A 72,089-nucleotide genomic window follows, 5' to 3' on the forward strand; every position below is an offset into this window, starting at 1 on the left:
CTAATAAATGAAGGCCTAAACTGTGACACGTGTCTCTTGAAAGTCCCCAGTATGTCTCCAGAAGTTGCATCGATATGGAGAAAACTTTCTAGCTTATTAAAATCACTATTTTAACACTTAAGCAAGGCAATCTATTATTGTTTCATTATTTGCTTCCATAATGATTTGAAGAATTACACTTCACATCAAGCACGGCCACTGTTTTAAGCTCTTGTGTGCGTGTGTATATGTGCGTGCGCGCACGTTATGAGACATGACGCAGTTTGACTTCACCAGATCTACTCCTGTAATTCTCCAGCTCAGTCCCTACTCTGAATGTCTGTCCTTAGCCTGTGATACTGTGTCAGGGCAACTGGTGGCAAGTTTGAGGCACAACACCTCATCTCCCTGGTATATATAGCCATCTTGAGCCCCTAGCTCCCAGCTTAAGCAAAGTAGAGCCTTGTGCGATGGTGCCAGAGGACGTGGAGGAGTTGTATGCTTGTCCTTGTGGTGACAATCCCTACCAGTGCATGATTGAAAAGATGATTTGCAGACATCACATCTAATTGTCGTTCTCACGTCACATTCCGGATCCATGCGGGCTTTATTTTATCAGATTTTCTCGTCTGCTGTTATCATGTATGTCTTTTACTGACGCATTTACTGCTTCTACGCTTGAGCTCTTTATTATCTCATTTTGTCACGCATCACGATCACTTCTATCATTTAATCACTCCTCATTCTCGATCCTATCACAGGTTTCCCCTTTTGTTATCTTTCTGGTCCCCCACCTTGCTTTTTCCCTGGCTCATCATTTGTTTAAAAGCTTTTCAGTGTCCAACTCTGATGAATGGTCGTCAACCTGAAACAATCGCTCGTTTCCCTCTGCAGATTATCCTGATGAATGTTTTCAGCATTCTCTGTTTTGTATCCATCTGGTCCATGTTATAATTCAACAGTACAATAGTGCCACTTGCTGGTAGAGATGCAATACTTCAGCCCCACTCTCCCACAATGTGATCATTGCAAGAAGCAGCGCGTTGTTTCTGACAGAATAGCATTCTGGTATGTGCAAAGCCTTCCAGAATTATCAGTGAGTATCATTTCAACAGATCTGAAATCTGTGTGACACTCAGGCTGAGGAGAATATTTAATTGCCGTCACTACCCTCCCGGCTCAGAGGATAAACTTTATTCAGCAACAACACTGATTTAACTAGCACCAAAAGTGCAGTAGAACACCTCATGGTGCCCCATGACAGTGATGATCAAATATAATGTGGCACTGAGGAACATGAGGAGATGCCAAGATGGATGACCACAATCTTGTTCAAATAGATCATTTTAAAGGAACATCTTACAACAGAAGAGAAAATTAGATAGGCAGAGAGGATGAGGGAGGGAACTCCAGTGCTTAGGACCAGGCAGCTGAAAGCACATCCACCAACAGTGAATTGATTATAATCAAGGATAAACAATCAGACCCAGGTAACCATAAATCAGGGGATCAATTTGCTGCTTAGCCATTACCAGTGCATCAACTTTGGCACAGGCCAGCACTGTCAATTCCAAAAAATTTCAGTTTCTATCAACTTTCACTATTGAATTGAGTTATCAATGACTCAATGTAGAAATCAATGTAGCTAAATCAATGTAGCTAAATGACTACCAATCCATAACAAGATCAAAATGGTTTTTGTTCACTTTTACATGATCGTTGTCTAACGCAGCATTTTCTCCCAATGGACAAGATTTCTGGATATGGATAATGGTGTCTCAGGGAAAAACCATTTGAGATAGAGATAAGGAGGAAACCCTTCACACAGAGGGTGATTTGATTTGATTTGATTTATTTTAGTTGTTTTGCAGTCTGTAGAGGCAGATCATACCATAGAAAGTGAAGTAGGGGAACAGAGCAGAGTGATGAATACAATATTATGGCTGCAGAGGAGATGCACAAAGAGTGAGATCAACGTTTAATTTAAAAATTAAGAGGTCCATTCAGCAATCTATTAACAGTGAGGAAAACATTATTCTTGAATCTTTAGTACATGTGTTTAAGCTTTTGTATCATTTGCCAACAAAGGAGGTTGAAAGACATTATAGCCGGGGTGGGAGGGTCTTTACTTACGTAGACTGCCTTCCTGAGGCATTTAGAAGTATAGATGGAGTCAATGGATCGATGGTGGCGGTGAATTTTCTGTCTCAGGGAGATGTGGATGCTGTACCATTGAGTATGTTCAAGATGGTGATTGTTGGATTTCTGCACATTAAAAGTTTCAGGAGATACAGGGATAATGCAGGAATATGGCAACCAGGTAAATCAGCAATAATGGAGTCGCATTGAATGCCATGCTCCTGCTCCAAATATAATTACCTGTTATGGTTCAAATTGCCCGGACAATCCTGAGTTATTCAATGTACTTAAAGGTAGAGAATTGGTGGCCCAGATTCTCCAAGAACAATTGGAATGTATTCGACTTTTTAAAATCTTTTTTTGAAATGATCTTTTTACATCTTAGCAGTATTTCTCACTGATCATTCCAAGTGTGGTCCACCTCGAATTTATCCTTCAGAGGATGCCAGAGAAATCTCCTCAAAGCAGGAGCAGACGAGGATACACTTTCTTTGGACAGCTCTTGCTACTGTATTTCAGGAGTTAGATTGTTTAAGAACCCAAAACTGATGAGGGTTATAAGGAAAGAGAAGGAGTAAATTGGCAGATACTTAGTAAGGTGCTATTGGGGCAGATGGGTAAGAGGGGAGAATCTCAGGTAGATGGGAAGGAGTGCTAAGGTGACGGATGGAAAAGGGCCAAGGGTGTCAGTTTGATGGAGGGAATGGGGAGGGTTCCAGTTGGATGACGAGGTGATGGTGTCAGTTCAATGAGGTGGATGGAATACCAAATTACTGAATGAGTGCTTCAGGATGTTTGGGTCACGTCAGGGGACAGGGCTGGAGGTAGGTGTTTAGATTGGGGTGGGGAGGCACTATGGAAATATTAGGCCTGGCAAGGTTGGAAGTGGGTGGAGTCAAGTGCTAGATATTGGGCATGGAAGTGGACGGATTGGGCCAGGTGGTGTCAGCATTCAGGTGGTCATGTTGAAGTTTGGGCCAGATCAGGTGCTGGTGGGGTATTGTTGATTGAGGGGTTTTGTGTGTGTGTGTGTGTCTGTGTGTGTGTGTGTCTGTGTGTGTGTGTGTGTGTGTGTGTGTGTGTGTGTGTGTGTGTGTGTGTGTGTGTGTGTGTGTGTGTGTGTGTGTATGTGTGTGCTGGGGGCATCATGTGTTGGTCAGTGGTGACATTTGGTTCAACTTAATAGTTACCCAGGAGATGGAGTAGGTTTTAATCCTCTCACATTCCGTAGATAATTGTTAATCTTAAGAATCAAAACAAAGAGGTCTATATCGTTAAGGGCTTGATAGGAAACTTCCAAATGCAACTTTCTCCAGAATTCTGCAGGGTCCCTCCATGCAACTTGTCAGGGAGGTGACAGCCTAATGGTATTATTGTTGGACTGTTTATCCAGAGGCCCAGGTAGTGTTCCAAGGATTCAGGTTCAAATCCTGCCATGGCAGATGGTGGAATTTTAATTCAATAAAAAATCAGAATTAAGAGTCCAATGATGACCATGAATCTGCTATTGGAAAAAACCCCATCTGGTCCATTAATACTCTTCAGGGAAGGAAACTGCCATCCTTACCTGGTATGGCCTATGAATGACTCCAGGCCCACAGCAATGTGTTTGACACTGAACTACTCTCCAGGATGGGCAATAAATGCTGACCTAGACAGTGATGCCATCACCCCATGAATGAATATAACAAACTTCAGTCTCTGCTGCTCCAAAGATTCATCAGAATATCTGGGACATTATTTGACTTTTAAATTATAAATGTAACTAGAGAAGATGGGGCAAGTAAAGTTAAGGAGAAATCTTAGAAAAAATCTTGAAACTCTTTAACACATTAAATTGTAGATTTGCTTTCCACTGGCACAACAAATTGGTCGTTAAGAACACGGCTAAAATGTAGCTAAGGAGAGAAAATGGCCTAGTGAAATGGCTTGACTATTAATCCAGAAACTCAGCTAATGTTCTGGTGATCTGGGTTCAAATCCTGCCACATTAGATATGGAATTTGAATTCAGTAAAAATAATCTGGAATTAGGAGGTTAATGATGCCTGTGAAACTATCGTCAATTATTGGAAAAACCCATCTGATTCAGTAATGCCCTTTCGGGAAGAGAATCTGCCATCCTTACCCGGTCTGGCCTACATGAAACTCCAGACCCACAGCAAGGTGGTTGAAATGGCCTAGCAAGCCATTCAGTTGTACCAATATCTACAAAGTCTCAAAGAAATAAAACCAGACAGATCACCTGGCATCGACCTAGCGCCGGAAAAGACATTGACAAAAACATCCCTATTAACCCTGCAAAGCCCTCCCTCACTAACACCTGAGGACTAGTGCCAAAATTGGGTAAAAAAACCAAGCAACAGCCTTTCACAGTCATACTCAAGGAGTCATACCTTACAGACAATGTCCCAGACACCACTGTCACCATCCTTGGGTATGCCCTGTCCCACCGGCGTGGCAGACCCAACAGAGGTCGCGGCACAGTGGTATACAGTCGGGAAGGAATTGCTCTGGGAGTCCTCAACATTGTCTCTAAATCTCATGAAATCTCATGGCTTCAGGTTAAACAAGGGCAAGGAAACCTCCTGCTGATTATGACATTCCTTCCTTCCTTGGTTGATGAATCGGTACGCCATCATGTTGAACAACACTTGGAGGAAGCACTGAGGATGGCAAAGGCATAAAACATACTGTGGATGGGGAGTTTCAATGTCCACCATTGAAAGCTCAGCAGCAGTACTACTGATGGAGCTGGTCGGGTCCTCAAGGACATAACTGCTAGATTGGGTTTATAGCAGATGGTAAGGGAACCAACAAGAGAGAAAAACATCCCTGGCCTCATCCTCACCAATCTGCCAGTGATCGATGACAGTAGCAGTAACAGCGAACACCACATAGACCTTGTGAAGACCAAGTCCTGCCTTAACATTGAGGATAACTTTCATCATGTTGTGTGGCACTATCACCATGTTAAACGGAACAGGTATCAAACAAGTAACTTAAGAGTGGGCATTAATGAGGCACTGTGGGCCATCAGCAGCAGAATTGTACTCTGACACAATCTGTAATTTCATGCCCAGCTTATCCCCCACTTAACCATTACCATCAAGCCAGGGTATCAACCCTGGTTCATTGGAGAGTGTAGGACGGCATGGCAGGAGCAGCACCAGGCATACCTGAAGATAAAGTATCAATCTGGTGAAGCCACCAGACAGGACTACTTGCACGCCAAACAGCATAAGCAGCAAGTGATAGACAGAGCTAAGCGTTCGTACAACTAAGAGATCAGACCTAAGCTGAGCAATCCTGCCATATCCAGTTGTAAATCGTGGTGGACAATTAAACAAGTCACGCAAGGAGGAGGCTCCACAAATATCCCCATCCTCAATGATGGAAGAGCCAAAAACATCTGTGCAAACAATAAGGCTGAAGCTTTCACAGTAATCTTCAGCAAAGGTGCCCTGTGGATGATCCATCTAGGCCTGCTCTAGCGGTGCCCAGCATTATAGCCACCAGCCTTCAGCCAATTCAATTCACTCCATGTGATAGAACATAGAACATAGAACAGTACAGCACAGAACAGGCCCTTCAGCCCGCGATGTTGTGCCGACCATTGATCCTCATGTATGCACCCTCAAATTTCTGTGACCATATGCATGTCCGGCAGTCTCTTAAAGGACCCCAATGACCTTGCTTCCACAACTGCTGCTGGCAACGCATTCCATGCTCTCACAACTCTCTGTGTAAAGAACCCGCCTCTGACATCCCCTCTATACTTTCCTCCAACCAGCTTAAAACTATGACCCCTCGTGTTAGCCATTTCTGCCCTGGGAAATAGTCTCTGGCTATCAACTCTATCTATGCCTCTCATTATCTTGTATACCTCAACTAGGTCCCCTCTCCTCCTCCTTTTCTCCTATGAAAAGAGTCCGAGCTCAGTCAACCTCTCTTCATAAGATAAGCCCTCCAGTCCAGGCAGCCTCCTGGTAAACCTCCTCTGAACCCTCTCCAAAGCATCCACATCTTTCCTAAAATAGGCTGACCAGAACTGGACGCATTATTCCAAGTGCGGTCTAACTAAAGTTTTATAGAGCTGCAACAAGATCTCACGACTCTTAAACTCAATCCCCCTGTTAATGAAAGCCAAAACACCATATGCTTTCTTAACAACCCTGTCCACTTGGGTGGCCATTTTAAGGGATCTATGTATCTGCACACCAAGATCCCTCTGTTCCTCCACACTGCCAAGAATCCTATCCTTAATCCTGTACTCAGCTTTCAAATTCGACCTTCCAAAATGCATCACCCCGCATTTATCCAGGTTGAACTCCATCTGCCACCATGAGAGGCATGACCTGCCCGTCACAAAGCCGTGTTGACTGTATTTGATCAAGCCATGCTCTTCTAGATGGTCATAAATCCTATCCCTCAGAATCCTTTCTAAGACCTCGCAGATGACAGACGTGAGACTTACTGGTCTGTAATTGCCGGGGATTTCCCTATTTCCTTTCTTGAAGAGAGGAATTACATTTGCCTCTCTCCAGTCCTCAGGTACGACTCCAGTGGAGAGCGAGGATACAAAGATCCTCGCAAGTGGTGAAGCAATTGCATTTCTCACTTCCCAAAGCAGCTGAGGACAAATCTGGTCCGGGCCTGGATATCAAGTAATAGCTGGAGACACTGGATACTACAACGGCTATGGTCCCTGACAACATTCCAGCAATAGTACTGAAGGCTTGTGCTCCAAAACTTGCCGCTCCCCTAGCCAAGCTGTTGCAGTACAATTACAACATTGGTATCTATCTGACAGTGTGGAAAATTGCCCAGGTATGTCCTGAAAATGAAAAGAAAGACAAATCCAACCCGGCCAATTACTGCCACGTAAGTCTACTCTTGATCATCAGTAAAGTGATGGAAGGTGTCATCAAAAGTGTTATCAAGCAGCACATGATCAGCAAGTGCCCAGTTTTGGTTCTGCCAGGACTGCTCATTAGAGCCTTGATTCAGATAGGGAAAAAAGATCCAAATTCCAAAGGTGAGGTTAGAGTGACAGCCCTTGACATCAAGACTGCACCCCACTGAGTGTGGTATCAAGGAGTCCTAGAAAAACTGGAATCAATGGGCATTGGGGATAAACTTTCTGGTGCTTGAAGTCATACATGGCATATAGGAAGATGGTCTTTGTTGAGAGGTCAGTCATCTCAGCTCCAGGGCATCCCTGCAGGAGTTCTTCAGTGCAGTGTCCATCTTCAGCTGCTTCAATAATGATCTTCTCTTCATCATAAGGTCAGAAGTGGACAGTTCACTAATGACTGCACAATGTTCAATGCCATTCACAACTCTTCAGAAGTTGAGGCAGTCCATGTTCAAATCTAATGAGTTCTGGACAATATCAAGAATTTGACTAACAAGTGGCAAATGACATTCGCGCCACACAAATGCCAGGCTATGACCATTACCAGTAAGAAACAATCTAACCACTGTCCTTGACATTCAATGGTGGTACCATCATGAAATCCCAATATCAACATCCTGGGGGTTATCATAGATCAACTGGACTCGCCACATAAATACAGTGGCTACAAGAGCAGGTCAGAGACCAGGAATACTGCAGTAAGTAACTCACATCCTGACTCCCCAAAGCCTAACTACCATCTACAAGGCACAAGTCAGGAGTGTGATGCAATACACCCAACTTGTCTGGATGACTGCAGTCACAACAACACTCAAGAAACTTGACGCTATCCAGGATAAAGCAGCCTGCTTGATTGGCACTCGACCCACAAGCATCCATTCCCTCCACCACCAATGTTCATTAGCAGAAGTGTGTACTGTCTACAATATGCATTCAGAAATTCATCAAAGATCCTCAGTCAGCACCTTCTAAACCCATGACCATTTTCATCTAGAAGGACAAGGGCAGCAGGTACATGGGATCATCACCACCTTCAAGTTCCCTCCAAGCTGCTCACCATCCTGACTTGGAGATATGTCACTGAATCTTCACTGTTTTTGGATCAAAATCCAGGAATTTCCTCCCTAAGGATATTGTGGGTCAACCCACAGCAAGTGAACTGCAGTGTTTCAAGAAGGCTGCTCACCAACACCTTTGCAGAGACAACTAGGTACGGGCAATAAGCTTTGGCCAGCCAGCAATGTCCTCAAGCCAGAAATGAATTTTTAAAAACATTGGAGAGATATAAGGATTCTTTTATGCAAAAACTAATCACTGTCACTTAAGGATCCAATCCTTATATTCCTGATCAATGTACTGCCTCTTTGCAATGCTGTCTGAAAACACAGAGTAGTTTTCACATTAACAACGTCTCGATCTATCCTACACACATGTCCCTCAACTTCTCCATTGTTGCAAAATTATTGATTTTTTTAATTTTACTACCACTGTTGGATTAGCAGATATTCTCTCCAACTGAATATTGGAACATTATTTCCTTCAATCCCACCCAATAAATGACAACTTCTTTTGATACACAGTCCATTCCTCTCACAAATAATGATCTGAGCCTCGATGAGGCTTTTTTCAACCATATAGAAACCAAAAGAGCTGCGGATGCTATAAATCAGGAACAAAAACAAAGTTGCTGGAAAATCTCAGCAAGTAAGGCAGCATCTGTGCTCATGGAAAAGTGCTCATGCACCATTCCCATAACACTCAGCCCACCTCTGTTGACTAAGGTAATGGCTTTGAAATTATTAAAGATGGAGATGGGATTAAGTTCCACCCAAACTGATGATGTATATGAACTTGGGTAGAGAAAAAAGCAGAATACCCTGGGATCTCAAGAGAGACAGTTTTGGCATCTAGGTCTCCTAAAAGTCTTAGTAGCTGAGTCTAACTTAAGGATGTAAGTTGTATTTGATTGCTATCATGCAATAAAGCACATCTTGTTTGAGCCAAGTGATTCTTCTCATGAGGGCTTTCTAGTGGGTTTTCCTCTACTTCTCTAAGCCCGGTAAAACCTTAGACTCTAGTCATAGATAAAGGAAAGATGCAGCAAACTTCCCCAACCACAAGCTGATAATAGTCAGTATCGTAACATACACAATCGTCACATTTTCTCCAATAAGAAAAGTCAACACTGCTAAAGAGGTAGCAAGAACTGCAGATGCTGGAGTCAGCGATAACATAGAAGCTCCACACTATGTTATTACTGTTGAAGAGTTGCTCTGTATCCACATACTCACTCCCTAGCAAGGAGACTACCTGCAGCAACACAAAGCCAGGCATCTCAATATGTCCACTCTCTAGACTCAGCTCAGAAACACAATCTGGTGAAAACATCACTGACATGACTCCATTGCCAGCAAAGGAAGAAATGCCTGATGTCTCAGACACTCAGAGGTCTGACAGAGCCCTGTGGAGTTCTATACAGAAGACATGCCCCTGTACTAATAAGTACCATTGTCGATCTACTGGCAGAGAGGCAGGGGAATGTCTGCCATGGGTGCCAGAGGGCCTCGTTAGACTAGAGCAAAAGATGGAGGCATATGGCCATCTTCTGTCTACTGTAATGACACTGTCATATGAGCACTTGATTACCTCCAATGGAAACAGTGACAGCCATCTTGAAGATCCAAGTCAAGCAGAATGCTCAGTAGCTGCCAGATATATGCTCAGACACGTGTTTTATTGTTTTGGCTGTTGTGTCTCAGTATCAATGTGAAGATAAGAAGGGTGCACTACACCTGGACCTCATTCCAGGAGACCCTCTTCTCATGGAAACACAATGGAGCTAGCGGGCACTGACAAGGAGTAGGAGCAACCACCAGGAACTCTGGGAGTTTACTCTCAGGAAAACTGCAGAGGTTCCCTGTCTCCTCCTCCTCCTTTGCCAGTAAACCCTTCATGCCCAAAACATTTCTGGACATATCAAACTTTTAACTTCAACTCATGTCTGAGCAGGCCCTATAGATATTGGAGGAAAAGGGTGCGGAAATATCCCTTAAGTCCTTTGAGAAAATAGCAAGACAAATGATTCAACCAAAAGAACATGGGATATTGCCCATGCAGAGTAAGCTGGCAGGTAAAGCACAGGAAACAAAATGAGCTATAGTGGATGTATACAAATTAGCGCCTAAAGTTTATCGGCAAATGTTTCAGAATATAAGAAACAGTGTAGGTAAACCTTTGGATAGTGGCAAAGTTTGAACATTAGAGCTTCTTTGTATGGAAAGAGTATAAAACAGCTTGCCTCAGAGTTAAAGTGTAGCTCGCTCAGGAAGAATTATTGACTAACAGTAAGAAGTTAAGATAAAACCAGCTGATCACCTCCTCTGCTTTCTTCTTCAGGTAAGGCAGGGCAGGGCATATACACCTGATGGTAGGGTCCAGGACAGCGTTGCCAAACAAAGAGACCTTGGAGTGTGAGCTCTTTGGTATTTGAAGGTGGAGTCACAGGCAGACAGGATAGCGAAGAAAGCATTTGGTATGCTTGCCTTCATTGGTCAGTGCAATGAGTATAGGAATTGGGAGGTCATGTTGCGGCTGCACAGGACATTGGTTAGGCTGCATTCAGACCTGGTCTCCATGCCATGGAAAGATGTTGTTAAATTTGAAAGGTTTCAGAAAAGAGTTACAAGGATGTTCCCATAATTGGAGGGTTTGAGCTATAGGGAGAGGCTGAATAGATTGGGGTTTTTTTTCGCTGGAGTGTCGGAGGCTGAGGGGTGACCTTATAGAGGTTTATAAAATCATGAGGGACATAGTTGAGGTGAACAGCCAAGGTTTTTTTTCCCAGGGTGAAAAGGTCTAAAACCAGAGGAAACAAAATTACAAGTTGCTGGAAAAGCTCAGCAGGTCTGGCAGCACCTGTGAAGAAAAAATTCAGAGTTCATGTTTTGGATCTGGTTTTGGGTCCCCCTTCCTCAGAAGGCATAGATTTAAGGTGGAGGGTAAAAATTTCAAAGGAACCAAGGGGTAACTCTTTCACACTGAGGATGATGTGTATATGGAATGAGCTGCAGGAGGAGGTGGTGAAGATGGGTACAATTACAACACTTAAAAGGTATCTGCATGGGTACATGAATAGGAAAGGTTTGGAGTGATATGGACTGAATGCTGGCAAATGTGACTAGATTACTTCAGGATATCTGGTCAGCATGGACAAATTAGACTGAGGGGTCTGTTTCTGTGCTGTACAACTCTGTGACTAAGATGATGTAAAAGGATTCACTTGTGATGATGAGCTTTCTAAGGGTAAGGTTTTGACTGCATTTTTTGTAGTGTAGTTTGCTTTTCTAAAGAACTGCAGAGAAATTTCATTGTTACAACTGCCTCAGGTTATTGATAACAGGAGTCAACCCAATGGTCAAGGGACACTGTGAGCAAAAGCCTACAGATAACAGCAATACAAGTTGAAACCACGTATGGAATCCTTAGAAAGATTACTCTTTTCGAATAAGTTAAAAAAGCCACTACCTTCTGTCAAAAGAAACTTTGAAGAAGACCAAACATTGTACCTACTAGATAAGGCAACAGTAATGACTGACAGTTATAAGCTGGCCCACAAAATGAAAACTTTTTCTTCTCTTACCCCAATAAATTTAAAAGGGAGAGAGAGTGGGAGAGTGAAAGGAAGGAAAGTAGGTAGGGATATGAGTGGATAGCTGGGAATGCCCAAAGTCTTTTTCCTCAGAAAAAAAGAAAACACTGAAGGCAATGGTGAAAATTGTAGGATTAAGAGCCTTCATTGTTACAATGTGAGCTATATTTATTCAGAATGCTGGAAGGTATGATGGAAGCATGTGAAACCGATGGGGTTCAAATGACTTGAGTTTAGGGAGAGAATTTGAAAGAAAAATTCTACAGATCAAACTGTAGTTTTAATTACAGCTAAGAGACTAGCGGTAGCTGGGTAGTTAAGTAATTACCCATTATGGAATTGATTTACTCCAGGGGAATAATTTGGTTGAAATGAAAATTGTATCTTCACACGTAATCACAGGAAGTCCGAGTGAAGCTTAAGAGACAAATCAGTTACAAGAACAGATTACCACGCATGCACTTTATCGAATGACGCAGTGAGAAAAATGATAGGCTGTTCTTCTGGAATGCCTCCTTCAGTCTTTCTTTTTCCAGCACATTTTCATGCCCTTTGAAATTTAAACAGGCTGGAAACTGTAAACAAATTCTGCATTCAGTCACACACTCCTGCTGAGTATGAAACGGCATTAGATTTTGCTGTAGCCGATTACTATGAAAAATATTTTAACACTCAGACCTACTTGAACAAATGTTACATTTCACCATTCAGTAATCAAGGTGCCAAAGAATTCCTGCTTTTTCTTCTGAAGAATTTGGTAAAAGGCTTTTCCACTAGTGAGGACATTATTTGCTCTAGTTAATCAGACTTCCCTACACGGTTTTGAACAGTAACACTCTAATTTATGAGAATTCAGCTTAAATTATGGTGGGCAGTGATTTAGTTTATTGTTAAGTATGCTGCATGTGTTTTCAATAAAATAGTTTCTGTCGGCACAATGCTAGTAGAAACTGAAAGTGACATCAGCCCCAGCCCCAGTTTATTTTTAGAGATAATGGGAACTGCAGATGCTGGAGAATTCCAAGATAATGAAATGTGAGGCTGGATGAACACAGCAGGCCAAGCAGCATCTCAGGAGCACAGAAGCTGACGTTTCGGGCCTAGACCCTTCATCAGAGCTGATGAAGGGTCTAGGCCCGAAACGCCAGCTTCTGTGCTCCTGAGATGCTGCTTGGACTGCTGTGTTCATCCAGCCTCACATTTTATTATCCCAGTTTATTTTTAGCCTGGTTACTCTGTGAGTGCATTTGAGCCACACAGCCACCTTCCTAATCCCAATCCTCCCAAGGTGACCGGTATTATTTTCCTTAATGAATTTAAAATTATAGAATCAAGAGGTGTTCATTATGACTAGACTCTGTTCTAGGCATTTCTTTAGGTGTGTAAAATTTAGTTAGGCTACATTTGGAATATGCAGTTCTGGTCACCATACTATAGATGAGATGTGAAGTCTTTAAAGAGGATGCAAAAGAAGTTTGCCAGGATGTTGCCTGCATTGGAGTGTATTAACTATAAGGAGAGGTTGGACAAACTTGGATTGTTTTTGCTTGAGTGTAGGAGGCTGAGGAGCAACCTGATAGAAGTATATAATATTATGAGAGACGTGGATAGAGAGATTGTTGGAGTCTTTTTTTCCAGGGAAGTAATGATAAATACAAGGGGGCATAGTTTAAAGTGAGAGTGGAGATGTTTAATGGACATGTGCATAAGGCTGGTTGCTGCCTGGAAAACATTACCAGAGGAGGTGGCAGAAGCACATACAATAACATTGTTTAGAGGGGCATTTAATAAAACATGTGGGCAGGCAGGGAACAGATGGACACAGATTATATGCAGATAGATGGGATTAATTAAGAATAATATCATGGTTGGTATAGGCATGATGGGCTGAAGAGCCTGTTCCTGTGCTGTACTCTATTGTCTATATAGTCGAGAAGTCTCATCTCCATGCAAACGTTTGAAGGTATCAGTGTAAGCTATGCACTGCAGATGAGGAATTTCAACATCCAGGTCATATCTGCTGACATAGCCTTTTCTATTACAGCTGACGGTCATAGCCATTGTTCAATGTTCTAAGAGGACTCTAGTGGTGTTTGTTTTCCCTACACATTCCTTGTCAATCATACTTTTCCAGAGCCTGCATCCCTCCTAAGTCTGGAATTGAAGTCACCAGGGACAATCAGTTTGTCCTGCCTTGGAACTCGTAACAATGACTGATCAAGGCTGGAGTAGAATTCTTCTTTGACCTCATTCATTGCTTCTAGTGTTTGGATATATATACAGATGACTGTGGCATACTGCTTCTGGGTTAAGGAAAGCCAAAAGATCATGAAGTATTTGTCTGTTTCATGGGGCCCACTGAGATGATCAACTCATTTGTTTCCATGGTGATGTTAATCCCACAGTGACAGTGTTCCTCAGGCTTCCTTCTCCACAAGATGTATTCTTCACCTTGCTCTTGGAGCTGACTTGCTCCTGTTCACCATGTCTCATTTAAGGCAGCAACGTCATTATAGTAGCGTCAGAATTCCGGGGCTATGAGAGCAGAGCAATGTTTAGGTTTGTCATTATCCCTATGAGTATCCTGATGTTCCAGGTGCCACACTTCATTTTGAGGAGGTGAAAGTTGCCCGTGTCTGTATGCCTTTAACATGGGGTCATTACACACTGACTATCACACAGGCCTGACAGACCAATGTCTTCATCTGATGGAAGGGATGGCCATGGCGATTGGAGGCCAGTCTTCATGGCATGGATAGGGACTAACTTGTACATAGTTACATTGTTACCTCTAAACACCTGTGCCATCCTAGGAGCCCACAGTTCTGCTTGTTTGTGTGTTGGTGTTGAAGGGAGAGGGTGTTACACATCAATTATAAAGTATAAAACGGTAATTTCCGAAAAGGTTCATTGCTGCCATAGCAGCCTGAATGCTTTACAAATGGCCAATTAGATCATTCCCTTGTGCCAATGCCACTTTTTAATTCCGAGCATCACATTTCAAAGCGTAGGCTTTGGGACAGAACATCCCATAGACTGCTGCTCGAACTTTCCAGCTCTACCTATCTTCTAAGACAAAAGTAGAAATTGCCGCAAAAGCCCAGCAGGCCCAGCAGCATTTGTGGAGAGAAATCAGAGTTAACAGACCGAGTTTGAGTTGAGGAGATCCTCAAAATGCCCAGGACGGGTCACCCTGGATTAGAATTCTTCTTTCCCTCATTCATTGCATCTAGCGTTTGTACCCCTGCCTTGGTACTTTGAATATCTCCTCAACTGAGACTCGGTCCTCCTTGTGAATCACGTTGAGCACATCTCTCAGCACATAACCTGTTACCACCTCAACACAATGGGGTTGAAAAGGCCATTTGACAGCTAACAGCCAAAAAAGGCTATCAGTGCATACAGAACCCACCTGAATAGAAGCACAAATACCTGACTTAATTTTCTTCATCTAGAAGGAGGCAAGCATCACAATGGATCACCTCACTGCTCACCTAATCACAGTTTTTTTTACTCCAATGCTATCTACTGACAGATTCTCTAGTGAATACAAATGAGGTATTGCGGATGCCAGAAATCTGAAACAAACACTGAGAATGCTGGAGAAATTCAGCAGGCCGAGCAATGTCTGTGGAGGGAGAAATAAAGTTTACTGAAGGGATTGAAGAACAGCCACCCTGGACTCAAAACGTTAACTCTGTTTCTCTCACCATAGTTACTACCAGACCTTCTGAGATTCCCCAGTGAGCCCATCAGCAGTAAACACAGACAGAACAATCCTACATTGCCCTGATGGCTTACCCTCAAGATTCACTTTCATTTGGCAATTTAGAGCTTAAGGCAACAAATTTACCTGAGTCTTTTGTGTATTTTGAGAATTAATTGCGAGTAACAGGTGAAGCAGAGAACAAGCACTAGGCCCAATGGTAACATTTAAATCCTATCAAAATTTGGAATGAAACACTAAGCTAATGGTGATCATGTAACCGCTGCTGATTGTCATTAAAACCTATCTGGGTCACTGATATCCTCCAGGGAAGGAAATTGCCATTCTTACCTGGCCTGGCCTCTAGATCCACAGCAATGTGGTTGATTTTTGGGCAATGAGGCTTGAGCAATAAATGTTGGCCCAGCCAGTGATGACCACGTCCTGTGAATAAATAAAAATAGATTGCTACTTTTCCACACCCTGGTGAGCCAGATTATATTGTCTTCAAGGCCCTTGAGGGTACATTTCCTCCATCTGGACTTCTCAGACTCAGGGGGCTTCTGCACTGTCCAGATGATTCTCTCCTTCACCTCTAACCTGCTCCAACACCCCATCATCCATACTCTCGACACTGCTGTTTTTGTTGCTCTTGCTCCTCCCACGGTGTAGCTCACCACTCAAGGGCTCCTGCTTCTCTGTCAATTGCTACGCCCTCTCTTCCACCTGGTGGCTTATCTGTCACCGGGGGTGGAGGTGACAGAAAATACCATCCTCGACAGCCATCTGGGATGCCCGGCTCCTACCCCAAAGAGGGATACCCCATAGAAGGCTGTGTCCAACATCAAGTCTTATGCCACTGCCTGAAACCAGGAGCTGGAGTCAGCATGACACTCCATGGCTCTATCATCACATGGAACTGAGAGTAGTGGGAATGGAATGAGAAGAGGACTCTGATTTTTGCTTGCAATCTTAGAGAGTCAGACATTAATTCAGAAATCACCCCAAGAGTTGTTTTTTCACTTACTTGCATTGTGTGATGCCGCTATCTTTTTCTATTTAATGACTCGTGTTTGAATTATTCCAGGTCCAAAATTCCAGACACTGGTTGAAGTTACACGTGGTCCTTGCCTTCATCGTGCTCTCTGTGCCTCGTAGTACGTGGAGGAAATTATTTTGTTGGATTTTCTTTCCAACAATCGTTGGGAGATAGACCTATGGTTTCAAAATGATCCAGCAGCTTATGGCTGGAGCCCAATTGCAAAACTTGTGTGTGAACAGGTAAAAACTAAATAGCTTATTTCAAAAGGGGGTAAAAAGGCTATCCTCTGCTTTATATACACAGCTCATTGTGCTACTGAGTATGGCAGGAAAATCACAGACTTGATCACCAAACTGCACTGCATTCCTGATCTCATCCGGTGTGTGAGTTTATCCAAATCACTCCGTTAAGTTGAAAATTTAATTTCAGAAATTAGCTGTTCAGACTAACACAGGAACAGATCAAACTATGACAGGGCAAAATCACTTTGACTAGAATTGGAAACCATTGTACTTAAGTTTCTTTTGGATAGAATCACAGTGTGGAAGCAGGCTGTTCAGCCCATGACTCCACACCTATCTTTTGAAGAGCATCCTGCCCAGATCCACAACCCTATTTTACAACTCTGCATTTCCCATGGCCAACCTACCTAACCTGCACATCTTTGGACTTTGAGTGGAATCCGGACCATCTGGCGGAAACCCACACAGACAAAGGGAGAATGAGATCCCTGGCACTGTGAGGCAATAGGGCTAACCACTGAGCCACCATGTCACCAACTTGCATTTTGATAATAGCTGGGTGCCCTTAAGCCTGAAACACAGGTTGGTATGCTGGTACAGCAAGTAATCAGGTATGCTAACACAATGTTATAGTGTATTGCAAGGGCAGTTGACTGCAACAGTAGGGAGATAATACTTCTGTTTAACAGGTGAGACCACATCTGGGGTAATATGTACAGTACTGGTCACCTTACTTACGGAAGGATGTTAATGCATTGGAAGCAGTTCAGGGAAGGTTTACTAAAATACCTGGAATGAGCAGATTGCTTTATGAGAAAAGCCTAGTCAGGTTAGATCTGTGTTCTCTGGAGTTTAGAAAAATCAGTGGGGGTTTTGTTGAAACAAAAATACAGAGCAGATTTGACCAGGAGCAGTTTGAAAGGATGTTTCTTCCCATGGGATATTCCATAATTAGGGATTACAGTGTAAAACTAAAGAGGTACCCATTTAAGACACAGATGATAAAATGTGAGGCTGGATGAACACAGCAGGCCAAGCAGCATCTCAGGAGCACAAAAGCTGACGTTTCGGGCCTAGACCCTTCATCAGAGCAATGCTCTGATGAAGGGTCTAGGTCCGAAACGTCAGCTTTTGTGCTCCTGAGATGCTGCTTGGCCTGCTGTGTTCATCCAGCCTCACATTTTATTATCTTGGTATTCTCCAGCATCTGCAGTTCCCATTATCTCTAAGACACAGATGAGGTTTTTTTTCCTCAGAGGGTTGTGAGTTTTAGAATTCCCTGCCTTAAAAGGCAGTGGAGCAGAATTTTGACATATTGTTAAGTATAGGTAGTTAGTTTCTTAATAAGCAAGATGCTGAAAGATGATCAGGGATAGGCAGGAATGTAGAGTTAAGGTTAAAATCAGACCAACCTCAGCCTTAATGAATGGGGTAGCAGGCTTGAAGGGCTGAGTGGCCTACTCTTGTTCCTTGCAATTAGGGACTCATTCCTTTCAAACTTTCTCAATTCCCCGTATTAGAAGCATGACCTTCCTTCTTACACTATTCAATCTGTTCCAAAATCTTCATTCATGGGAACATGGAAACAAGGGATCATTTAGATTCTCAAACCTGTTCCACCATGCAATTCGAACATCATTGACATATGGCCTAAATACATATACTCATCTATGCCCCACTGTAACAGCAAGGCACAGAAAGAACAACTACAGAAAAACACTTCATTTGTGCCATCGTCACACATACAAGAATGTTCACAGGACTCATTCAAGGTCATCCAACTGTCAAATATCATCAGCAAGTTTAGCCCTTCAGCCCATCATATACAATCCACCCCCGATGATATTTGACAGCCCATGTTACAATTGCAGATGCAGAGGCAAATCAATGACACCCGCGCAATAACGTGTAAGAATAAGTAACCAATAAATAAGTAAGTCAAACATTTCTATTTTGATTCATGCACAACATACCTAGTTTGTCCTTTCTCTAGGATGACCCACGTTTTTTAAAGTTACTTGATGATTCGTTCTAAATATTTGATATATCCCTAAGTAAATTTGCTCAAATTCAATATTCTGTTTACTCCCTTAAGCCACTAACCATTTTCATGCATTGAAATCTTTGAGGCTGTATGCATGCACTTTATCATTTCCCAGATTCCCCTTAAATTTTGGGAAACTATTCAATTTAAATCTTTCAGCTTATCAGGGAATGTGAGTTTTATTATACTGTTTGTCAATGCTATGCTTAAGTGTATCCATCCTCAGTGGTTTTGAGATTCCTAACACACATTACAATTGATATTTCCACAGCAAAATCTGTTATTGATGAAGGATTTGATGGGGTGAGGGTGCCTCATCCATCACTGTGTTGTGGCATTGAAATTTTACAAATATGCTCAGCCGTCAGTGTCTCCAATTTCTAAAAAAAAGTGCTCCATCTATTCCACTTCAAGCAGAATGGGTTAATTAGTGTTAATGTATTATGGATTCAAAAAGTGTGTGGGACATAAACTCCTGTACATAATTATGATATTCACCTCTCCTCCTACTTGAAGGAAGGAACATCCCACTCCTTTGTTAAATTTACTTTTCCTAAATCCCTTGACAACAGGGAGTTGCATTTTCAACATTCCAATGTCCCTGTCACTTGGATATTAACAATGAATCAATCTTATCATTGGGAATTAAAGATTCTCTCAGGTTAAAACAGTATTTGGAAGTTCACTCTGGCCGGAAGATGAAATTCCAAACAAGGTAATTTCTGGGGTTAAAATTTACTCACGTCCAAACTCAACACAGAGCCAACTCCAAAGGTAAATTTTTACTAAGTTTTACAAAACAAATTTTTGAAATAACATTTTGCAGATGTGTCGCTTCACACAACAACTGATGGTTTCTTCAGAGAACATTACATTAACCATATATATTCCACACAAGTAAAGGCTGACAACACAATTTCAAATCATCAGACGTTTCCAAATTGCAAATTTAAACTTCAAAGTATCCCCAGATCTCAAGCTCCAGGGAACAAAAAGACACAAATTGAACAAGATGACATTTAGCAACCAAAGCAAAAAGATGCATTCAAACCAGGCCACAAAGAGTTAATACTCTGTGAGGTTCAGTGCACTTGCACAGCGCAGAAACCTGGCCTGAGTTCCCTCTTTTTCCAGTTATAACTGACCCCATCCTTTCAGAGGTCTTGACTGTGCTAATAACTAAGCTACAGATATGAATCCAGAGTCTACCACATTCCACGCTGGAATACGGAATGTCTCTGGAGCATCAGGTTGCTTTTTCCTTCTCTTAAACATTTTCCCAAACCCCATTCTCTTCCCCAAAAGTGTCTTGGATCACAGTGAGAATTCAAGTGGCTCTTTTGGATTCAGGTAAATCTAATTGAGAAAAGACTTGACAACGGCAATTTGTTTAAAGTGGGTGCTTATTAAGTAATAATAATGATAATAGTAAGAGTAAAAAATGGAAAAGAAAGAAAATTAGTCTCATGCCCTTCTGCCCATCGGGAACCCCTCGATTGAAGGCTCTCTTGGAGGCTAAGGTTCATTCGTAGCACCGTTCATGATTCCGGTCTGAGGTGAAGTCCAGCAACTTGGAATAAAACTCTGTCTCTCTCTCTCATACACAGTGTAACAAAGAGCAAGGCACAGAAAAAACAACTACAGAAATACACATTGACTGCGCCATCTTCCCACATAAGGGAATGATCATGGGACTCATTCAAGGTCATGCAGCTGTTGAATATCATTAATAAGTTTAGCCGTTCAGCCCATCCTATATACATAGTTTCAGCTGACGTTGTTTCGTATTCTCTGTTTACTTTTAATTTATTTTTCACGAGATGTTGTCCTTACTAGGCCTGAACTGAGAGCTGTCACTTGCTCTTGAGAAGGTGGCCATGAACCACACTTTACAAGTGCGGCAATGCATACGATGAGGGTACACCCACAGTGCTGCTTGGGGAGGAGCTCTAAGATTAAACCCACCTAAAATGAAGGGTAAGAGATATAGTTTCAAGTCAGGCTACTGTATGACTTGGGGGAGACTTGGAGGTGATAATGTTCCAATGACTTTGCTGCTCTTATCCTTCTGGCTGGTAGAGGTCCTGAGTAGAAGAAGTGCTGCTACAGTACATTATGTCGATGGTACACAGTGCTACCACTCTTCATCAGTGGGCGTAGGAAATGTATTCTTGGTGGATGTGTTACCAGTAAAGTAGGCTTTTATGTCTTGGATGGTGTCAATCTTCTTGAGTTTGTTGGAATTGCACCCATCAGTTAGGTGGAGGGTATTCCATCATACCCTTACCACGTACGTTACAGGCAGACTTTGAGGAGTCTGGAGGTGAATTACTCATATAGATATTAACCTAAATTTTGCTGGGTTAGCTGAAATGGAATTAAATGAAATTGAATGAAATGAAGGAAAAAGCATATGAAGCCTGGTGATGACATAATGATTAAAAAATTCATTGAATTAGTGTTTACATGTTTTGCAAAAGCAATATGTGCGGACTGAACTGTCACAGTAACTTGGAAAAGCTGAAGTCATATTTCAAAGGAGACAAAATGAATCAGATGTGATCATGTAGACTATTATCTGCTGGTTTTGTGTTTGTCATAGAATTGTGCTGTGTAAATATCATACAGTTTATTGGATGGCATAAAGCAAGACCAAGCTAAAGGTGAGGTCAAATTTCATTAAATGCAAGAGATATGCTTCTTTCCAAAGAGATAGAAGCAAATCCTAATGGGTTAATTGATCAAACCTGTTAGGAAGTCATAATACATTTGTGAATCCAAAGTGAACATTTGCTGGCGACTAGCCAATGTAAACATTTGAATGTAGAACTTCTTTATATAGAAAAATTATTAGGAAGAAATGCTTGGCTCACAGCATTATTACATAGCTCAGGGACGAAGGTCATTTGATCAACTATAAAAGTAGAGATGGACCAGGAAGATCACTTGTTCTGTTCCGATCTTTGGACATGTCACATAAAGGGGCGCACTTGTGATTGTAAGCATTGCATGGGTAAGAACTTTTTTGCAGTACTTTTTGCAGTGTACTTTGCTTTAATAGAGGACACTGGGTATATTCGGTATTTTAGAATTGTCTTGTGTTATTGATATCCAGAGTAACCCAATTGACAAAGGAAAGTGGAAATAAAAAAGCCTACACTCACCTCAGAGCTCCCAATCTCTGGCCTGCTTTTGTTGTCACAGATGGGTTATCTAGTTATACCACTGGTCAAGGACAACCTCCAGGATGTTGATCGTTGGGAATTTAGTTATGACAACGCCATCAAGTATCTAGGGATTATGGTTGCATTCCCTCTGGTTGAACGCTAACCCTAATTCCTTTACAACAGCCTCCTGAACAGTTTCTCTCCAAATTCACTGTATCTACATTTCAAAACCCCAAATGTCTCCCTTTGGCTTTCCAATCATCATAACATTTTTGTTCCTTTCCATTTGTCCATATGTCTTTGACAAACAATTATTCATGCTTTGTCACATCTGGCTGCATTATATAAAGCACAATTGGGTCTTGGTCTCCTCTGCCAAACTTGCATACTACTCAACATGCTCTCCTGTAAATTATCTTCTTTATATTTTCCAAACAAGCTGTTCAGAAATGTTATTACACACCTCTATAGCAGGTGGGACTTGAAACCAGGCCTCCTGACTCAGAAGTAGCAAATTCTTTTCTAAAGTCCCTCTCCTCATCTCCTCCAGCCTAACCTCTAACAAACAATGTGAGAAACACTTTAATGCTTTGTCATTATGATTGAGACCATCTGTTTAGCTTCCTCAGACAATATCCTCTCTTTCTCCAGCCAACAAGGTCAAACTTGCTCTAAAACTCCCAGACTCACATTTCCGTTTTGTGTCATTCCTCACCTCATGCCTTTGCATGAGATCTGCTGAAATTATTGTTTTCCTCAGAAACAACCCTAGGTTCTCTGTTTTTGTAAACTATTACCAAGCCTCCAAGCCACCATTCCTCCACTTAATCCATGATCTTTTTGTTCAAATGGAACCTGCAACACATTTCAATACCTCCAAACAGATTTCCAATTCTGTCATAGCACTGAAACAGATCTCAAAATCACAATGAAATTCATGGTGTGATCATGATGAGCAATCTCTCCTCATTCTTCTCAGCTGTCTAGAGCCCTGTTACATGGTTGACCGTATTATCCTTCACCACTTCTGCTCCATCCTCCAGCTGAGTGGAATTATCCTTGTCAGGTTTTGTTCTTATCCAGGTTGAAATGCACCTAACTGATATTATTGTAAAAACATTTACAATTAGTATGGATTTTGATATTGTCCATCCATTATTGCACATCAGCCATTAGAAATCCTTTTCAAATACAGTCACCACTCTAGTTTCGTTATAGGGCCACTTCTCAATAGGGTACATGTCAAAATAAGCAAAACAAAATGTTGGACTATATAATATAGATTAATTCCTTTCACACGGAATACAATGCATTCGAAGCTCTATAGAATCATGTCTCAGTAACTGAGTTTGTATGTTTCAGGGGAAAATGGGCAGATAAAGAAAAGAAACTAAGAAATTCTTACAAGCAAGTTCTGAAGTGTAACATTCATGAATGTAACCCTCTTTATCCAGTGGAATTGGAAGCTGTAGAATGTCTGGTGAACTCCTTCTGCCTGGAGGTTGTTACTAAGGATAAAACAGTTTATTGCACTGTAGAAATGTAATCTCTATGTTAAGACCAGGTGGGATGTTCATTATGATTGGTGTCTCTCACAAGACCATTTACATGGCTAGTGAGCGCAAATTTCAATTTGTAACTTTTGCTTAGTTCTGTTTCGAAAACATTTTTAAGGAGGCTGGCTATGAGATAGAGCAGTTAGAAATGTTTGCTGACCCAAAATCATTCATCATTATTGCAGACATTGAATCAGTTTGTTTTCTGGTTGATTGCAAGGTTAAGAATGCTTATTTCTGTATCTCTGTTGTAACTGCTGCAGATCTATTCTGCTCAACATTGACTAAAGAAGCAAGAATAAAAATACAGGAACAAAAACAAAATTTCTGGCAAAGCTCAGCGGGTCTGGCAGCATCTGTGAAGAAAAAAATCAGAGTTATCATTTCAGGTCCGGTTACCTTCCTGAGAACTGATGGTGGCTAGGAAAACAGCAGTTTATATGAAGAAAATAGAGAGGGGGTGGGGTAGGGGATAAATGAGGGGATAGAGCCTGAAGAGAGAGAAGAACAGTTGGACAGACAAAGGAGTTGATAACAATCAGGCTGGGAGGATGAGTAATGTTAATAGGGACTGTTAGTGACTAACAATAGGGGGTGTGTAGTGGCAGGCGGTGTGGTAACAAGGCGTGGTGTGTGGAGTGGGGGATTGGTACATGGGAGAGTTTAGGCCCAAAAATTATTGAACTTGATATTGAGTCCGGAGAGCTGCAGGGTCCCCAAGACGAAAATAAGGTGTTGTTCTTCAAGCTTGTGCTGAGCTTCACTGGACCACTGCAGCAAACCTGAGACAGAGATGTTGGCCAGGGAACAGGGTGGTACATTAAACTGGCAGGCAACAGGTAGTTCAGGGATAACAAGGTGTAAAGCTGGATGAACACAGCAGGCCAGGCAGCTTCAGAGGAGCAGGAAAGCTGACGTTTCCGGTCTGAACCTTTCTGAAGGGTCCAGACCCGAAACGTCAGCTTCCCTGCTCCTCCGATGCTGCCTGGCCGGCTGTGTTCATCCGGCTTTACACCTTGTTATCTCAGATTCTCCAGCATCGCAGTTCCTACTACCTCTTACGTTGTTCAGGGTCATCTCTTCCTACCAGAACATAGATGTTCTGTGAAGTTGTCACCCAGTCTACACTTTGTTTCTCCAATGTAGAGGAGACCACATTGTGAGCAGCGAAAGTAGGAGACTAGATTCTTGGAAGTGCAGGACCTGAAGGGTATGTTTGGGCCCTTGGATGCTGGAGAGGGAGGAGGTAAATGGACAGGTGTAACACCTTTGCCGGTTACAGGGGAAGTTGCCATACAGCTGTGGTGGAGTGTTGAGGGTGAAGGAAATGTGGACCAGGGTGTCCCAGCTGAAAGCAGACAAAGGAGGGGAGGGGAATATTTATCTAGTGGTGGCATCTTGTTGGAGGTGGTGGAAATGGCACCTGATGATCTTCTGGACGTGGATCCTGGTGAGATGTTAGGTAAGGACAAGGGGAACCCTATTGCTGTTGTGGGAGGGAAGAGAAGGTGTAAGGGCGGAAGTGTGGGAGATGGGTCAGAGCCGGTTGAGGGCCCTGTCAACTCAGAGCTGGGGAATCCTTGGTTGAGGAAGAAGGTGGACATTTTGGAGGCTTCCTTGTTGAAATTGGCCTCATCTGAACTTATATGATGGAGACGGAGGAACTGAGAGAATGGGATCGAGTCTTTACAGGAAGCAGGGTGTGAGGATGTTTGGCTCAGATAGCTGTGGAGTTAATGGGTTTATAGTGATATTATTGACCAGTCTATTGCCAGAAATGGAAACAAATGTCAACAAAGGGAAGAGAGGAGTCAGAGATGGAAAGTGAGGGCAGGGTGGAAATTGGTGAGAAAAAATTGATGAAGTTTCCAACTCCAAATGAGAGAGGGAAGCAGCACCGATGATATCATCGATATATCGGAGAAAAAGTTGCGGATGGTGGCCAGAATAGGACTGGAACAAGGAATGTTCCACATACCCCACAAAGAGACAGACATAACTAGGGCCCATGTAGGTATCCAGGGCAATCCCTCTTACCGGAAGAAAATGAGAGGAGTTAAAAGGGAAGTTGTTGAGGGCGAGGACAAGCTTAGCCAAGCAGAGGAGGATGGTGGTGGGTGGGGATGGTTCAGGTCTTTGTTCCAGGATGAAGCGGCGAGCCTACCACCATCCTGGTGGGGAATGGACGTGTGAAAGGGTTGCATGTCCATGGTTTAAAAAAAGTATAAAAATACATTATAACGGCGGCACGGCGGCTCAGTGGTTAGCACTGCAGCCTCACATCGCCAGGGACCCGGGTTCGATTCCCACCTCGGGCGACTGTGTGGAGTTTGCACATTCTCCCCGTGTCTGCGTGGGTTTTCTTCGGGTGCTATAGTTTCCTCCCATAGTCCAAAGATGTGCAGGTTAGGTGGATTGGCCATGCTAAATTGTCCGTAGTGTGTGTTCAGGGGTGTGTGGGTTTTGGGGGGATGGATCTGGGTGGGATGCTTCAAGGGGCGGTATGGACTTGTTGGGCCAAAGGGCCTGTTTCCACAATGTAGGGAATCTAATCTAATCTAAACCAAATCAAAAACCTGCTTTATTAATTATTGATTTCATTTAGTTTCGTCGGTTGCATTCACACTTCTGAAACATAAAGGTTGTAAATTCAATGGAGCTTGATGAGGCCTGACACTCCAGTCCTTTTTAAGGTGTGTCATTCTCTAACCCTGTGTTGACCTTCAGCTGAGATAGGTTGTCAACTGTGGCTACATTCCTCAGATTCTTGCCTCTGACTTGAACATTTTACATTTAGAAATTCACACCAAGCATCTCAGCAAAAGTCCAGGCTCACAATTCGGTGCAAAAGTGAGAGAATGCTGTATTGCTGGAGGTGCTGACTTTCAAACAACATATTCAATCATGTTGTTCAGAAATCCATAAAACTCAAAACAGTATTTACATTCTTTTGTCTTTACTTAATGAGTTTCACACTGCATTACATACATATTCAACTCAGAATAATGGGGGCTTCTAGGTTCTTCACTTACTCCCAGCATCCAAATATGTTAATGGTTTCCAGGTAGAGCACAGGAAGATATGGGTGGGGTCAGTCAAATAGCTGGTAGCCATTTTGGAAATCTTTGTTGATATGGTGTCACTAGCAGGACCAGTTGCTAATACATAAAGTATTTGCCTGCTTCCCATCTCAAAATGGAGTCATCTTCTCATTCCCCTTGCAGCCTCAGTGATGTCACCAAGGCTACAGAACTCCTATTTCTCTGATTGGACTGGAAGCAAAGAGAGACAATGGACCCAATGACAGCCAATCAGGAGATCAGCATCAGGAAGGATCTGCTGCGGTCCCACTGTTCACTTGCACAGACATGAGGCTCACTTTAGGTTCCAACATTCCAAGTTCTCTTCTAAGTAAATTCAAGATGAAGTTATTCCTTACCCAGTCTGTTTAACCTGTTAAACAACTTAGCAGAAAAATTGTCTCTCTCAATTTTAAAAACAACAATAATCTTATCATAAAAATAGACATAAATAGACATAAACAGCATCAGCCTGTAAGAAATCATCACCTAATTTCATGAGATTTCCACTATGATTACAATAAAACCTTGCAGAATCTGTTTTGAATTGGTGATGGCTTACATTTGGCTAAACAAATCTTAATGAAAATTAAAATGCTCAGGAACATAATTCAGGACAAAATGTATTTCATTGATTTCCATAGTATTCTGTTTGCATTTGCCGCTTTGGGCAGTTTGACAAAAATGCTACCAAGAAAAGTGCTGATTCATCTCCTCTCTGAAGAATATGAGACTGAAAGAGCTGAAGAAAAATTAAGATTACCTTTCTAGCTGTAGGAGACTTCACTCTAGATGTATCACCCATTGATATTAAATCCCTGCCATAACTAGTCTTATATTTACCTTTTCTCACCATTTGAGAGAAAATTTTCAAAATATATTCATGTCGGCAAGCTGATCACTAATGTTATTTTTCCTCAAAATAAACTGCCAACACCGCCAAGTATGCAATTCCTTTTAACAAAGTGTGAAGCTGGATGAACACAGCAGGCCAAGCAGCATCTTTGGAGCACAAAAGCTGACGTTTTGGGCCCAGACTCTTCTTCAGAAAAGGGGGAGGGGGAGACGGTTCTGAAATAAATAGAGAGAGAGGGGGAGGCAGATCGAAGATGGATAGAGGAGAAGTTAGTAGGAGAGGAGACAGACAAGTTAAAGGGGTGGGGATGAAGCCAGTAGAGGTGAGTGTAGGTGGGGAGGCAGGGAGGGGATAGGTCAATCTGGGGAGGATGGACAGGTCAAGGGGTAAGATGAGGTTAATAGATAGGAAATGGGGGTGCGGCTTGAGGTAGTAAGAGGGGATAGGTGAGAGGGCGAACAGGCTAGGGGCGGTGGGGACGAGCTGGGCTGGTTTCGGGATGCAGTGGGGAGAGGGGAGACTTTGAAGCTTGTGAAATCCTAATTGATACCATTGGGCTGCAGGGTTCCCAAGCGGAATATGAGCTGCTGTTCCTGCAACCTATGGGTGGCATCGTTGTGGCACTGCAGGAGGCCCAGGACGGACATGTCGTCTAAGGAATGGGGGTTGAAATGGTTTGCGACTGGGAGTTGTTTATTGCGAACTGAGCGTAGGTGTTCTGCAAAGTAGTCCCCAAGCGTCCACTTGGTTTCCGCAATGTAGAGGAAGCCACAACGGGTACAGCAGATGCAGTATACCACATTAGCAAATGTGCAGGTGAACATCTGCCTGATGTGGAAAGTCTTCTTGGGTAACAAAGTGTGAAGCTGGATGAACACAGCAGGCCAAGCAGCATCTTTGGAGCACAAAAGCTGACATTTCGGGCCTAGACCCTTCATCAGAGAGAGGGATGGGGAGAGGGTTCTGAAATAAATAGGGTGAGAGGAGGAGGTGGGCCCAAGATAGATAGAGGAGAAGATAGGTGGACAAGGGAGTTGCAGTGGGAGAGAGATTTCCTGAGGTTGGTCCGGAGGGTAACTTCTTCAGGTTAAGCATTCCTGGAAGAGGCTTCGCAGTGAGGTGAAAATTGTGATCAGAGATAATGGGAACTGTAGATGCTGGAGAATCCAAGATAACAAAGTGTGAAGCTGGATAAACACAGCAGGCCAAACAGCATCTCAGGAGCACAAAAGCTGATATTTTGGGCCTAGACATTTCATCAGAGAGGGGGTGGGGAGATGGTTCTGAAATAAATAGGGAGAGAGGGGGAGGCAGACCGAAGATGGATAGAGGAGACTGCAACTCTCTTGTCCACTTATCTTCTCCTCTGTCCATCTTCGAAGATGCTGCTTGGCCTGCTGTGTTCATCCAGATCCACACTTTGTTATCTCGGATTCTCCAGCATCTGCAGTTCCCATTATCTGATACAATTCCCTTTGCTTTGTCTCTCTTGCTATTTTATCCTCAAGTTTATTGGCACCATCAAAATTTACAGATGAAATGAAATTTTATTTACGCTTTGTTTGACAGCATTCTGTAGATTTTAACTTGTAATCTTTGTAGTTAATAATGTCTACTGCCAGTTTAATGTCTGTCAGGAGTTCTACTGTGGTCTGCTGGGCCAGATGGGGGAATACAACTAATTTAATAACTTCACCAAAGAGGCTCCATCCCTGCCCCTTTGACTTGTCTGTCTCCTGTCTCCACCTATCTTCTCCTCTATCCATCTTCTATCCACCTCCCCCTCTCTCTCTGTTTATTTCAGAATCCCCTTACCCTTCCCCATTTCCGAAGAAGGGTCTAGGCCTAAAACATCAGCTTTCCTTCTCCTGATGCTACTTGGCCTGCTGTGTCTGGGTGGGATGCTCCAAGGGGCAGTGTGGACTTGTTGGGCCAAAGGGCCTGTTTCCAAACTGTAGGGAATCTAATCTATAAAAGGTAAGCATACTAAATGCCTTCTTCACTGTCATGACTACCTGCATTCTAAGTTCTCTCTCATTCCTTACCAGCAAAAATAGGACCTTGGAGTAACTAGAACTTCAGAAAAATATGACCCAATTTTTTTTCAAGCTCATTTTCATAAGGTTACCTCCCTTTTGGATTTGAATGTAGTTGAAACTTTTCACTGTCTTCCTCTCAGTTGGTGCTTCTGTTCATTGAAAGATGGCACACAATTTTACTGATGCTGATTGTTACGAAAAAAATTTTAATTCACGGATGTATTTGGAAACATATTTTATCTCTCTATCTGGTCATGTACAGGATGAGAACTATATATCTTTTGTTCTGCAGAATTTGGTAAAAACTTTTTCAAATGGTGAGTAAAATCTTTGGTGCTAATTCATCAGCCGGTAGCTCGCTAAGCAAAGTATAATGTGTTAATTTGTGAGCGCTCAGTGAAAATGTTAGTAGGCAATTGCTCACCTTGTTATTCCTTACTATTTGTAGCTGATATATGAAAGGTTCTTAAGAGTACAAGCTATTGGACTTTGAATGATGTTCTGGATTCCACAGCAAAATTAGCCCTAGCCTGTTGAATCTGTTCAGTATGTTCTGAATGAATCTAAATTGTCTTCCCCTAATTCCCTAGTTACAAGCCTCATGCACATGATTACTAAAGCAGTAAAACAGATAACCACCTCTGATCTACACTGCAGCAACATTATGAGACAGGGTATAGCCATATTCTCATCATTATCTATGGAATGTTTGCAAACAAATTCATCAAATGCAATAGTTACAGACTTAACAGGCTTCGGGATTCAGGATAAATTAATAATAATGGGAAGGTCAAAATGGAACTAACCGGGAGGGAAAGAAAGACTTGTTCTCATTGAAATATTTCCATTCGTATGCTGTTGCATACGTTCAAGTGTTGTTTAGATTTTCTAATAGAATAGTTAGGTTATTCTAAACTTGTGTAAGTCACAAATTTAACTCCAAATTGAGTATTGTGTACAGTTCTATGTAACACACTGTAAGAAAGGTGCGAATGAATTGGACAGCATGCAGAAAAAGTTGACAAGAATGGTTAGAGGGGTGAGAAATTTCACTTCTAAAGGTAGATTGTAGAAGCTTGGGGCCTTCCTCCTTAAAGAGGAGAAAGTGTAGTGTTGGACTTAATAATGATATCTTCAAACCAGACCATTCAGGGTTAGTCATTAAAGATTCATTGCTCATAGCTATTGAAGTAGACAAATACACAAAAATAGGTCTAGTGTAAAAAACATTTCTGTTTTGACTGGGGCTGGGGGTGGGAAACTATACAACTTTGATTGTCTTTGGAACCATTCTTGTATGTAGTTAAAAAGAGCTTCCAGAAAATCATTTCAACTTGTTTTCTGCACAGTTGAAGTTTTGGAAAACTACTGGAATTATTGAAAAATGGGCATTCACCACATAACCTTAGATGCAGAATAGTACTGATATCAGGGACTTTACTCCACTCATCATACTTTTCTCCATCGAGCTGAGGTTTACGAGATCGGTGCTATGGAATCTGAAAGCTCCGTGTGCCACCGTCACCAAAGTTTGCAATGGATAGAAGGCAGTAATATACATATATATAAAACGTAAGTAGTTTAAGCTGATAGATTCACTTATTAGTTTGCATTTGTCTCTATTAAAGTGCATGTGTCTTCTTGTATTAATTTTGATCAGGCCTTAAAGATCCCTTGAGGTACTTTCAGCCTAACAATGCAGAAAGCTAATAGTAGATTTGGTAGAACTTTGCAAAATCATGAGGGGTCTGGACAAAGTTGATTGGGAGAAACCCTTCCCTCTCATGAAAGGGGTGGCTCAGTGGCGTAGCAGTTAGCACTGTTGCCTTACTGCACCAGGGACCTTGGGTGACTTTCTGTGTGGAGTTTGCATGTCCTCCCAGTGTCTGTGTGGGTTTCCTCTGGGTGTTGGTTCCCCCCCACAGTCAAAAGATGTGCACGTGAGGTGGAGTTTCCTCGTTAAATTGCCTGTAGTGTCCAGGGTGTTTAGGTTAGGTGGATTAGACGCAGGAAATGCAGGGGTAGGGGAATGGGTCTGGGTGGTGTGGACTTTTTGGGCTGAATGGCCTGTTTCCATATTGTAGGGATTCTATGAGAATAAAAGATTTAAATGTGATTTCCAAAAAATATGATGTTTGAAGAAATGTTTTCACGCAATGATTGTTGGGAGTCTGGACTACACAGCCTGGAATTGTGGTGGAAGCATGTTCGATCAGGACATTTAAGAGGGTATGAGATGACTATGTGAATTGAAACAATGTGCAGCAGCACAGGCTAAAGGCAAGAGAACATCATTAAGCCATGATCCTTATTTGGAGAAGCAGTGCAATGGACCAAATTATCACCTTCTGCAGCAAAATGATTCTCTGATCCTATAATGGTCAGAAATGCTGATTTTAGTTACTATTTGTTAATCATGCCTTGGGTGTGGTTAAATGACGTTGTGATTTTCAAAAACCATGGCATAATTCAAATCAGGATATCGTGTGACTTGGAGAAGAGCTTATAGGAATTAGGTTGTGCTACCATGCTTCTGTTGCTTTCAGGCGGCACAGATTAAAGGTGCTTTTGAAGGAACTTCTTAAATTCTGTGTCTTTTCTCATGCGACTTTGCAGCCCTTGCAATATTTTTGTTATGCCTTATGGTTTTATTTTAACATTCTTATTCACCAGCATATGTGTCTTTATAATTTATTTTTGTACATTTTTTCTTTCAGATTTTATATTGTCTCTAATTTCGTTAGTCATCAAAGTACTTATTTTGGTTGACAGGATACTTCCTTGGGGGTATAATCTGGATCAATTTATGAATTTTTTTTTGAATGCCTGTTGCTGAATTTCTGTCAGTTAACCCTATACCAAGGTTGCCCAACATACTGTGGGTAGTCTCTGTTTAATTACATTCAGGTCAACATTTCCTAAACTTTAAATCATAGTAACTGCTTTGTGTTTCTATCTTTCTAATACAATATCGAAGTTTATTATATTTAGAATTTTTAATACATATTCATGCACCTGTATATTGTGAACTAAATCTACGTGATAAGTCAGTACTAATATATATATATATATATCTAATAGGGCATACCATCTTGCTAATTAGAACATAGAACATAGAACAGTACAGCACAGAACAGGCCCTTCAGCCCACAATGTTGTGCCGACCATTGATCCTCATGGATGCACCCTCAAATTTCTGTGACCATATGCATGTCCAGCAGTCTCTTAAATGACCCCAATGACCTTGCTTCCACAACTGCTGCTGGCAACGCATTCCATGCTCTCACAACTCTCTGCGTAAAGAACCTGCCTCTGACATCCCCTCTATACTTTCCACCAATCAGCTTAAAACTATGACCCCTCGTGCTAGCCATTTCTGCCCTGGGAAATAGTCTCTGGCTATCGACTCTATCTATGCCTCTCATTATCTTGTATACCTCAATTAGGTCCCCTCTCCTCCTCCTTTTCTCCAATGAAAAGAGACCGAGCTCAGTCAACCTCTCTTCATAAGATAAGCCCTCCAGTCCAGGCAGCATCCTGGTAAACCTCCTCTGAACCCTCTCCAAAGCATCCACATCTTTCCTATAATAGGGCGCCCAGAACTGGACGCAGTATTCCAAGTGCGGTCTAACCAAAGTTTTATAGAGCTGCAACAAGATCTCACGACTCTTAAACTCAATCCCCCTGTTAATGAAAGCCAAAACACCATATGCTTTCTTAACAACCCTGTCCACTTGGGTGGCCATTTTAAGGGATCTATGTATCTGCACACCAAGATCCCTCTGTTCCTCCACGCTGCCAAGAATCCTATCCTTAATCCTGTACTCAGCTTTCAAATTCGACCTTCCAAAATGCATCACCTCGCATTTATCCAGGTTGAACTCCATCTGCCACCTCTCAGCCCATCTCTGCATCCTGTCAATGTCCCGCTGCAGCCTACAACAGCCCTCTACACTGTCAACGACACCTCCGACCTTTGTGTCGTCTGCAAACTTGCTGACCCATCCTTCAATTCCCTCGTCCAAGTCATTAATAAAAATTACAAACAGTAGAGGCCCAAGGACAGAGCCCTGTGGAACCCCACTCACCACTCTAACAGTAATAGTCATAGTTTCTTACTATACATCCTGTCCATTATTAAAACCAAGTACATTCACATCCGTAACACAGGAAACTTTGAACTTGCCTTAACTTCGGTGCTGCTGAAACTTTCCAATACCAATTCTTTCTAAGACAGACAAAGCAAATGCTGGTATTCATGTCAATTTGTTATTAATTGGGCCACAGTGACTATCCCCAATTTATTACTATTCAGGATGGGTTACACCAAAATGGTTATGCTCCCAGGTGAAGAGGAATGGATTGGCTGCCCTTCTTAATTCAACACTCTTGCTTGGCCCCAACAAATTTAATTTGAAAAGTATCCCTTGCCTCACAATGCCTTTTCCTAACCCAATTAGATTTTTCTTTTAAATAGAACCAAATTAACCAGGATCTCTTGAATTAAAGGAAAAAGGATGAATTTGTTGGCTGTGAAACATGAGAAATGTTAATTAAATGCAACACACATACCATGTAAATTAAGTAGAGGCAACAGTTGAAAAGAAATGCAAAGTGTAAACTCTTGCTCCCACATTGTATGCTCACATTGAGTTTATATTAATGGACAGTAAGCTATTTATCTATGAAAAATTAAAATAAAAGCAGAGACGGAGCAATTAGATTGTATAGGGACAGTAACTGAAAGCTGAGGGCGATGTTCCCTCTCGGGTGTGTGACTGCGTGTTGTGTGCATTGTGTTCCACACACAATTATGGGAGTGATGTCACCATGTTCCACAAGCTGCTACCATGGCAGTCCACACAGAAGAACAAAGAATGAGAAAGAACACTGGTTCGGAGACTGGCAATGTGATTAATTGAACACACAAGAAACATTTGATTCAACTTATGAATCCTTTCAATCTTAGCGGATTTGCATTACTCCTTCCCTCTGATTGGTTATCTGGCATTTGAATTTTCCTAGGTCCAAAACTGCAGACCCTGCTTGAAATTGGATGTGGTCCCACTCTTCACTGTGCTCTCTGTGCCACAGAATATGTGGAGGAAATTGTTTTGTCTGATTTTGCTTCGAGCAACCGTAAGGAGATTGAGCTGTGGATACAAAATGACCCAGGAGATTTCGACTGGAGCCTAATTGCAAAACGTGTGTGTGAACTGGAAGGCAACAGGTAATTATTAAGTAGCCCTGATTTCTTTTTTAACCAAACTTGCCTCTTTAACAACTAACCCCACTCCCACAGCTACCTTCATATCCCCACCCCATCTTACTATGTGTCATTCCCATAACAACTCGTCACTCGGTTGATATCCAGTGAAAGACCAGCACTCCTGTAGCTGCATCCCTTTAATCCAATGCCACACTTTTTCCAAAATTCACTATGGACTCACGGTTTTTCCTAGTGCAGGAGGCAAATATCACATGCAGGCAAACAATTGGACCAATCCATATATAAGCCTTTATTTACAGACAGCAAACATGAACCCAAACAAAAGCAACTTAAACTGATATTCTCTCCACAATTAAAAGAGAGATCATAAGCAACGAATATTTTACAGTCTACAATTGTCTGCTGTACTCAGCTCTCAACCATTGGATGCAGGTGCAATGAGATTCAGTATGGCTCGTAACACCCTTAACATGGACAAAGACAGCTTCCTCCTCCTCCTCACAAGACTGCTCCCACTCACCCAGTTCCTCAGCTTTGAGCACATTGCCTTGTTGCCTGCTGTAAGTACAACACAGCAGGATGGTGCAGCGTCCTCCATTCAGACTATACTGGACAGCCCCTCCCCACAGGAGCAGAACCATATCTTCAACAGAGCATCCAAGTTCAGCGGGCAATACAGAAGGCAAATGGAATGCTGGCCTTTATTTCAAAGGAAATGGAGCATAGAATTAGCATAGTTTCTTGCTGAAACTATATAAGGCAGTAGTCAGCCTTATGGTTTTATTTTAACATTCTTATTCACCAGCATATGTGTCTTTATAATTTATTTTTGTACATTTTTTCTTTCAGATTTTATATTGTCTCTAATTTCGTTAGTCATCAAAGTACTTATTTTGGTTGACAGGATACTTCCTTGGGGGTATAATCTGGATCAATTTATGAATTTTTTTTTGAATGCCTGTTGCTGAATTTCTGTCAGTTAACCCTATACCAAGGTTGCCCAACATACTGTGGGTAGTCTCTGTTTAATTACATTCAGGTCAACATTTCCTAAACTTTAAATCATAGTAACTGCTTTGTGTTTCTATCTTTCTAATACAATATCGAAGTTTATTATATTTAGAATTTTTAATACATATTCATGCACCTGTATATTGTGAACTAAATCTACGTGATAAGTCAGTACTAATATATATATATATATATCTAATAGGGCATACCATCTTGCTAATTAGAACATAGAACATAGAACAGTACAGCACAGAACAGGCCCTTCAGCCCACAATGTTGTGCCGACCATTGATCCTCATGGATGCACCCTCAAATTTCTGTGACCATATGCATGTCCAGCAGTCTCTTAAATGACCCCAATGACCTTGCTTCCACAACTGCTGCTGGCAACGCATTCCATGCTCTCACAACTCTCTGCGTAAAGAACCTGCCTCTGACATCCCCTCTAGACTTTCCACCAATCAGCTTAAAACTATGACCCCTCGTGCTAGCCATTTCTGCCCTGGGAAATAGTCTCTGGCTATCGACTCTATCTATGCCTCTCATTATCTTGTATACCTCAATTAGGTCCCCTCTCCTCCTCCTTTTCTCCAATGAAAAGAGACCGAGCTCAGTCAACCTCTCTTCATAAGATAAGCCCTCCAGTCCAGGCAGCATCCTGGTAAACCTCCTCTGAACCCTCTCCAAAGCATCCACATCTTTCCTATAATAGGGCGCCCAGAACTGGACGCAGTATTCCAAGTGCGGTCTAACCAAAGTTTTATAGAGCTGCAACAAGATCTCACGACTCTTAAACTCAATCCCCCTGTTAATGAAAGCCAAAACACCATATGCTTTCTTAACAACCCTGTCCACTTGGGTGGCCATTTTAAGGGATCTATGTATCTGCACACCAAGATCCCTCTGTTCCTCCACGCTGCCAAGAATCCTATCCTTAATCCTGTACTCAGCTTTCAAATTCGACCTTCCAAAATGCATCACCTCGCATTTATCCAGGTTGAACTCCATCTGCCACCTCTCAGCCCATCTCTGCATCCTGTCAATGTCCCGCTGCAGCCTACAACAGCCCTCTACACTGTCAACGACACCTCCGACCTTTGTGTCGTCTGCAAACTTGCTGACCCATCCTTCAATTCCCTCGTCCAAGTCATTAATAAAAATTACAAACAGTAGAGGCCCAAGGACAGAGCCCTGTGGAACCCCACTCACCACTCTAACAGTAATAGTCATAGTTTCTTACTATACATCCTGTCCATTATTAAAACCAAGTACATTCACATCCGTAACACAGGAAACTTTGAACTTGCCTTAACTTCGGTGCTGCTGAAACTTTCCAATACCAATTCTTTCTAAGACAGACAAAGCAAATGCTGGTATTCATGTCAATTTGTTATTAATTGGGCCACAGTGACTATCCCCAATTTATTACTATTCAGGATGGGTTACACCAAAATGGTTATGCTCCCAGGTGAAGAGGAATGGATTGGCTGCCCTTCTTAATTCAACACTCTTGCTTGGCCCCAACAAATTTAATTTGAAAAGTATCCCTTGCCTCACAATGCCTTTTCCTAACCCAATTAGATTTTTCTTTTAAATAGAACCAAATTAACCAGGATCTCTTGAATTAAAGGAAAAAGGATGAATTTGTTGGCTGTGAAACATGAGAAATGTTAATTAAATGCAACACACATACCATGTAAATTAAGTAGAGGCAACAGTTGAAAAGAAATGCAAAGTGTAAACTCTTGCTCCCACATTGTATGCTCACATTGAGTTTATATTAATGGACAGTAAGCTATTTATCTATGAAAAATTAAAATAAAAGCAGAGACGGAGCAATTAGATTGTATAGGGACAGTAACTGAAAGCTGAGGGCGATGTTCCCTCTCGGGTGTGTGACTGCGTGTTGTGTGCATTGTGTTCCACACACAATTATGGGAGTGATGTCACCATGTTCCACAAGCTGCTACCATGGCAGTCCACACAGAAGAACAAAGAATGAGAAAGAACACTGGTTCGGAGACTGGCAATGTGATTAATTGAACACACAAGAAACATTTGATTCAACTTATGAATCCTTTCAATCTTAGCGGATTTGCATTACTCCTTCCCTCTGATTGGTTATCTGGCATTTGAATTTTCCTAGGTCCAAAACTGCAGACCCTGCTTGAAATTGGATGTGGTCCCACTCTTCACTGTGCTCTCTGTGCCACAGAATATGTGGAGGAAATTGTTTTGTCTGATTTTGCTTCGAGCAACCGTAAGGAGATTGAGCTGTGGATACAAAATGACCCAGGAGATTTCGACTGGAGCCTAATTGCAAAACGTGTGTGTGAACTGGAAGGCAACAGGTAATTATTAAGTAGCCCTGATTTCTTTTTTAACCAAACTTGCCTCTTTAACAACTAACCCCACTCCCACAGCTACCTTCATATCCCCACCCCATCTTACTATGTGTCATTCCCATAACAACTCGTCACTCGGTTGATATCCAGTGAAAGACCAGCACTCCTGTAGCTGCATCCCTTTAATCCAATGCCACACTTTTTCCAAAATTCACTATGGACTCACGGTCTTTCCTAGTGCAGGAGGCAAATATCACATGCAGGCAAACAATTGGACCAATCCATATATAAGCCTTTATTTACAGACAGCAAACATGAACCCAAACAAAAGCAACTTAAACTGATATTCTCTCCACAATTAAAAGAGAGATCATAAGCAACGAATATTTTACAGTCTACAATTGTCTGCTGTACTCAGCTCTCAACCATTGGATGCAGGTGCAATGAGATTCAGTATGGCTCGTAACACCCTTAACATGGACAAAGACAGCTTCCTCCTCCTCCTCACAAGACTGCTCCCACTCACCCAGTTCCTCAGCTTTGAGCACATTGCCTTGTTGCCTGCTGTAAGTACAACACAGCAGGATGGTGCAGCGTCCTCCATTCAGACTATACTGGACAGCCCCTCCCCACAGGAGCAGAACCATATCTTCAACAGAGCATCCAAGTTCAGCGGGCAATACAGAAGGCAAATGGAATGCTGGCCTTTATTTCAAAGGAAATGGAGCATAGAATTAGCATAGTTTCTTGCTGAAACTATATAAGGCAGTAGTCAGCCTTATGGTTTTATTTTAACATTCTTATTCACCAGCATATGTGTCTTTATAATTTATTTTTGTACATTTTTTCTTTCAGATTTTATATTGTCTCTAATTTCGTTAGTCATCAAAGTACTTATTTTGGTTGACAGGATACTTCCTTGGGGGTATAATCTGGATCAATTTATGAATTTTTTTTTGAATGCCTGTTGCTGAATTTCTGTCAGTTAACCCTATACCAAGGTTGCCCAACATACTGTGGGTAGTCTCTGTTTAATTACATTCAGGTCAACATTTCCTAAACTTTAAATCATAGTAACTGCTTTGTGTTTCTATCTTTCTAATACAATATCGAAGTTTATTATATTTAGAATTTTTAATACATATTCATGCACCTGTATATTGTGAACTAAATCTACGTGATAAGTCAGTACTAATATATATATATATATATCTAATAGGGCATACCATCTTGCTAATTAGAACATAGAACATAGAACAGTACAGCACAGAACAGGCCCTTCAGCCCACAATGTTGTGCCGACCATTGATCCTCATGGATGCACCCTCAAATTTCTGTGACCATATGCATGTCCAGCAGTCTCTTAAATGACCCCAATGACCTTGCTTCCACAACTGCTGCTGGCAACGCATTCCATGCTCTCACAACTCTCTGCGTAAAGAACCTGCCTCTGACATCCCCTCTATACTTTCCACCAATCAGCTTAAAACTATGACCCCTCGTGCTAGCCATTTCTGCCCTGGGAAATAGTCTCTGGCTATCGACTCTATCTATGCCTCTCATTATCTTGTATACCTCAATTAGGTCCCCTCTCCTCCTCCTTTTCTCCAATGAAAAGAGACCGAGCTCAGTCAACCTCTCTTCATAAGATAAGCCCTCCAGTCCAGGCAGCATCCTGGTAAACCTCCTCTGAACCCTCTCCAAAGCATCCACATCTTTCCTATAATAGGGCGCCCAGAACTGGACGCAGTATTCCAAGTGCGGTCTAACCAAAGTTTTATAGAGCTGCAACAAGATCTCACGACTCTTAAACTCAATCCCCCTGTTAATGAAAGCCAAAACACCATATGCTTTCTTAACAACCCTGTCCACTTGGGTGGCCATTTTAAGGGATCTATGTATCTGCACACCAAGATCCCTCTGTTCCTCCACGCTGCCAAGAATCCTATCCTTAATCCTGTACTCAGCTTTCAAATTCGACCTTCCAAAATGCATCACCTCGCATTTATCCAGGTTGAACTCCATCTGCCACCTCTCAGCCCATCTCTGCATCCTGTCAATGTCCCGCTGCAGCCTACAACAGCCCTCTACACTGTCAACGACACCTCCGACCTTTGTGTCGTCTGCAAACTTGCTGACCCATCCTTCAATTCCCTCGTCCAAGTCATTAATAAAAATTACAAACAGTAGAGGCCCAAGGACAGAGCCCTGTGGAACCCCACTCACCACTCTAACAGTAATAGTCATAGTTTCTTACTATACATCCTGTCCATTATTAAAACCAAGTACATTCACATCCGTAACACAGGAAACTTTGAACTTGCCTTAACTTCGGTGCTGCTGAAACTTTCCAATACCAATTCTTTCTAAGACAGACAAAGCAAATGCTGGTATTCATGTCAATTTGTTATTAATTGGGCCACAGTGACTATCCCCAATTTATTACTATTCAGGATGGGTTACACCAAAATGGTTATGCTCCCAGGTGAAGAGGAATGGATTGGCTGCCCTTCTTAATTCAACACTCTTGCTTGGCCCCAACAAATTTAATTTGAAAAGTATCCCTTGCCTCACAATGCCTTTTCCTAACCCAATTAGATTTTTCTTTTAAATAGAACCAAATTAACCAGGATCTCTTGAATTAAAGGAAAAAGGATGAATTTGTTGGCTGTGAAACATGAGAAATGTTAATTAAATGCAACACACATACCATGTAAATTAAGTAGAGGCAACAGTTGAAAAGAAATGCAAAGTGTAAACTCTTGCTCCCACATTGTATGCTCACATTGAGTTTATATTAATGGACAGTAAGCTATTTATCTATGAAAAATTAAAATAAAAGCAGAGACGGAGCAATTAGATTGTATAGGGACAGTAACTGAAAGCTGAGGGCGATGTTCCCTCTCGGGTGTGTGACTGCGTGTTGTGTGCATTGTGTTCCACACACAATTATGGGAGTGATGTCACCATGTTCCACAAGCTGCTACCATGGCAGTCCACACAGAAGAACAAAGAATGAGAAAGAACACTGGTTCGGAGACTGGCAATGTGATTAATTGAACACACAAGAAACATTTGATTCAACTTATGAATCCTTTCAATCTTAGCGGATTTGCATTACTCCTTCCCTCTGATTGGTTATCTGGCATTTGAATTTTCCTAGGTCCAAAACTGCAGACCCTGCTTGAAATTGGATGTGGTCCCACTCTTCACTGTGCTCTCTGTGCCACAGAATATGTGGAGGAAATTGTTTTGTCTGATTTTGCTTCGAGCAACCGTAAGGAGATTGAGCTGTGGATACAAAATGACCCAGGAGATTTCGACTGGAGCCTAATTGCAAAACGTGTGTGTGAACTGGAAGGCAACAGGTAATTATTAAGTAGCCCTGATTTCTTTTTTAACCAAACTTGCCTCTTTAACAACTAACCCCACTCCCACAGCTACCTTCATATCCCCACCCCATCTTACTATGTGTCATTCCCATAACAACTCGTCACTCGGTTGATATCCAGTGAAAGACCAGCACTCCTGTAGCTGCATCCCTTTAATCCAATGCCACACTTTTTCCAAAATTCACTATGGACTCACGGTCTTTCCTAGTGCAGGAGGCAAATATCACATGCAGGCAAACAATTGGACCAATCCATATATAAGCCTTTATTTACAGACAGCAAACATGAACCCAAACAAAAGCAACTTAAACTGATATTCTCTCCACAATTAAAAGAGAGATCATAAGCAACGAATATTTTACAGTCTACAATTGTCTGCTGTACTCAGCTCTCAACCATTGGATGCAGGTGCAATGAGATTCAGTATGGCTCGTAACACCCTTAACATGGACAAAGACAGCTTCCTCCTCCTCCTCACAAGACTGCTCCCACTCACCCAGTTCCTCAGCTTTGAGCACATTGCCTTGTTGCCTGCTGTAAGTACAACACAGCAGGATGGTGCAGCGTCCTCCATTCAGACTATACTGGACAGCCCCTCCCCACAGGAGCAGAACCATATCTTCAACAGAGCATCCAAGTTCAGCGGGCAATACAGAAGGCAAATGGAATGCTGGCCTTTATTTCAAAGGAAATGGAGCATAGAATTAGCATAGTTTCTTGCTGAAACTATATAAGGCAGTAGTCAGATCTCAACTGGAATATTGTGAACAGTTTTGCGACTTATCTAAAGAAAGATATACTGGCATTGAAGACAGTCTCTAGGCCAATACCAGGAAAGGACAGACTGTCATATGAGGAGAAGTTGAGGACATTGGGTCTCTACTTGTTGGAAATAGAAAAATGAGAGGCAACCCTATTGAAACATACAAGATTCTTAGGAGACTTAACAGGGTAAATGTGGAATGATTGTTTCCCCTTGTGGTTGAATCTATGACAGAGGGCATAATCGTAGAATACGAGATAAGAGAAGCCATGCTGGCTCTGCTCTGCTATTACAAGCTTTATCCAACCGAAAAGGGATATTACTCACAACGAACACGCTTTTGAGCTGGGTTGTTGGAATGTCCTTCCTCTCAGACTCAGAGCTGGCCCTCTTCCATGAAAATAGGACTTGTAGGTCAGGGAGGATCCTCTCCTGGGTCTTCTTGTGTTGCTATACAGTCTTCTACCACAAGTCTTGCTGCGAGTCCTCACTGAGGGAATGGCTTCCAGGTGTGTGTTTCATTGACACATCACATAAATCGACAAGTCACATAGATCCCATGCATCTTAATCTTCTGGATAAGCCTACCATGAGGGACCTTGTTGAATACCTTACTGGAATTCATGAAAACAACATCCACTGCTCTACCCTTATTGATCGAAAATCTCGAGGGGGTAACAATCAAGTTAATAAGACATGGACTGCGCTGCACAAAGCCATGCCGACTGTCCCTAAATAGGCCATGCTTTTCCAAATGTGCGTAAATCCTATCCTTAACAATTCTCTCCAATAGCTTCACAACCACTGATGTGAGACCCACCAGTCTCTAATTTTCTGGAATATCCCTATTTCCTTTTCTGAACAGATAAACGTTAGTTACTCACCAAACCTACGGGACATCTCTAGTGGCTAGTGAGGACACAAAGGCCTTTGCCAAGGCCCCAGCAATCTCCTATCTCACCATTCTCATTAATCTGGGGTAGATACCATAGGGTCCTGGGGACTTACTCACTTTAGTACTCTTCAAGAGATCCAACACCACTTCCTTCTTCATCTCAAAATGCCCTAGCGTTTTAGCATGTTCCACACAAATCTCACTATCCTCCATATCCTTTTCCTGGGTGAATACTAATACAAAATACTCGTTTAGGACATCACTCACATTCGCTACCTCCAAGCACAAATTCCCCCCTTTATCTTTGAGTGGTCCTAACTTCTCCCTAGTTATCCTCTTCTTTTTGATGTATCTATAGAATGCCTTAGGATTCTCTTTAATCCTACTTGCTAAGGTCATTTCATGGTCACTTCTTGCTCTCCAAATTCCCTACTTGAGTACTTTCCTGATTTCCTTATATTCCTTACTGGCCCTGTGCGGTTTTATCTTCCTAAATCTTACATATGCTTCTTTTATCCTTTTGACTAAATTCACAACCTCCCTCATTATCCAAGGCCCCCTTACCTTGCCATCCTTATCCTACCTCATTACTGGAAGATGCCAATCTTGAACTCTCTCCAACAGGTCTTTAAACAGTTCCAACATGTCAAATGTGGACTTGCCTAATAACAACTCCTCCCAATTAACACTCCCTAGCTCCTGTCTAATGCTGATGTAATTCACTTTCCCCCAATTTGGTGCCCTCCTGCAATGTCCTGACTTACCCTTGTTCATAGCTATCTTAAAATGTAAGGGGTTGTGATCACTGTTACCAAAATGCTCTCCCACTGAAAAGACAGTCATCTGGCCAGGGACATTAACTAATACAAAGTCCAGTATAGCTCCTCCTCTAGTTGGACTATTCACATACTGTTTCAAGAAACCCTCTTGGATGCACATAACAAATTCCATCCCATCTAAGCCTTTTCCTGTAAGGGAGTCCCAGCAAATACCAGGGAAGTTAAAGTCAACCACTATGACAACTCTGTTTTATTGCTCCTTTCCATAATCTGCCTAAATATTTGTTCCTCAGTCTCTCTGTGGCTGTTGGGAGGCCTGTAGTATAATTCAAGCAGAATTATTGTACCCATTTTATTTTTGAGCTCTACCCACATTGCCTCGGTGATGAGCCTTCCAGTGCAGATGTAACATTCTCCCTGATTAGTAATGCAACTCCTCCATCTCTTTTACCTTCCTCTCTATCTCGTCTAAAACGACAAAATGCCTGGAACATTGAACAGCCAGTCCTGTCATTCATTCAGCCAAGTATCTGTAATGGCCATAGCATCATAATCCCATGTACTGATCCAGGCTGTAAGATCATCTACTTTACCTTTAATACTCCCTGCATTGAAATAAACACCCTTCAGCCCATTAGTATGAACATGTGTTCATTTATGTGTCTCTGCTTCTCTTTTCTTTTGGATTTACTGATCGTAACATCTACCTTCCTCTCAATCCCTCCACTTGCTGACCTGCTGCTCTGGTTCCCAGCCCACTGCTACTCTAGTTTAAACTCTCCCAAGTAGCACGAGATAACCTCCCTGCGAGGATATCGGTTCCCCTCCAGTTTAAGTGCAGCCCATCCCTCTTGCAAAGGTCATTCCTGCCCCAGGAGAGATCCCAACGATCCAAGAAACTGAAATCCTGCCCCCTGCACTTGGTCCTTCTCCACACAATTATCTTACCTATCTTTCTATTCCTTGGCTCACTAGCACGTGGCACCGACAGTAACCCAGAGATTACTGCCCTCGAGATAACAAAGTGTGGAGCGGGATGAACACAGCAGACCAAGCAGCATCTCAGGAGCACCAAAGCTGACGTTTCAGGCCTAGTCCCTTCATCAGAGACATCTACCTGACTGAACCTCCAGTGTAACCACATCCCTGTAACTAGTGTCTATTACACTCTCTGCCCCTGCATGCTCCATAGTGTATCCAACTGCTGCTCCGACCAAACAATGCGGTCTGTGAGGAGTTGCAACCTGTCACACTTCCTGCAGACATAGTCATCAGAGACACTAGACTGCTGCCTGATCTCCCACATCTGGCAGGAAGAGCACACCACTGCTCTAACTGCCATCTCTGCCCCTTCTTACTAAGAAAGATAAAAGAATCTTACCTTGCCTGCCTTATTCACTGAAGCCCCGTATTCACCTAAACCCACACTTACACCGATTAGCTGCACTGACTGGTTCCTTATGTTACCGTGCATTCTTTACAAGCAGACCAAATACCTTGTAGACTATAACAAACTTACTAGCAGCCTCTCTTAATGTCTCTCCTCTCTTTTTTTGGTTAGGGGAGGAAGGAAGGATAAAAACACTGCAGCAATGTAATGTTTGGGTCTCACCATTCCTTGACACTGAGTTCTTCCTCACTTTACTGATGGTTCATGTTGACTGTGCCATCTTCTCCCAGAATGCTCAGCAAAGTCTCTTGCCCTCCTCTACTAATTGCTCCTCCCACTGCTTATCACCTGGGAGGGGGTGGTATTCTCCCTCACTCTGCTGATTGGTCGTGGTGACTATACCGACTTCTCCCAGAATGCTCAGCGAGGCTGGATCTATTTTCCGGGGATCTTCAGAAGCTGAGGGGTAACCTTATAGAACTTTTAAAAAATCATGAAGGGTATCAATAGAGTGAATAGACAAGGTCTTTTTCCCAGAATAAGGGAGTCCAAAGCGAGAGGGATAGGTTTAAGGTGAGAGGGGAAAGATTTAAAAGGGACCTAAGGAATAACCTTTTCATGCAGAGGGTGGTGTGTGTATGGAATGAACTGCCAGAGAAAGTGGTGGAGGCTGGTACAATTACATTTAAAAGGCATCTGGTTGGGTATATGAATGGGAAGGTTTTTGAGGGTTATGGGTCAAATGCTGATCAATGAGACTAGATTAGTTTGGAGTTTTGAAGAATGAGAAATGATCTCATTGAAGCACATAGCATTCCTATGGGGCTTGACAGAATAAATACTGCGAGGTTGTATCCCCTAATGGGTGAATCCAGGACCAGAGTGAAGACCAGACTCAGAATAAAGGGATGCCTATTTAAGACTGAGATGTGGAGGTATTTCATCTCTCAAATGGTTATGAGACTTCGGAACTCCTTTCAATAGAGAGCTGTGCTGCTAGAGTCCTTGTGTATATTTTAGGCTGTGATAAATAGATCCCTGATCAGTTAGGTAATCAAAGTCTAAGGGCAGGAAAGTGGAAGTAAGGAATATCAGAACAACCATGATCGCATGGAAGGGTGGAACAATCTCAAGGGGCTGAGCAACCTATTCCTGTTCCTATGTTTTATGGTCTGAAGGTCTTTTAAGGACCTTTTAGAAACAGGACTATTAGAAATATAGTTCAAGCATGTAATGCAAGTCACCTCCTTTGTCATGGCTAAGTGATTGTCTGTGCTGCACTGAGTTTATATCTTACAGGGGAAAATGGATGGAGAAAGAGAAGAAGCTAAGGGATTCCATTAAGCAAGTTTTGAAGTGTGATGTTCATCAAAGTAACCCTCTGCATCCAGTACAACTGGAACCTGTTGACTGCATATTGACAGCCTCATGCCTCGAGGCTGCCTGTAAGGATGAAGCAGCTTACCGCACTGCTGTTAGAAATATAACCTCTCTGCTAAAACCAGGTGGGGTGCTCATTATTATTGGTGACATGAACCAGGCTGTTTATAAGGTCAATGAGTACAACTTCTCAATCTTGCCACTTGATCGTACATTAATGAAAAATGCTTTGGAGGAAGCTGACTGTGAGATTAAACAGTTGGAAACATGTAAATCAGTCACTTGGTCAGGCAATGACATGATATTTTTCCTAGTTGCTCAAAAGAAATAAAACAGCTTCATGCTGAATCAATTTTGCAACTGTTATACATTTAACCTGTTTAAAAGCTAATGCACATGCAAAGTGAAAAATGAATGCTATTAAAATGACTCATGGTATTTGCTCATCATTGCCTTAATTTTGTTTGTATGCTCATTTCTGAAATACAAGTTGTAAACTCAATAGAGCTTAATAAAGACCTACACTCCAGTACAGTTCAAAGAACTTATTTTATTGCTTTAGAGGTGCTTTCTGTTCCCTATGACACTCTCATTCATATTATATCATATATGTGTAGTAATTGAAATGACGTCAGCCAGGTAGACCTCAGAGAATATGTGTTCCCTGATTGGAGCTGCTAATCTCCAGCTGGCAGGTAAGAACAGGAGTGTCAGACATCCTGCTCACTCTGAGAGCTGGATCAGTGTCACATGTAAATAAAGGGTGGCTTGATGACAGGGCACCAGCCCCTGTGGAGTAATTTCAATGTCCTAGATTAAATTCTGGCTGACCCGTCAGGGGTCTCTGAACTTTCTCTGTAATCTCAAACTTGATGAAAACCTGTCTCACTGCAAATAAACCATTCACTTAAATTTTCCAGCACCACTGCACAGTGGAAGCACTGTGTATCACCCACAAGGTACACATCTCAGTAAGTCCTGTTCAATAGTCACTTCCAAGTCAGTAGCCTCAACTAACTAGAAGAAAGGCAGCAGCATTCCCATGGGAACGTGGACACTCTATGATTTCCCCTCAATTAATTCTAAAATGTAATGTCCTAAAAGAAGGAGAAAAGGTTCAGAAAAGATTTACAAGGATGTTGCCACATTTGGAGGATTTGAGCTATAGGAAGAGGCTAAATATGTTGGGGCTATTTTCCCGAGAGCATTGGAGGCTGAGAGGTGACCTTATAGAGATTTATAAAGTCATGAGGGGCATGGATAGGGTAAATAGGCACGGTCATTTCCCCATGGCTGGGGAGTCCAAAACGAGACAGCATAGGTTCAAGGTGAGAGTGGAAAGGAATAAAAAGGACTTCAGGGACAATATTTGCATGCAGATGCTAATGCGTGTATGGAGTGAGCTCCTAGATGATGTAGTGGAGTTTGGTGTGATTGCAACATTTAAAAGACATCTGGATGAATAAAAGACTAGGAAGAGTTTAGAGGGATTTAGGCCAAATGCTGGCAAATGGGACTAGACTTATTTAGGATATCTGGTTGGCATGGACAAGTTGGACCGAAGGGTCTGTTTCCATGCTCCACAACACTATGACTCTATATCTGAAGCCCTCCCTCCCACACCAGCACTTTGGGCACACATTCTTGATGTTGACATTCCATGGAAGCTCTCTAGATTGATTTCCTGGATAAGACAGTTGTCCTATGATGTGGGGTTAAGAGGATTGGATCCATTGCTCTTTGGAATTAGCACTGGTGAAAAGTGATTTCATTCAAACATCTAAGTTTCAAAGGAAACTTAAAATTGTACATTTTGAGTAATTGCTTAAACCTGGAGAGTCAAAGGTAAAGGGTTACTGTCTCAGAATAAACTCTTAACTACTTAAACCCAGATTAGGAATTTCTTGTCTCAAGCTTTATGAATCTTTGGAACGTGGCCTGTCTGTCTCTGTCTCTCCCTCCCCCTACATCCACCCACGCAGCAGCTGATATGCTTAGCCCTGACATGAATTTACCTCAGAAATAGACATTTTGTCTCTTAGAGAGATATGGGGTATGCACCACCCTACAGATCTCCAATCTGTGTGCTCCTCCAATTCTGGCCATGTCAAGTTAAATCACACCACCGTTAGCTTGTGTGCCTTCAGCTGCAAATGACGGCCGTCAGCTTTGGATTTCTCTCCCTATCACCCTGCCTCGTAACAACCACCTGAAATAATCTGACAATCCATCTCAAGGCAAATAGGACTGGACTGCAAATGTTTAAGGAATGCCTTGCACTTTACAAGCATACACACACTGTTCATAACTCCCCTCTCCCAGGCTGCTGCCTAGGCCACCTGCAGACAGCTGTTCATCGGCACTTATAGGTGAACTGAGGACAAATAGAACCCTGGGGAGATGGCCCAGGGCAGGTTGCTGCTTGCAAATGGGAGCGCTGACAGGTGGTGCAAGTTTTCTCATCTGTCCACTTCTGGGAGCTTAAAATTCTGCTCCATTTGAACATTCAGAAAGCTTTTAGACATGCATTCAAAGAAAACTCATTTTCAGCGTTATGAAGGAAATGCTGATATGTGGGATTAAACTGGACTGATTCTAAATATGATTAATTCAAGTTAGTCAGCTTTGCATTTCCCCAACCTACATAGTCAAGCTTAGATCCAGCTGCCCTTATTTCCGTATTCCTTATCAGGAATAGTGTTGGAATACAGTCTGAGTAAATTGACAGGTCATTGACTAGACTTTAGAATTCTGACACAATTAGGGGACTTTGAACTCCTCATAAAACAGGATTTGATAGGTTTTATTCCCTGCATTGAACATAAATAACTAACTGTGATAAAAACACTTCACAGCATGAATTTTGGACAATGACCATGAGAGAAAAATCATACACAGCTTTTCAGGAACCTCTCTCCGTCTTGAAACAAAGCATTTTTCTAAAGTGACTTTTACATGCATGGACCGCCCCTTTAAATATAACGTGGGTTGGGAACGGCCAACGAACTTTCCACTCAATCCACTTCTCTACTGGAGGCAAAATGGAACTAAGTTTTACTGACGGAAATTATTATGAGAAAAAGTTTGACTCTCGCATTTATTTGGAAACATATTATGCTTCTCCGCTTGGTAATCGCATGGAAAATGATTTTTTGCCTTTTGTTCTGAAGAATTTGGTAAAAGTTTTTTCCGGGGGTGAGTAAGGTTTTTGGCTTTCATAACCGAACTGAATTGCTCAATGTTGTTCTGAAGGGCGACACCCTAACTTGTGAATCTCTGACTGCAACTTTACAGATCAGTTAACTTATTGCTCATTGGAATTTCTAGTTACTTTAATCAGTGTATTCAGGACAGGTGAGACTTGAACACATCCTCCAGTCTCAGAGGTAGGGGGTACATGAACCCCAATATACAGGGCTAGAATCTGATCCTTCTGGCTCAAGGAAGGGATATTACCACTGTGCCAGAAGAGGGCTCACAAAACACATTTTTTTATGGATGTGAGTTTGCTCGCTGAGCTGGAAGGTTAGTTTTCAGATGTTTCATCACCATTCTAGGTAACATCATCAGTGAGCCTCCGACGAAGCTCTCCGATGAAGGGTCTAGGCCCAAAACGTCAGCTTTTGTGCTCCTGAGATGCTGCTTGGCCTACTGTGTTCATCCAGCTTCACACTTTATTATCTTGGATTCTCCAGCATCTGCAGTTCCCATCATCACTTATAATGAGGTCAACCGGCTGGAACTCACGGAATGTAAATTCCCTGAATGGGGCTGTTAATCTGGCCGAATGACATGAAATGGTTGGGTTCAGAGATACTGACTCTCTGGTATCTGACACTATATGAGGCAGTACTATAGTCACAGACTGTTTATGTGCAGATAAAGGGGAGTTGCTGACAGGATAATAGCCTCTGTGGAGTTATTTCAGAAGGATTTAATTGGGTAAGTGGGTATTAATGTAGGAGTGACAGGATGGATTAGACTATTGAGCCCTTTTACACTGAAGTAGTGTAGACGTTCTGAGTGGCGGATCAGGCGAGACAAGCGAAGGCTTGCAGTGTTTGCCAGGAAGAGAGGAAAAGCTAATTGGGGCACATTTGACTGTGTGGTGAAGAGTATTCCATTATTAACTGTAAGAGAAAATGCCAAAGTCTACTGAAAGCAAGGGAATGAGGAGTAAAAGTTACCATCCAAGATGGTAATGGAGTAGGACTCCTGGGCCGGAGCTCGTACAGTCCATCCGTTTCTTTTTATTTCTGAGTTATTTTGTACCTGCCCTCGGCATCGGTGATGTCTGTATGGCGTGAAAGCCAGTACGGTCCCCTGGCCCCAATGCGGACCCGGATCCCCGCAACCAGCGCAGACCCCAGGCCCCAGCAGGGCCCCTGAGCCCAGGTCCCAGTGGCGATCCAGACTCCTGCTCTCAAGGTGAACTCCTGCACAGTCTGCGTTGCAATTATTCTTTGTCCGAACGCTTGTTTCTCTATTTTTCTAACGCATTGCCAGGCTATTAATCTTTATTTCTCTTTTTTTTCCCTAAGAATTCACACTTAAGAATCTGTACCTGAGATGAGCCAATAAGTGGTGACAGTAAACTTTTCACTGTGCCTACTTGAGAGGGTTTGATAATAAAGATAATTTAAATTCTGAAATGGGCTGCTTGGGCCAAGAATACAGGGTTTACGAAGGCCCTAAAACAGCCAACATAAGCATGTGCCCATTTTATACTCTGAAGTCCTTCCCCTGGCACAGTAGGTAATGACAAACAAAAGATACCCTTACCCCATACCTGAGGGAGGCATTGGGCCAAATACAGATTCCTTCCTCAGGACTTCATTGCAATTTGTCAACACCCTGAGTGAGATAAGTTATACTGTCAGTCAATGCATTTGGAGCCATTTGCCCTCCAGGGTACAAGCAACAATGGGCCAAATGGCCACCCTCCTTCAATGCTGTAACCATTCTGGGTGAGTCTAGGAGAGAAGTGATCATTTGAACTGAGGGAGGGATGAGAGAAAAGTTCAGGGGAGCATCAGTGTGTTCCAACTGGGGGGGAATTGAGGAATTGGAAAGAGAAATGTTGCGGAAAGTAAAAGACTAAAGTCACCATCATCCCATGCTGTTCCTCGAGAGAGTGGCAGCTGGTGCTCAATATAATTTGAGCATCACCATGTCTCAGGTCCATGATTACGTTAACTGTGTTATTGGTTCCAGCCTCTTCTTTTTTAGTCTTCTAGTGGGCCATTTGTTAAATGTTTAGTCGTAATTCAGCCCTAGAGTCCTGTATTTCAACCTCCTTGGGAATCTGCCGAGGTGGCCGTTACAGACCTGGGCAGTGGGGCATAGAGGGGCAAATAAACATGGTTACCTGCTGCTCATTTGTGGTTCTGTCCATGTGCAGGTCAGAACATTCTGAGGAAGGGTCACCGGATCCAAAACGTTAACTCTGATGTTTTTTCTTCACAGATGCTGCCAGACCTACTGAACGTTTCCAGCAACTTCTGTTTTTGTTCTTGATTTACCGCATCCGCAGTTCTTTCAGTTTTTATTTACATTGCAGACCTTGAACACTTATCGTCTGAAATGGTTTTCCTCACGTCATTCTTGCTGCTTTTCTCAATTAATTTAAAACCCCTCCCCTTCATTCTCCATCCTTTTCATGAATGGGAGGAGTTTCTCTATCAAATACTCTCCACACCCTTTATCATTTCCAGCTCCAATGTAATGTTGAAGTTGGGGGTTAAAAACAGGTGAAAGGGTTTCCCAACGTTGCATATTATTGAGAAATTTCATTCCCTGACGTGCAATAGTTTAACTGTGAAGTAATATCACTATCATCAGGAAGCAATGGGGATGGTGAGAAGGAATGAAAAGTTACCCTGATTCTTGCATACCAACTCAAGGAGGTGAATGTTGATCTTCATAAATATCTCATAGCGGTTCCATCAATACTGCTCATATTATACTTTACAACTTTATTTCCCAACTAATGACTGGGGGTTGATTTTTATTCCAGATTCCAGATTCCACACCCTGCTTGAAATTGGATGTGGTCCCTGTCTTCACTGTGCTCTCTGTGCCACAGAGTATGTGGAGGAACTTGTTTTGTCTGATTATGCTTCCAACAATCGTCAGGAAATTGAGCAGTGGTTACAAAATGATCCAAGAGCTTTTGACTGGAGCCCAGTTGCAAAATTTGTGTGTGAGCTAGAAGGCAACAGGTAATCAATAATAGCTCTGATATGCTTTGCTGTTTTTAATAGAAAAAACTGCCTATTGGTCCATATGCATGATCCAATTTATCACTGACACTTAAAGACCAAGCAAATTGTGGGTTTGATCCTTAAATTGCATTGAATTACCTGACCTCCCCTGGTGTGATTTGATTTGATTTATTATGGCTGTGTACCAAGATTCAGTGAAAAGTATTGTTTTGTGTGCTATCCAAACAAATCATTATAGGTACATCAAAGTAATTGAATGGAATGCAAAATATAGTGTTGCAGCTGCAGAGAAAGATCAACTTTAATATATGTGAGGCTCATTCATAAGTCTGATAACAGCTATTCTTAAATCCGTGGAGGTGCTTTCAAACTTTTGTATCTTCTGCCTGATGGAAGAGAGTATGACTGAGGTTGGAGGTGTCTTTGTTTGTGTTGACTGCTCTCTCAAGGCAGCGGGAAGTGTTGACCAAACCAATGGGACAAAAGCTGGTTTTTGCGATGGACTGGGTTCCTTTCATAACTCTATCTCTTCAGGTCTTGGGCAGAGTAGTTGTCCCACTCTGGGTTTGAGGCACTCACTCCGGACTGGAACCTACTGCATTTAATCCTGACTGGAAGGCTGTCCTGTTAAAGAGTTTGCTCTGTTGGTTAGATATTAAATTGATTCTTGCACTTGTTCAAATGGACTTGATAGGTCCCAGAATTCAACAGCTACTAAACAACAATGGATAGAAAGAGCTAAAGCAGATGAGTAGCAAAAAAACCGAAATGGCACAACTGGCTTGAAAAGCTGAATAGACTCTTCTCATTTCAATGTTACTACTTTCCTTTCCTTCCACCCTACCAATCCTGTAACTTTGGTCTCTTCAGAATCCCCATTTTAATTTCTGTGGCATTGCAACCAATGTCTTCAGTCACCAAGGGCTGAGTTCTGGTTTCGTCTTCCTCACTCAATATCTGTTTCTTGTTTTAAGATGCTGTTTAGAATTCAGTTCTTAAACTAAGCTTTTGGCCATATTCCCTAAAATCGCGTTATGTGACTCTCTCCAGTTTAATTTGATCTTGTTCGTGTGAATCTCCTTGAAATGTTTGTTTGTTAAAAGGTGCTGTACAAACCCAACTTGTTGTTGAAGAACTTTAAAGACATGACAGAGTAAGGAAATTTTATTTCTTTAAATGAACATCAGCTGACAGAAATACTGTTGTTCACCTCTTTGTGCACATCAACCAGCAGAGTTCATCCCAAATCTGTCATCACTAAGTTTTTGTTGTGGATTATACCCTTGACTGGAAACTTGCCAGAGCAAACTTTAAGTTTGAAATTCACAATGCAAATTGTTCCCTTTTAACATGGGACACTCTGAGTGTAATCTTTGTAGATTCTTACTTCAGGCACTGAGTTTGTATTTTTCAGGGAAAAATGGCCCGAGAAAGAAAAGAAACTGAGAGATTGCATCAAGCAAATTTTGAAGTGTGATGTTCATCAAAATAACCCTCTGCATCCAGTGGAATTAGAGCCCGTTGACTGTCTGATGACTTCCTTGTGTCTGGAAGCTGCCTGTAAAGATGAAGCAGCTTACTGCTCTGCAGTTAGAAATGTAACCTCTCTGTTAAAACCTGGTGGGAAGCTCATTGTGGTCTCTGTTTTGAACGAGACCTTTTATACAGTGGATAAGTACAAGTTCTCATGTCTGAAATTTGATCAGGCCTTTTTGGAAAAAACTTTGAAGGAGGCGGGTTATGAAATAGAACAAGTTGAAATGTTTATTGCTCCCAAAACTATAAATACTATATCAGACTATGAGGCAGCAATCTTCTTGGTTGCTCGCAAGAGTGTTTTGTCCTGAATCAATAATGCAACTGTTGTAGATTTATTCTGTTGAGCTCTGACCAAAGTTTCAACAATTAAAATACATTATTAAAACAAATCAAAATACTTACTTATTATTGAGTTTATTTATCTTAGCTGCTTTACTCACCCTTAAGAAACATAGTGTGCCCAGTTTTCTGAGGATTGATAATCTTACACTGGTTACCACCCCACCCCTTCAAATAAAAGAACGTGTTCCATACTTCTGATTGGTGTTTCTGTTCAAGAGTCCCTCAGAAATACAGACCAGTGTTTGCATTCAAATTTTTCTTTTGCAGTGTAGAACTGTCAAAGGAACATAAACTATATTCCCTTTTCACAATGGTAAGCTGCCATATTCTGTAAGTGTTTTGATTATGTTGCCATTCCTCATTACAGTGATTATATGTAACATTAGCACTTGTCACATCCCTTCTGACTGTTCTACCCCTCCCTAGACATTTGCCAGTTGCATCGTAATGAGTGGTGCTATTTGGTACCTTATGAAGCTACAATTGTGTTCCCAAGGTCATAAAGATTATGTAATGATTTGTGATTGTCCCCTTGCAAAGTTGTCTGTTTTGCTGTGCCCTTTCATCAGGTTATCTGTTTGTACTCTTCATTATATGACATTCAGTCCTTGCTATTTATACTATTCATCCTTTATCCCCAATCCTGATTGGATAGGGTCTTTTCTTTACAATATACAACTATGTGTCTAAAGGAATTCAGCTAAATTCCTTAACATTAGTTTTAGTTGTACTTATAACTTCAGTATACCTACATGTGATGGTAATTTCTTGAAGAGTTACTAATTATGGTGGGATCAGGCTTTCCCTTTTACACTTTACAAAATAACGAGACTTCACTTTCCCACGTAGGAGAATGAAGTGTCTCAGAGAAATCTATCTGGTTGTCATGAGTATGAAGGCCATGATTCTGTCTATGAAAACTGCTGCCTCAACTAGTAATTCTCTTCAGCCATGGGCAACTCCAGCAATCCCCCATTTAGGCACTTGGCCTAAATGTCAAACTGGCTGACATTTTATGGTACTGACCTAGACAATAATGCCTGTTTTCCCAACCTTTGCCACCTACATTTCCACTTTATTTCATTATCCATTGTTATGTTCAATTAACCCTTAAAGGTATGTTTCGAAGATGTTATTTTTGAAGCACATACCTGTTGTTCAATAGTTGCAAGATGATTAAAGATATGACAAGTTTTAAGATCTGCTCGTGCTTAACTGGCAACAGATTATGTATTTACTTTCTTGTACCAGATCTGAAGCTGGTCCCACTGTTGGCAGTAGTCTGTCCATCACTTGGCCCATGAAGATGGTCTGCTAATATTGCTTTGCTAAGACACAGGACATTTATCCCATAGTCCCCACCATGGTGGCCTGAGTCCCATTTCCAGATGCTGCCTCACAGCACACTCAACATGGAATCACACTTCCCACATCTCATTCACCTCATCCCAAAACAGTGACCTGCAGTTCACACTCTCTCATTCACCAGTACAGCACTAGGCCTTAGGCTCAATGAAAGCCTCAAGTTGTGTTGCTCCTGCAATCACAGACAGCTCCTCTTGTTCATTTACTGCTGATGGGTTCACTTGTGAGCGGCTCTTTTCAAAATCTTCTCATTACACTTCCCTGTATTTTGAACAAAGGCTCTTCTGGCAACGAAGTACCCAACAGCAGAACCCACCTTGATGAGCCTGATTAACCAATTCCCTTTGAATCCTAATAATTTAGTGGTTTCTCTCTTGAGCTTTCTATGCTGCAGCAAAGGTAATCTCAACCTTTTCTTGGACCACAGATTACTTGATCTGCATCAACTTAATTTGTCTGTGGCAAGAATAACATTGCTGTATTAGAGATTGGCATTATATAGGATACAAGTGAGATCTATGTGTTTTCTAGATGCCCAACAAATGATCGGCATAGTTGGTAGCCATTTTGAAATTTTGAGATGTACTACCATAGAAATAGAACATAAATTTCAGAAACTGCAGTGAGTCTAAAATGACACTGAACAAAATGGCCGTGCCCAAATGCAATGCCAATCTCCAATACAACAATGTTATGCTTGCCACAGAAGGAATTAGTTTGATGTATGAACGTAACCTGTGGTCCAAGAAAAGTTTCAGACTACCTTTTCTTTTACTTTCTTAATCCAGAATTGCCATGTTTCTATGTCCATCTCAGTAAAACCACACTTTTTGTTCTTAATTAAGCATTGCTTCTTTGTTGCCTTCACGAGTGTTCTCTCTTTATTTTTGTATATTATGGACCACATCCCCTCAAAATAGTTTAAAAAGCTAACTTTTTCTTATTTTAAAGGTAGTTGTGAAGTGGATGTTCCAGATGCAATGTGACTGGTCAAACTACTCAATGTTAAGGAAAATACAATTTATTTAGACACTATAGTTAACTACAAACAAAAGAAAGAGGAATTTAGAATAACTTGACTATTGAAAAACTTAGCCTCATCACAGATACAGTACCTACTACTAATTAACTGTTCCAATATAGTAGCATCCCAAAAGCACACCCTTTGGCAAAAAGGAAAGCTCAGACACAGATTCTCACATGCAGTTCTGCAATCCAAGAGGAGGAAACATCAAGAGAAATTTTAGAGATTGTAGCAGCCAAGAGACATTCACTGAAGCTTACAACTCTTTTGAGACTCCAAATGCTTCTGGTGTTAATGAACAAAAAACAAAACTCAGAGATCTGGATCTGTGAGAGCTGGCCACACCCATTAAGGCTGTAAAGAAAAAAAACCCAAGGCCTCACAAGTTGTTTACACAAGTTGTCTTCAGTATACAGTTCAACACTATCTGCCTTACAATCTCTCTTCAAAAAAACCCACGACAAAATAATCTTTTAAAGTTACAGCATCATCACAGTCACTTCTGTCTTCTGTGCTCATATTTCCCAAGACGTTTTACTCTTCATCCATGGTTTTCACATCTAATATTGCAGTTCAGTCTGTCTCCTAAGCTCAGACTAATCCTCACGATATTTTTTGTATTTTTTCAGTATTTGGAATAATTGAATTCCAATTTGGATGTCCCAGTGGCTCAGTGGTTAACATCGGCTGCCTCATACGCAGCTACACAGGTTTGATTCTAATCTCAGGTGATTGTCTTGTGGAGTTTGCACATTGTTCCTGTGTCTGCATGGGTTTCCTCCAGGTGCTTTGGGTTCCTCCCACAGTCCAAAAGTGTGCAGGCTAGGTGGATTGGCCATGCTAAATTGCCCATAGTGTCCTGGGATATGCAGGCTAGCTGGATTAGCCATTGGAAATACCAGGTTACAGGGATAGCGTAGGGGAGTGAGACTGGTGTTGGATGCTCTTTGGAGCGTCAGTGTGGAATCAATAGGCCAAATGGTCTGCTCCTAAACTGTAGGGATTAAACAACTCTCTAATAATTATTACTTGGATATATAGAGTTTGAATTTTGCAGAAAAGAGAGAATGTTGCTGAAATATTTTATCCGGGATATATCAGAATAAACACAAGAATGGAAAATTTGAAGCAAACATGACAATTTGTTCCACAGGAGAAAACGGGGTGCTGATTGGTTGTCAAGTAAACTCTGCTTGAACAAGGCAATGTGCTAGAGAAAACAAAGGGGAACTATTGGCTCCCCATGTTTTTGGGTAAGTCAAGCATTTTAGGCAGTTCATTTATACTTGCTTAAAGTGACATTCACTCAGACCCTGGCAGCAGTTCTCTGCCAACTAACAGAACACGTTCAAGCCTTGTGCCAGTCTTTAACTATCTGGAATCACTGTTCTTTTCAGCAATAATTCTATCAATTATTTTGCTGCAAGAATGGCATATCAGTGGAGTTGATAATCATGATGTATCCTACATCTTCTCTGCAGGATCATTATTTCCAGTCTGGCTGGGGCAAGTACAAACTGACGATTGTGTTGCTCTACAAAACAACAGCTTGTGCACCAAGTAAATTTCTGCTCCTCCTAATGGTGAAGATGAGGAACAGCATGAAAGGCCATGATTCTGACATAATTTAGTGAATATCAAAACAAATATTTAATTTAAGTAGTTTTTATTTCAGTTTATGAATGTGTAAGCTCTTCTTCCTTGGACAACACTATACAGACACTGATCGCATTTGAATAACAATTTTTCTCCATGGCTATAAAGTAAAGAGGAGATTGGATAGAGCTACTTAAATACATGCAGGAACTAGACAAAGTAAGTTATGAAGAAACAGTTCCCTTTGGAAGAAGAATTGAGAATTTGAGGACACAAATTTTAAGGTGACTAGCAATGGAAGTAATAATGACATGAGGAATTAAGTAATTTTACACAGGGAATGGTTAACATCTGTAATGCATTGTCTGAGTGTCGTGGAGGCAGATTGAATTAAGGCCTTCAAAAGTGAATTGGGTCACTTTCTGAAAAGAAAAAGATGGCAGAATTATGGGGTATAATTGGTTAACTTGCCCTTTCAGAGACCCAGTATAACACAGGATACACCAAGTCGAACAGCCCATTCTGTGCTGTAAACGTTCTATCAATCTCTGGGATAAGTGAGGCATTAATACTTTCCTTGTCAGACTTTGTTGTAACAGCCGGTATTTATTGTGTAATGTCACGGCCAGAGAAAAGTTTACATTGTTGACACGGATTCTTATGGGTCATCCCTTAATGTTTATTATTTACTGCAAAGAAAAGCAATTGAACTTTAATCACATCATTTTTGATTGATGATTACTCATAGCTTCTTTCTTGGGGTAAAGCAATACCATGAAGAAATATTTTTGCCTAACTCTGTAACTTGGTAGCATAGAGAGCCTCTCTTTTACATTCAAGTGATCCAATCGGATCATTTGAGCTTTAATTCTAGGTATTTAATTTGGCATACAATTTTTCCATTGCCAATAAGATGCTTCATTTATAAGTTTCAGTGAAGGTTTCATTCTCGAGGAGAATTGACTCTTTCCCTGGGTTTGAAACAACCTGGCCACTTCTGAAATGATGACGAAAATCATGACCTTAATGGAACAACATCAACAATAAATACAACACTTTAAGAAAACAGCTCATTCTGTGTTTAAAATAAATGTGCAGATTTTCCCTTTACAGCTTCTCTTGCAAAATCTGTGAAATCCAAACGTGCATAGGCTGTTGGATTCCATTCGTTTAAGTTGAGAGAGTCCATTCTCGAAGAGTCCAAGTAAGGGCAGGGATGCTTCCCACTAATATCCAGCTATGTCTGGAGTAGTCAGCAGAGCTATCAATATTACAAAAGTCGGTGGAGCAGCAAAAAATTTTTCTACCTCCAATGATTATACCAGTGGCATCAGCTGTACACTCCGAATGATATGAACATTTCTTGGTGACCCTTACAATGCCAAGTCCAGCTGTAACAGAATAGATAGATTAGGTTACCTTATCATAGGTTGGTCGACCATAATATTTTAAATACAATCAGCATTAATCATTAAAGCTATTACTTGTTTAAATTGGATTCATCAGAATCTTTCCCATTTCAGTGGACAGGTGACTTTGTGATGCGGTGGGTATCTCTACATCAGTGGTCCAGGTTCAAGACCCAGTCCTGGACCTGATGGCTATGAAAGGATCCATAATGGGTCCAAACAGGTAGATCATCAAACTGGGAATCCTTCTTAAAGGCTTATGGTAAGAGCAGAAGAGTTTCCTGGTCAGACATGCAAATTGTGGAGTTTCTTCCTTCAAACCACAGTCTCTGAGGGCTGAGGAACAAAGAGTTAACTATACCTTTACTCTAAGAAGAAGTACTGAACATGTGCATTCAGACCAAAATTGTCATGACTTTAAATCACATAGAACTGAAACTTATGTCAGTCAGGTTCCTGAAGATGTATTCTTTCACCATCCCTGATGCATAGTTATGTTCAATAAAACCTGTTAATATTTACTCACCCGAGTAACTGGAGTTGCACCATGGCTCAGTGGTTAGCACTGCTGCCTCACAGTGCCAGGAAACTGGTTTTGATCCAGCCTTGGATGACTAGCTGTGTGGAGTTTGCATATTCTCCCTATGTGTGCATGGGCTTTCTCTGGGTGCTTCAGTTTCCTCCCATAGTCCAAAGATGTACAATTTATGTGGATTAGCCACAGTAAATACTTTGGTTGAGTCTATGTGGAATGGTCTTTGGAATGCTGGTGTGGACTTGATGTGCCAAATGGCCTCTTTCCACACTGTAGGGATTCTGTGAGTGTGGACTTGATCTAACAACATGATACTTTGTGTGATTTTTTAAATTAATATTCTTCCTTATAAAATGTGGATACCAATTTGGCTTTGAGCTTTCTTCATTTAGCAAATATGGAAGATGCTGAAGTTGACTCAAAGTGCATTGAGTCAGTCTAATTGCTAGGGCACTGCAAGACAGTACAGATCTTTTCCCTCATGATGAGACTCCATAAGTTGGCAATAAAGGTCACATAGTTGAAGTTTCAAGACTCTATGACTAGGACTAATACATTCTAGACCAGTGTTTGCTCTTTCAGGGACAGGTGACTCATGACGAAGATGCTGGTAATGCTGTTAATTTAATGGAGCTGATGTACCAAACCTTTCCATACCCTTGGATTTGAACAGCTCAGTTTGATTCTGCTGAATCTTTTAATGAGGTAACTAGGAAAATAAAATTATAGACTTATTCCATGGTCCTGACCAATGACAACAGCAACAGTATCAGCAATCCCTGTAACAAAGAAGGAAGCACTAGAGGGCAACAGAAAGAGACCGCCTTCCTGAAGTCTCAGCTGTACCTGCAAAGCTCTTCAGAAAAGAGTTGGACCTTGGCAAAGTTGCAGGCAAAAGTAAAGGATCTGCCAATGTTGCAGCTTGAGAGCAACTGATGTGCACGAATGGTTTATAGCCGAACAATTGAAGGACCAGCAGATCAAGAAGAGCTGAAACTACAAATGAACATAGGTGAAGCTTGAATATCATCTTCATCTGACAGAATCAGTATTTCTGATTTGGCTTGGACCTTGAAGTTAGAAATGGATACTTGATCGTGAGGTCTCAATGTTTCAACTAGACACATGGACATCAAAGCTTCAGGAAGGGAGCATGATGTTGACCCTTCTCAACTATCATCAGCTGTACATAGCAGATCTTTACAATCATCAACGTGCATTTGATACAACAATGTGGAATTGGATGAACACAGCAGGCCAGGCAGCATCAGAGGAGCAGGAAAGCTGATGTTTTGGGTTGGGACCCTTCTTCAGAAATGGGGGAGCAGGGAGGGAGGTCAGAAATAAATAGAGAGAGGAGGGGTGGGATGGTGATAGGCGAATGCAGGTAGCCAGTGGCGGGGATTGGTCAGTGAGGTGAGAGGAGCAGATAGGTGGGAGAGAAGGCGGACTGAATGCACTTGATACATTCAGGGAAAAAGGTAAAGCCTCAAGAACAGTCTGTCAAGAGTTGGTTTCAATGATCCTCAAGCAGGAACTAAAAAGCTACCCAGAGAAAAGACATCTAATTTTAAAGATGAGCAAATATCAGGACAATAATCAACATTTAGAACCGATTGACCTGCGTAAATGGCAGCCGGGCTGTGAATACTATCAGAATGCCGTAGACACACTTGATGCTTTTAACAGGTAGAGGTTCAAATTCTAAAGCTTTTACAGCTGGAGATGGCTAACCAAGAGTAATTGAGATGCAGCTATCGTAAAGAGACTACTGAACTAAAAGCTGAGATATTTGCCATCACACAACAAAAATCAAGCCATGGAGCCTGACAAAGAAAATATTACAGTAAATTTCCATCAGCCTTTGTGCAGAGCAAGTCATTATTCTCATGCAATTGGTTCAACAGACAGATGCAAAGATTCTTTTCGACTGAATTATTCAGAGTTTCAAGATCTCTGTGAATTATTTAAGAAAAACAATCTTCAATCAACGAATAATAACTTTACAGACTTGCAGAAGTGAGACCATTGTTGGCATTTACAGAAGTCAGTCACGGGGATTCCAGTCCTTGTTTATGAAAGTATACAGCTACAGAATGCTAATGACCTTCTGAAAAAGGAATTGGAACCAATGGCAAAGGACACATAGACCTTAAATCTTCTTCTGGTCAGTCCAACTATTTGGATGACGAGTAGCCAAGAACGTCTTGACAGCCTATGATTATTTGATTTTTCTGCCTAGTTTGTAGACCAGAGTGTTACACAAAAACTTCCAATTTACCTTGTTCTAGAAGTTAGTTTTGTTGTTAATATCGCTGCATTCCACTTCCAGAAGGATTTCCTAAGATGTTCTTGTCTACAGAGGAGCAGTCTCGTGCTAACATAAATGTGTCCCTTCCTCAGAGAGTCTCACAAGTGCTTGTGAGAGGGCTAATTTCAGTTCGTCATCTTCCCCGTCGAAGGGTTCTGATAGTTTGAGTGCCTGAGGCTTCCCTGTATCATCACTGATCTTCACTGCTATTTAGGTCAGAACCAGCTGTTCTAAGGAGTTGCTGGTCCTTCCCAGACAATGTTGAGGGTGCATATACTTCCTACAACTCTGCCAAGACAGCAAAGAACATTGTTGAAGACTAGTACCTCAAGTGGAAGAGACTTGTTGGGGTGGTGGGTATGGTGGAGAAAGAGTGAGATTCAAGACTTAAATGTTAATGTTAAGTGTTATTGGTTAAAAAGAACACTGTGGAAGAACGTAAGGGTGGATGTGGATTAAAGGGTTAGATATACTGTTACTCAACTCAGCATTTGCAGAAGGAGCTATGCCACAGCAATATCATATCTCATGAAATTTGAGCCTGATTCTGTATAATTGCAAATAAGACTATCACCCTTGCCATCCCTTATATGTGATTACCTCAGTAAATCCTGTTAATGTTCATTTGCCTGAGTTGAGACTTGATCTTACTACAATGACAGGCTAGCAACTTGTTCCATGAAATCTGTAGCAATTGAAACAGACATGAGTATGTAGTTCTTTGGCTGCAAATGCCACTCAGTGTTAAATGGAGGATATAAGGTGAGTTTCTTTCTTTTCTTCTTCTCCTTCCCTCCTCTAACTCCTGTTGGGGTTTTCCCAGTTCCATTTACTGTCCTCTAGTGGACTCTGTTAATTGTTATTCACGGAATTGTACAGCACAGAAGAAAGATATTTGAAAGATATTTTTTATGTTTCGCGGCGCTTTGAAAAAGCTATTAAATTAATGCCAATCACCTGCTTTCCTTGCTTAGTGCTGTAAATACTCTCACCTTATTCTTCGTCATTTAAGGAAGATGACCCTTGCTTCACTGCATGTGTGATCCAGTTTAGGGATTGTCAACAAGCTAATCAACCGAGGGAGGGAGAAAATCCCCGAATGAAGCTCAATCTTTTCTTTAACAAATAAAAACGATGGTTGTTATTTCCCTCCCTCACTCAATGCTGTTGATGTCAATCGTGCCACTACCAGAATCACCCTTGGTTGATGTGTATTTTTCTGATATTCATCAGCTCATTTTACCTTGGTCTGCTGTTTGAGAGAATTGGTGTCTGCACATGATTGTGAAAAACAGTCGCAAACCAGGGAAAAACTCTACTGAGGCATTAGCTGTGAGAAAATAGTCTAAATTAATTATTGGGTCACCTACAAGCTTACTGCTACATCCTTAGAAATCTCTGGCTGCAAAGCAATGAACATCTTTACTTATAGAAATTAAGTGGTAATTGATTTCAGGTCAAAATGGCAGTGTATTACAATCTCAAGGTTCTGGATTCAAGTCCCAGCCCAGATGCTGAATATAAAAATCGAGGTTAAAACTTACAGAGCAGTGCAGCCCTAAGGGAACAGTGCTATATCAGAGATGCTAACTTTCATTAGAGACATTAAACCAATCTACCTACCTGGGTGGATGCAAAAGACTTCTTCGTACGTTCAAAGAAGAACAGAGGAGATACCCTGGCAATCTGCCCAATAATTATCCTTCAATCAACATCAGCCAAAGAAAATGTGGTCATTAATATATTTCTATGTGTGGGGCTTCCTGAATACAAATTAGCTGCATCATTTCTTATATTGCAACTCTGACGTCAGGCCTTGTTCAGGTATGCCAGCTTATAAATTTATAGTCAATGATTCTTGAAATAAGACACAAAAGTGCTGTTGAGATGTCTGGAGAGAATCATGGGGACAAAAGGTATCAAATCTGTACTGAGTATCTAATTATATATGAATGTAAGTAAAGGAACTTCACAAACATCTGAGGAATTCACATACCTCATTGTTCAAGAATGGACCAACATCTAACAAATGTGGAGATTCTGGAATAATAACTTTGGTGTTTCACAATGGACAAAAAGCCAAGACATTAAGCACTATCAACACTCCATTGTACTGTGATGGTTTCTCCAACACAATCTAAGCCAGATGTTCCTCAAAGGTGTTAACTTAGCATTCATAGGATTGGCCTTGGGGACTGTTATCTTATCATTCCAGGATCTAGCCAATTCACCAGCATCATCAGCCATCAAGCAGTCTACAGATCAAACTTGAAAATAAGTTAAAGTCATCAAGCAGCTCAAATATTTCACTTGTTGCAGTTTCAAGTTCACCTGGGAGTCAACTGCCTAGGTGTCTGATTACAAGAAATCTCACCATTTGTTGTGCACCCTTTGCTTTATAAAGATCCTTACATCAATTTTAAATCATCATTGAAGAAACCACAGGCCTGCGACATGGGAAACTTGAAATTGTAATTCGAGTTCAAATTAACTATAACCTATAAAAATGCATTATCTTCATCAGTATTCAATCTTCCTATTTGTATATAAGACTAACTGTGTGGTTTTACATGAATTTAGGGTAGGTATGTGAGAATACGCAACCTTATTTTAAACTCTCAAAGGCTGATGTTGAATGATTAGTTGGAATATATATTCAAGGATGATAAGAATAGATATATTTCCTCACACACAGTCACTAAAAGAGCACATACAGTCTGTCTGTAATAGTTGCTACACATCAGGAGTACTTCATTAGCTTAAAAATGCTTTTGAACATCCTGTTATCATGAGCAGCACGATACTGATGTAGGACTTCATTTTCCTTTCTTTGCTTTTCAAGACTTCTGGTAATTTGAATTGTGCCATCTGAAATTCAATAGATATTTTCTGGAACTTTTAATATGGATATGCATTATTGGTGCATCCTTTCTCATTCTATAACAAATACATGATAGGCGTTAGAAAAGAAGAAGTAGTCAGAATGATCCCCAAGACAAGAAATTATTGGGATATAGCTGTCTTTCTCATGCCTTTTATGTGAAATATTTTCAAAAGTGAAACAGACTCACCCTGGCTAAATCCTATTGTTTTCACAGAGGTAAGGCACATTGTTTTGTTAGATGGACATAACTGGTACCGTGAATTGCATTCCTCTATTAATCTGGTGTCGATACATTGGTAGCAGCTCAAGGTTTCAGCTGTAATATTAATCAAGGGTTATACAAGTTATGATGTCTTGGTATTACGTCGTGAACAAACTACAGAACATAGTTGCACGAGGTAATTTGCAAACCAAATCTATTAATATGTATCTACACAGTAAAATTACAGTTTTACCAGATTCATGCAGCAACAATAGCATGTAAGTAATTGGTGAATTTATAACTGGAAAGAAGCCAGGCGCGCGCGCGCGCACACACACACACACACACACACACACACACACACACACACACACACACACACACACACACACACACACACACACACACACGTGTATACACATACACGCACAAACCACACTCGCCATGCTGCTCCCATGCACGTCCTATCCAGTTTTTTTGAGGTGGTAAGGATCTGGGAAGATTTTATGATGCTGAAGAACTCTTATAAAGTTCTTTAAAGGCACAACTTAACAAAGGGCAGGAATGATCACTTAAGACTTCTGGTCACATGGTTTACAGACAGGTTAGAGAGATGATTACAAGGAGTTGGGGGTAACAACATTGGGTAAATTAGAGTTCACAACACTGAGGAGCGCTGGTATATTGGAAGGATCATCGAATCTAACACCATAGATGGAGGGAGCTAGGGAACAGAAAAGGAGCAGTCACACTGCTGGAGTATACAAGAGATGTCTAAACAGTGAGAATCGTAGGATCATACAATACAGTACTTTAGTACCTGTAGGTTTGTACCATCAAAATATAAACCACTACACTCGTCCCATTTTCTTGCATTAGGCCCATAGTTTAAATATAATGACACTTCAAGTGCTCATCCAAATACATTTTAAAGGTTTTGAGGATTTCCCGCCTCAAATACCTCCTATAGGCACTGCATTCCAGATCTCTACCATCCTCTGGATGAAAACTATTTTGCTCAAATCTCCTCAAAACCTTCTGCCTTTAATTTTAAAAATGCTTCCACCTTCTTCTCAATGCCTCGACTAAAGGGAATAGCTGTTTTCTATCCACCCTGTCCATGTCCCTCATAATCTTATACACCACAATCAGGTGCCTCCTCAAACCTTGTCTGTTCCAAAGAAAATAACCTGAGCTTATAGCTAAAATTCTGTATCCAATGGCAGCATCCTGGTGAATCTTGTCAGCACCTGGAGAGTGTGGGTGTTTATACATATGAATGTGTACTTGCATCTTCTCTCTCCCAAGTAAAGGCAGATGAGAAGTACTTGTTGAAAACACTCTACCAGTACCCTCTGACTTCACTCATGGATTGCCTCCTTGGTCTCCGATAGGCCTTGGTCTTCCCTGGTTGTTATCTTTCCCTTGATATCCTTGTACAATATCTTTGAATTCTTGCAAATCTTGCCCACCAGTGTTTTCTGAGTTGCAGTAGAAGAGCAAATACGTCGACAAGTTTGCTGAAGCTTGCAATAACTAGCATGGTAAGAGTAGGGGATTTTAGTAACTTTGATATTAATTGGGATAAAATACAAACTTATCAAGGATAGAACAGAGGACTTCCTAACTAGTGAAAAGGTAGAAACAATAGTGGTCCAAAGAGACCAGAGATTTAATGTCAGATCGTAAACATGAAGAAAATAATTAAAAGACTAATGCTACCCTTTATGTCAAGAAGAATTGAATAGCAGAGTGTAGAAGTCATGCATCAGCCCATACCCGGAATATTACGTGTAATTTTTGGCACCTAACCAAGGATACATTGACCTTTGAGGGAAAACAGTTAGATTTGCTGAAAAGAAACTGGAGGAGCAATCTCCAGACAAGGCACTTTCCAGCCTTAAAGTTCCACACCTTTAAAATGTGAAACAGATAGTAAGAACTGCAGATGCTGGAGAATCTGAGATAACAAGGTGTAGAGCTGGATGAACACAGCGGAACCCAGCATCAGAGGAGCAGGAAGGCTGAAGTTTCAGGCATACACCTCTCTTCAGAAAATGAAATGAATGAGAATCATTTCTTCCCTTTCTTTCAGTTTGTCATCATGTCCACCCCTCCCCCATCCTAGTTACTGCCTTTTCTAGTCTGGCAGGAGACACACCATTGTTCTGTCATTGTCATTTTCACATTCCAATGATTTAATCTGAACTATCAACAATTTTTCTCTGCCAGCACCCTACACCCACTACCCCCACACTCCCATCCCCCAAAACTATAACATATGTGCCATGAGACAGTAGGTACTGCAGATGCTGGAGAATGTGAGATAACAAGGTGTAGAGTTGGATGAACATAGCAGGCCAAGCAGCATCAAAGGAGCAGGAAGGCTGACATTTTGGACCTAGACTCTTCTTCAGAAACAAAGAAATAAAATGCCATCTCCTCCACACTTCACTTCAGCTCTGATGAAGAGTCATATAGACCTGAGATGTTAGCTTGCTCTCTCTCCATGGATGCTGCCTGACCCACTATGATCTCCAGCAGTTGTTGTTTCAGTACAGATTCCAGCATCTGCAGTAATTTGTTCCCTATATCTATATCCCAGCCACCTCACAATGAAGGGCCAACATCCTTCTTAATCACTTATGTACCTGCATGCAAACCTTTTGTGAACTTGAACTGCTCAGTTGGCATAGAATACACAAGGTGAAGGTTCACCAATGCCCTACAGCAAGGCTTCTCCACTATTATACTTCATCTCCCTTTCAGTAAAGGCCAACATTTCATTTTCCTTCCTAATCTCTTGTTATGTTTGCATGCTAACTTTCAGTAATTCATTTGCAAGGACAACCCTAATAAAAGTAACCCCAGAAATGATTTTAAGTGCATTTTCATTTGTACGATTACAATTAATAAGTCTCAATAAAGATTCATTTGATGAAAAGAATTTAAAACCCAGTATATTAAATTCTTACCAGTGAGAGAGCAAAGAGCTACAATGATCGCTCCTGTAATGAATTTCATTCTGACCTTATGCTTAGTTGCTGATTTCTAATCTTCCTTCTTCTCTGTATTCCCTAATGAGAGTGAAACAACAGAATCATTTGAGTCTTATAAAAATAGACATCATGTAACTGTTGTAGCTGAAATAAGATTTCATCCCCAAAATCAGAAACATGTAATTAGATTTACTTCCTCAACCTTAGCTAACATATTGATAGATGACACTGACTAAACTGCTGAATTGATACATTAGGGCTACATTCTTAATCTCTGCACCATACACTTTAGGAGGACCACTAGACTATTGAATTGAATTAGATGCTCCCAACTAATGCAATGATATTAGAGTTGTTCACAATGTCTTTTAATTAGGAATAAGAAATTTAGCTACTTTGTTTTTAGAAATTAGACCGTGAGAGGGCAGAATTGGTGAGGTTGATGCATGTGACATCATCCCTGCAGGTTGATTTCCGTCAAGTGCCCATCCAATTTCCTTATGAAATAAACCAGAAGACACATGACACCAGGTTATTGTCCAACACGTTTATTTGAAATCACGAGCTTTTGGATCACGGATGCTCCATCAGATGACTTCTCCTGACGAAGGAGCAGTGTTTTCAAAACTTGTGATTTCAAATAAACCTGTTGGACTATAACCTGGTGTTGTATAACTTCTGACTTTGTCTACCCAGTCCAACATTGGCACTTGCACATCTTTCGAAGTAAGGCATTGTCTCTGCTTCCATTGCTCTCACAGGCAGTGAGTTTCCTCTCCTCAAAGGCACTGTTTTCGGTTGCCAATGAAGAGCAATTTTCCCAAGCTGCTGGTTGTTTACTAGAGACAGAGTGGCCCATCAGTTTCATGGCAGACTGCCAACTTCATGAAGGTGGTCTCCCAGCAGCTGGCTGGGTGGTAGCACTCCACAGGGAGGGCCTCATGATGCCAATGCTGATGCTGGAGGGTTTATCCTCCATTCCGCTGGCCCTGTGTTCTTCGGAGGCGGCCTCAAAATGACTCTGAATTGCCTCCTTCTGGCAACATCATCTACGAAGTGCTACGTCCTGTGTAAGAATGTGAGAACCACCCTGATGGCTGAAACTCCAGCACTTCAACAAAATCCCACTCTCTCCATAGGTAAAAATCCTGCCTGGCCCCTCCTGACATTCCTGTGTGCTTGATGAAAACAAGATCGAAGCCCAGGCTGCACACGACAATCTCCAGGAGGCAGAGTCCACACATCAACTTTGGAATTCTCATACCCACTTGCTACTTGTTTTAAATCATTGCAGAATCTATCTCCTTCCCCATTTGGTGTTCCAATATATTTGTCATCAATATAAATTTACAGTGCTGGGAAATAGTGTGCACATGATCAGTAAACTCAGAAAGAAGTATGATAACAACTAGGATTTATTTATTTACTTCCTTTCTTAGAACATCCACAAATTTTTAACAAGATGAGCTTCACAGCTCTAATGACAAAATGCTGCTAAGTTTTAAGACACATCAAAGATTAAATTGACTTCAATAGTAGATTACTTAGCAATACAGGACAATATACATTATGTACAAAATGGAGTAAACTATTTTCCCCACAGAGACTGTTCAAGATTAACTAAACTGTGGAGCTAGCCTGTCTGGATTACACATTTGTGTATGCCTATGGTTTCTAGCTGTGAATTAATTGTGGTCATTCTGATCTAAAAATCGTTTGCTTTAATCAATATACTTTCAGCACATGGTTTAGTCAAACCCTGCCTTAATCTTCTTTTCTTTATCAAGTTCAGTTTGGAGGGCTTCAAAACTTAGTGATTGAAACCTGGAACTGTAGGATGAAATCTTAAATAGAGGGACATATGTAAAAGCTGACATGGCACTATTTGAAGGAATTGCAGCTTCCTTGGTTTCCAGACACAGCCTCCCAATATCACCGGCCATTTCTTGGTGATTTATTAATTCAGATGCTGTTTAAAGATTTTGTGTGTTTGAAAATACCTGCCTACACAATAACAATTATACTTCTAAAGTAGTTCACTGGTGGTAGAGAATTTTAGGAGCTCTGAGGATGTGAATGGTTTTATGTTCTTGTTTCACCCTCGTGGTTGTTCTCTGAATGTCTCCATGGAATGCAGATATCTTTGAAGGTAACATGTCCAATTTTAGAAAGAAACAGCATCAGTATTGTGTTAAGCTAATGCTGCTGTTTCAACTTTTAGTTTGCAAGCCCCTATGGTAAATGTGTTTCTGCTTCTAACTTCTGCGTTTACTTAATCTACAGGGTTTTCAGTACCTTTGCTGATGGTCAAAACCACTGAATGTGAATGGTAGAATGACTGATGTCTATTGTTAGGTTAATAGCTATAGACTTAGTAAGGGATGTCCATATTCCTTCAACAATCGACCAGCCAAAGGCCTAGTTCAGCAGTGCCTGGTGACTGAAACTGGGGCCTTTCTGGTCAGAATTGTTGTACCCACTTAGCTTGAGCAGTTTCAGTGAACTGCCTTCATCATAAAGGGCAAAAATAGCCAGATTGTTAGAGGCAATTTGATGATTGAAATCACAGCTAATTCATAAAGCTTTCTTACCATTTAATTTTAAAGATCAACATTTAATATATTACAGACATAATAAATAAATACAATTATTAAGATATGGTTTAGCTTCTTCAGTCAATATCTTTGAAAAACTTTTGTTGAGAAACTTTTTTTTTCAAACAAGGCCTACCAAGTTCTTAACATTTTCTCTTCGGCTTACCTCTTCCATGGGCTTATCTGACCTTTGCCCTATTATTACATACCTTGTAATATAGTGTAAAAGAAGAAAAGTACTGCTACAAAATATCAAACATGGATAGAGTCAGGGTAATAAACAAAGTTTTGGGACTTTTAACATGTTTTTATCAAGTTTTGTGACTTCTGACTATTCACAATTTACTTTGCAATTCGGATTAGCACATCCTAGAATATTAGTGTTACTATGGCTACATGTATGATGCAAGCACATCAGTTAGCTGTTTAAAATTAACTGCTGTGATAACGTCACATTACAATGAT

The 72,089-nt window shown here is 41.4% G+C and overlaps 2 protein-coding genes and 1 pseudogene across 2 annotated transcripts; all 3 read left to right on the forward strand.

Moving 5' to 3' along the window:
• The first annotated feature begins 12,153 nt into the window (after positions 1-12,153).
• LOC132206155 (nicotinamide N-methyltransferase-like) lies at positions 12,154-23,534 on the forward strand (annotated as a pseudogene).
• A 14,264-nt stretch (positions 23,535-37,798) lies between these two features.
• On the forward strand, positions 37,799-47,134 carry LOC125467003 (nicotinamide N-methyltransferase-like; the record flags this gene model as incomplete). Its single annotated transcript, XM_059638937.1, has 3 exons — positions 37,799-38,007; positions 41,160-41,369; positions 46,520-47,134. Coding segments are annotated over 3 exons (831 nt in total), but the record flags the coding sequence as incomplete, so codon positions are not given.
• A 2,288-nt stretch (positions 47,135-49,422) lies between these two features.
• LOC125466987 (nicotinamide N-methyltransferase-like) lies at positions 49,423-54,731 on the forward strand. Its single transcript, XM_048562249.2, has 3 exons — positions 49,423-49,795; positions 52,617-52,821; positions 54,239-54,731. The coding sequence occupies exons 1-3, from the start codon at positions 49,642-49,644 to the stop codon at positions 54,669-54,671; spliced, it is 792 nt and encodes a 263-aa protein (XP_048418206.1). The 5' UTR covers positions 49,423-49,641; the 3' UTR covers positions 54,672-54,731.
• The last annotated feature ends 17,358 nt before the right edge of the window (positions 54,732-72,089 follow it).

Source organism: Stegostoma tigrinum, chromosome 32 (genome assembly GCF_030684315.1).
Source record: "Stegostoma tigrinum isolate sSteTig4 chromosome 32, sSteTig4.hap1, whole genome shotgun sequence".
Classification (NCBI taxonomy): Eukaryota; Metazoa; Chordata; class Chondrichthyes; order Orectolobiformes; family Stegostomatidae; genus Stegostoma; species Stegostoma tigrinum.

What these genes read in the sequence shown, in the direction of transcription:
- LOC125466987 (XM_048562249.2), top strand. Translation starts at nt 49,642, where the DNA reads ATGGAACTAAGTTTTACTGACGGAAATTATTATGAGAAAAAGTTTGAC. An exon ending in GGTAAAAGTTTTTTCCGGGG is followed by an intron (nt 49,796 to 52,616) that starts GTGAGTAAGGTT and finishes TTTTTATTCCAG; the next exon opens with ATTCCAGATTCCACACCCTG. An exon ending in TGTGAGCTAGAAGGCAACAG is followed by an intron (nt 52,822 to 54,238) that starts GTAATCAATAAT and finishes TGTATTTTTCAG; the next exon opens with GGAAAAATGGCCCGAGAAAG.